A 72,089-nucleotide genomic window follows, 5' to 3' on the forward strand; every position below is an offset into this window, starting at 1 on the left:
TGGCCTCTGCCCTAAGCAGCTGAAATCCAAGCACAACCTGGGTGGAGGGGTCAGGGAGAGGAGAACTTTCATGAGATGGGGATTCACAAATAGACTGGACTAAGATATCACAATAGAAATGAGACTGTTTTAATATTTAAGCCGATTGAGAAGTAGCAAAATTGGACTGAACCATATTTAAGGGAGCCCATTTACCCAGAAGCAAGAGAAGGCTGGACTGGGCATGAATTTGCCAAGTATTTGAAAAATAGTAATTTGTGGTTTATATACCAAGCTGAGCATCTCTGAATCCTTCTAACAGTCTTACAAAATTGGTATTATTATCTTCATTTCCAGATGAAATTGAGAGTCATTTAAGTGACTTGATCGCCTAGCTAAAAGGTGGAAAATTATATCACAGTGTGACAGCCACACAGATTTCAGAAAGCCAGTAGGAGAACGGAGGGTGGGATTCCTCCTATCTTGGAGGGTAGTGGGTTTAAGGAAGGTCTCCCAAAGGGGTTAACAGCTGAATTGGGTTTTGAGTGACAAATAGGAATTTCCCACCAAGGGGGATGGTAAGGACCCCCAGAGAGAGTGAAGGGAACATGTAAAGGCACGAAAATGGCAAAAAGCTGTGTTCATAGAACAACATACACTTTATACAGCTGGAATTTTAATAACTTGCTGAATGCTCCTCTCGACAGGCAAGTTTAATTTTAGACTTTATGCAGCAACATATGGGAGTGCTATTTTCCCTGAGCCTAGCCCACCTTGAGTGTTCAGTTAAAAACAATTGCCAGCAAGGTGTATGAACATAATCCCTGAATTTTGGGAAGTCGATGCTGGTGGATCACTTGAGGCCAGGAGTTTGACACTAGTCTGGGCAACAAGATGAAATCCAGTCTACTAAAAATACAAAAATTAGCTGGGTGTGGTGGCAGCCACCTGTTGTCCCAGCTACCTGGGTGGCTGAAGCAGGAGATTGGCTTGAAACCGGGAGGCAGAGGTTACAGTGAGCCAAGATTGTGCCACTGCACTCCAGCGTGGGTCTCAACAAAAAACAAAACAAAAAAACCCTGCCAATTAAATTTCTGAAAAAGTGGAGTCTCAGCATTTGAATTGCATTCTTTGACGGCCAGTGAAGTTCAAAGTTTTATTATCTGCTGATTGGCTATTTTGTTTTCTTCTTTTGTCTATATATCCTTTGCCCATTTTCCATTGGGTTTTTTTTCTTCTTGATCTGAAAGAATAAATAGCAATTTTATTGGTAATTTTCTTAGTTCTTCATTTTTTTACTCAGTTTTCATTTGTGAGAATTCAACATATTCATCTAGTCAAAATGCCTTTTACTTTACTACTCTACTGTCAAGAGTTTTTAGGAAGATCTACACCTTTATTTTATTTTACCATTTAACAGTTTTTAAATTTTTTAAATTAAAATAGTTTTTATTTCAATAGTCTTTGTGGTATAAGTGGTTTTGGTTACACGAATGAATTGTATATTAGTGAAGTCTGAGATTTTAGTGCACCTGCCACCCAAGTAATGTACAGTGTACCTAAAATGTAGTTTCTAATCCCTAATCCTCTCCTGCCCCGACTTCTGAGTCGCCAATGTCCATTATACTTTTCCGTATGCCTTTGTACACTCATGGGTCTCTACCTTTGTGTGTGCAATAGTTTATCCATATTTTCTTCTAGTACTTTTACTATTTTATTTTTTATGACTACCTGATTTAGTATTTCTCAGTTTTGATAGGTTTGTAAATTGGAAGTTAAGCTTAGCAGAATGAGAGCCACGGTGTAGCCGTGTGTGTGTGTGTGTGTGTGTGTGTGTGTGTGTGTGTGTGTGTGTGTGTGTTTAGCCACATTCATGAGCTTGAGTGCAGGCAGTTATGAGATGTCTGAAATTTTTCTCTCCCCTTCCTCACTTACTACAAGTTCTCTCAACCCACTTCTGTGGGGCTATAGTTTTGTGAAATATTAAAGATGGCTGAAAATTCTTTGCCAATCTCTTATTGAAAGGTGAAGTCTGTTTCCCCTCCCCTTGATTCTGGACTTACTTTGATCATAGAACATAGTAGAAACAGTCTTCATGACTTCTGAGGCTAACTCATAAGAATCCCTGTAGCTTCTGCCTAGGGGTCATGGAATGGTCCCTCTTAGGACACTGCCTCTTAGAACTGAGATGCCACAAGAATCCCAGGCCACATGGAGAGCTCATGTGTAAGCAATCTGGTTAATAGTCCAAGCTGGGTTTCTAGCCAACAGCCAGCATCAAATTCCAGCCGTTGTCAGCCCTGTTGGATAATCCAATCTGATCAATTTTAGATGACTCTAACTACCCCAGCATACCACACCACACTGCATGGAGCAGAGGAACAATCTGCCATCCCACAGAATTGTGAGAGATAATAAATTGTCCTTTTAAAACCTTAACCATTTGCTGATTTGTTACACAGTGACCACTGCATTGAAGTTCGTCTACCAATGATCTTCTTGTCAAATCTAGAGGTCACTTTTTTCTTTAATTTGAGACGGAGTTTCACTCTTGTTGCCTAGACTGGAGTGCAATGGTGTGATCTCGGCTCACCACAGCTTCTACCTCCCAGGTTCAAGTGATTCTCCTGCCTCAGCCTCCCGAGTAGCTTGGATTACAGGCATCCACCACCACGCCTGGCTAATTTTTGTGTATTTAGTAGAGATGGGGTTTCTCCGTGTTGGTCAGGCTGGTCTCAAACTCCTAACCTCAGGTGATCAACCCACTTCGGCCTCCCAGAGTTCTGGGATTACAGGCATGAGCCACTGTGCCTGGCCTGCACTGTACTTTTATAAATGACCGGCAGAGCAGACTGGCCTTTAATTACACCTGCAGAAAGACTAAATCAGAGATTCTAAATTACATCACAGAGAACGAATTAAAGTAATACCTAGATCAAGCCTGACACTAGAGATTCTGATGTATCAGGCTGTAGAAAATTGGTATGTTGGCCCCTTTCTGGGTGTTTCTGGTGTTTAGCCATGGCTAAGTGCCACTGATTTAGATCTTCTTTTGCAGTAGATGTTTACAAGTTGGAAAATGAAGCCCACATATTAATTATGTACATTCCTGCTTAGATGGGAATGAAGCTTATGATTAAATAAATGCAACAGGATGATGAAATTAGGAAATTATGCCAGAAATTGGATGCTACTACTGTACTATTTCATTTTTGAGAACCTATTATATATCTTAGTCACGGGACTAGTACTTTGTGTATCTGATCATATTCATACTTATAAAAGCAGGTAGATATATTATCCCATTTGGACTATAGATAGTCATAGCCGGCCCTCTCTGCCGCCCTATTTCTACAACAATTCTCATATGACTAGGCCTCAAGATGAGAAGAGAATTGTAGAATAGGGCATCAGACAGGACTGTCTAGTTCCTTTCTCTTGTACACAGACAGACCCGTCATTTTCACATTGCATCTTAGATTTGAGATAAACTCATACATTCCTAGCAATAATCAATTAGAAAACAGCCTTTCTCATTTTTCAGATGGTCTGAATTTATATCAGTGTATGGTCTTAGAATTTCCAAGCCCTAGACCTTGTAGATTTCATCTCCTGTAAGGACTGAAATATTGCCCCTTTTCGAGTCTCAGTTTTGTTCCAGTTTACGTGAAAAATTCCAGATCTATCCTGCCAGGCTGGGCTTTTTGCTCCTTGTAGGGTACCTCCAAAGATGGGGATTTGTAGGCTCGTACTCCAAAGTCTTTGTCATGGCCTGTGAGGCCCCCTGCTCATCTCCCTACTCCTCCATTGTTTTCCCCTCTTTACTTCCCTCCTGGTCCCACATCCAGCCGCACTGACCTCTGCTGTTCCTGGAACATCTTAAGCTTCTTCCCCTGCAGAGCATTTGCGCTTCTTATTCCCTCTCCTTGGAATGCTCTTCCCCTGATCTTTTCATAGCTGCCTCCTTTCCTTCATCAGGTCACCTTAAAAATACCTTCCTTGACCACTGGATCCAATCCATGTCACTCCCCCAGAATCCTTTATCACATTATCTTAACTTTTCCTTCATGGATGTAGCATTATCTGAAATTATTTTGATTTTTTTCTCAATTGTTTGTTTTCATGAACAAGGACTTAAGCACTATGAAGGCTGGGAATTTTTCCTCTCTTGTGTGTTGTTAATATCCCTAGTGTCTGGAACAGTGAGGGGCTCAATAAGCATTTGCTGAATGAATGAATCGAACATAATTGTTTTAGGACTCCCCATCTCTCCAGGAACATAATCATGTCCTGTACCAAATATTAGACAGAATATCAAAATATAAAGCAAATCAAAGTGAGGTGTCTCAACTGAGGCAGCGTCAGGGTGTGCCATGTCTAGTGTGGGCAGTATCCCCTCCTGCTGCCCCTAGATGCCAGGAAAATACTCTGTGGCCACCCAGGGCTCCGTGAAACTCCACTTGAGAACCACTGCTCTAATTGCAAAGCTAGGAAGGCCAAGCCTCAGACAGGGGGTGGGGCATGCCCAGGTTAAGTGAATCTGGGGTGCAAAGAAGACTGGAGCCCTGTTTTTCTCATTTCTATATGTCAGGGATTTCTATAGAACTCTTCACTTCCTGACAGTGTTATCCACTTCATTTATTCCTCTACTCATAAAATAACTATTTATTGAATACATTGTCGGTATTAGGCTTCAGAAAGGGGTTCAACTATGTAAGCTTTAACCCAAAGGTTTGCCTTTAGGCAACAGCCCTTAATGTCTCAGAGTCTCTAGCCTTGACCTTCTAGTGTTTTTATCCAAACATATCAGAACAAAACTTGCAGAAAGTGCTTCTGCATCAGCAGCTCCCCACTTCTTGTTCACCTGTAACAGAACATGCACATTCCACAAATGTGCGGTGGGTTTCTGCTACACAACAAATGTGGAAACACGGAGAGGAAGCAAGCATAGCCCCTGCCTCAGGTAGCTCACAATCTAGTGGAAGAGGCCAGGGTACATGACAGTGGCAGAGTGGATAAGCAGGTGAGCTAAGGTCTGCCAGCAAGCAAAGATGGAGAGGCTAACCCAGCTGGCATGTCTGGTTAGAGAAGACTTCTTGGAAGAAGGGGCATTTCATCTGAGTCCTAAACAATGAACAGGAGTGAACCAGAGAAGGTTGAGGGAGGAGAGGGGACTGAAGGTGGAAAGGAGCTGTTCAGATTTTTGGAACATTTCAGGTAAAGGCATTGAGTTGTCTAAGAGTATTTGAGAGAGCTTCAAGTGGCTGAGAATGCCAGATGTTCTGGGAACCAAGTACAAAGGGCTCTGTGGGAAGAGAAGATCCTGGTTTTATTGTATCAGAATTGATATGGTTGAAGACCATGTATGTGTGTGTGTGCAGGGGGTAGATTGTGTGAACGTGTGTAGATGCATGGGGTTGAATATGTGTGCTTGCGTGTGTGTATGCCTGTGTGTACATAGAAGGTGAGTGTCTGTGAGCATGGGGATATGTGTGAATGTGTGTGTCTCTGTGTATGGAGGTAAATGTGAAATGTATGTGGGTGTGTGCATGAAGGGTGAACATGTGTGCCTATGTGTGCAGAGGGGTGAATGTGTGAATTTAGAGTGATTATGTGTGTGTACATAAGGTAAATGTACATATGTCTGTGTGTGCATAGGTGTTATATGTATATGTCTATGAGTGCATGGGAGGTGAATGTGCATATGTGTGGTGTGCAGTTGGAATGAGACAAGAGGAGGGCTGAAAGCCAGCACAATAAAACAATGAGGTCCCACTTTGTTCCAGGAGCCAGAGGGTTAATACTGATTTCACAAAACTAGCATCTTTGGCTAGGGAAGCACCTGGCAGCTTATCTCACTCTCTCTAGAATTCTTGTTTCGTCCTTGTAGTAAAATTTAAATTAACTTACTTTGATGGCCTTGAGTCCACTTGGCAGGCTACACAAGATAGAAATGTGCTCACATTAGCAGAAAAGAAAAAAAAAATACAGGCTCGCCCACAAAAGCTGACTCAAATCATTTGTGAGCTGATACCTCCTAAGAGAACTTCGACTTCTTATCCTGAATACACACAGGCACGAGTGCAGAAGGGTGTGAAAACATTAGTGTTCAGCCCACGGAAACAGAATTCTGGGATAAAGATAATAATAATAGATAACATTCATAGAGAGCTTAGAGTGAGCTAAGCTGTTTAGGTGTAGGGATTCACTTAATGCGCACAATAATTGAATGAGGAGGCATAATTATCTTCATTCTCATTTTACTAATGAAGAGGCTGAGGCTCTGAGAGGTTGCCCATGGTCCTGCAGCTGGTGGAACTTATGAGATCATCAGTTCCTTGCCCAGAGTTACTCAGTAGGTAAGGAGAGGCGTGAAGAGCAGAACCCCAGTAGTTTGACTCCGGTCCTCGACCTCCCAAGGTATATCCACTGTCGAACTTTCTCTAAGGTTTATAATCACTGTGGGGATCCATATGGAGAGAAACTCACTGCTTTTTTTAAATGGACTAGGGTTGAATAGTTTTCTTTAGAGAAAAATTCTCAAGGATCTGCATTTTTTCTGAGACTTTGGATGTGGAAAGTTCTGTAAAATCAAGTACTTAGAATGCTTTCTGTATTGGAGCTGGTAGATTCTGGCATTCCCAGGAAATCCAAGGTGCATGAGTTCCAGCTCCCACTTCAAGAGAAAGACCAGTTGGTCTTCACTGGTGACGTCATTCACCAACTCCGATTTTGGCTTGGTGCTCATTGTACCCGGGCCTTGTTGGGAGGCTGAGCTGTTGGATCCTAGTTATCAGAATGTAGCCATTCTTGAGTTTCTGGCCCATTCCATCTTCTGATTTATGGAACACTCACTATGTGCCACTGCTGAGCTAGACACAAAAAGAATATGACGTGTTCCCTGCCTTCATGGGACACACAGTATAGTGGGGGTGACAGATGCAGACACTAAAAATTTGAGTCCAGTATGGCTACATAAAATGATAGGGAGGTATTTGTACAAGCTCAGAGCAGGCCTCCAACCTGGTGGTGGCAGGGGAGGGGAAGGAGGATGTCAGGAAATGCTATAAATGACATCTCATCCAAGACCTGAATTAAGAGGAGTTGGCGAGGTGAAGACAGGTGTGTGTGTGTGTGTGTGTGTGTGTGTGTGTGTGTGTGTGTGTGTTTGAACATTAAAAACAGGGAGCAATGTGAAAAACCAGAGCTAAGTAACTCAAATGGACTGCAATATAGTTTACAAAGGGAAAGGGGTGGGAGGTGAGGTAGAGGTATACGTGAGCTGGATCCTGCGGTGCCATGCCTGAGAGGAGATGGAATTTATCTTAAGGGCAGTGGAGAGTGACACGGGAATATTTCTCTTTCAGACCAATCACTGACTGCCATGTGAGGGCTTCCTTGGAGAGGTCAGACTACAAGCTGGCAGTCTATCTAGGAAGCCATTGCAGTGGTAGAATCTCAACTAGTATGGAGGAAATGAGACTGCAGTGGAAATGGATGGAAAATGATAAGGAAGGGTTCCATCCATGTCCTGAAGAAATCTGCGGATTACAGTGTGAGCCTCTTGATGACAATGTCAAGGTTTTCTTCTTTTTAAAAATGGATATGCAATTTACATAAAGTAAAATGCACAAATTTTAAGTGTACAGTTTGATGAGTTTTGGTAAATACATGTATTGAGGCAACCCATATCACTATTGAGATATAGACTATTTTCTTCATTCTAGAAAGTTCCCTAATATGCCTTCCTTGCCAGTTCCTGTCTATCCTCTGCTCAGAGGGTAACACTGTTCTGACTTCTGTTATTCTGATTCTTATCACTGTAGATTAGTTTATTCTGCAACTTCGTTGGAATAATACATATGCATTCTTTTGTGTCTTGCTTTTTCCTTTAACAGGACATTTTTGAGATTCATGCATGTGGTTGCATGGTGAGTAGTAACCTACTGTATAAAATCCTGCAGTGTGTTTATCCATACTCTTGTTGATGGACATTTGGGTTAGTTACAGGTTTTGGCTATTATGAATAAATCTTCTCTAAATATCCCTTTTGGGGATATGTATTTTAATTTATCTTGAGTAGTATCTAGGAGTGAAATTGTTCGGTCATGGGTGGATATACAAGGGAACTGTACAAGAAGCCGCCATCAGTTCTCCCTGTGTGGCTGTATCATTTTACATTCCCTCCAGCAATGTGCAAAAGTTTCAAACGCTGTGTCTTGGACATTTGCTGTTGTCAGTGTTTTTAATATTAGCCATTCTAGTGGTGTGCTGTGGTTTCTCATTGCGGTTTTATTTGTGTTATCCTAATGACTAATGATCTTAAGCACTTTTAATGTGCCATTTATATACCATCCTTGGTGATGTGTTATGTTCATGTGTTTTTTTGACTCCTGTCTGTTTTTGCTTTGGATTGTATGACTTTTTTTTTTTTTTTGAGACTGAGTCTCACTCTGTTACCCAGGCTGGAGTACAGTGGTGTGATCTTGGCTCACTGCAACTCTGCCTCCAGGTTCAAGTGATTCTCATGCCTCAGCCTCCCGAGTAGCTGGGACTATAGGCGTGAGACACCACGCCTGGCTAATTCATATATTTTTAAATACAGAAGGGATTTCACCAGAGTTTGAGGCAAAGTTGGTCTTGAACTTCTGACCTCAGGTGATCCACCCATCTTGGCCTCCCAAAGTGTTGAGATTACAGGCATGAGGCACCATGTCCAGCCAAGGATTGTATGACTTTAAAAGATTGAGCTATAGACATTCTTTATGCATTCTGATGTCTAATTTATTATTTTTTCTTTTAGGGTTAGTGTTTCCTGTGTCCTATCTAAAGGATTTCTGTCTACCTCAAGGTTAAGAAGATAAACTCCTTTGCTTTTAGCTTTTGTTTTTAGGTCTGTAATCTATTTCAAATAATTTTTTGATTCATGCTGTGAGTTAATCTTTTTCAAATACGTATCTAGTTTTTTCTGCATGAATTACAGAAAAGATGTTCTCCTTTGAATTATTTGGCCCTTTATAAAAAATCAATAGAAGGTATAAATTTAGGAATATTCTTGGACTTTTTATTTTATTCCACTGAAATGTTTATCTATCTTTGTGTCAATACCAAACTGTCTTGATTACTATAGCTTTACCATAAGTCTTGAAGGCAGGCAGAGTAAATCTTCCAACTATATTTTTCTTTCACAAGATTGTGTTGGCTATTTTAAATCCTTTGTAATTCCTTATGCAGTTTAGAGCCAACCTATCAATTTCTGTTAAAAGAAAAGTCTACTGGGATTTTGATTTAGATGGTAATGAATTATTTATTAATCAATAATAGGGATAAATGATATCTTAGCAATATTCAGTTTAGCAATCTAAAAAGTGGTAAATGTCTGCACTTTTTCAGGTCTTCTCTAAGTTCTCCAAACATTGTTCAGTAATTATCAGTGTAGAGAAGGGGTGGGCAAAAAAGTGGTAAATGTCTGCACTTTTTCAGGTCTTCTCTAAGTTCTCCAAACATTGTTCAGTAATTATCAGTGTAGAGAAGGGGTGGGCAAGCAATTTTTTGGTAAAGGTCTAGATAGTAAGTATTTAAGCTTTGTGGCTAAGAGGCAAAACAAAAGATATTAATTAGACTCTCATATAACAAGACAGAAAACAAATTTTCACAATTTTATTTTGATGAAATAAAAATTATTGACTGCATTTTTTTTTTTGGTATCTTTCTGTTATGCCCTTTCATTCTCTTCGTTTTTTTACCAAGGCCTTTACCAATTTCTAAAATTAAGGTTTACTCTCATTCCAAAACATTTTATCCCTATGCTCTCAATCTAACTCTATTTTAACTATCACACAATTAGGGTTATTGAGTTAGATGAAAATTAAAATTCTTAACATTGCCAAAATAAAAAATTCATGTGTACTCAAAATTCACTGTAAGAGAAACTCTATTAAGGAGGAAAAACTGTAGCTATATTCTGGGTTTAAGGACATTTTTGTAATGGGTTTTAAGCTACAGTATTTTAAATATATTTCATAGCGTTAATATTTCTCAGGAATATAATTAACTTTTTTTGTAGAATGGTTTTATTTATATGCTTCAATTTTGACTTCAAATTTAAAGTCTTATATTTTTAAAAGACTCACTATAATTTAAAATTGTAAAGCAATTTAATGTAAACAGTTCAAGATGTATAGAATCTGAATTTCTCCCTTTCAGTAGGCTATTTCTCAATTAAGTATTCCTTCATTCAGCATATTTGCATTATGTGCCTACTATTAGGTTGGTGCAAAAGTAATTGCAGTTTTTGCCATTACTTAAAAAATGGCAAAACCATGATTACTTTTATAACAACCTGATATTTGCAAGGCACTGGGCTAGGTGCTGGGAGTCAGCCATGAGAAGGAAGATGTGGTTACTACCTTAAAAACACATTAAAACAGTGAAAAAATAATGCAAGGTGCTATGAAGGAAACAAAAGTGATGCAAAACTGTATGTAGAGTGATCTGGGAAAGTCACTCTAAGGAGGTCATCATGAATTGACTGACTTTGAATAACTATTGGTGAAAGCATGGATGAGGACAGTCTCAACAAACCATATTAGACAACAGCAGACTCATTTTAGATTGCTTATGGCAATATGGGATCTAGTTTCCTTTCATTTACTTTCATTCAGTTTTAGAAGAGTTTCTATATATTGCTGCTGAGCTGAAACTAATATGTATTGCTGCTGCTGAGCTGTGCTAACATTTAGTTCATTTGTCTCCTGAAAGAGCTGCTGCTGGAAATTGCACTCAAAAGGGCCTGGTGCAGTAGCTTCTGAAGAGTCCACTGGTACCTAAATACCAAGATGGTCAAACTGTAGGGAATCCAGAATATCTTGTTCCATGGCATCCAGATTCTGAATCTCAGGATCTGAAAAGTCTTCAACTAGTGGCTTAGCTGTATAGAGTTAGGAAGACACCCCAATCTATCTGGGGGATCATTCTGGAACCCAGATGCCCAACTACTTCAGTTGGAGAGACATGATGACTTCTAGGAGTACAGTGAAAATCTTCGTAATTAACATCATTCCACTTCTTTGGAAAGTGTTGAGTTTCCCCCTACCCCTTGGTAGGCTTGATCCTTGTTTTAAGGGCTTGTTGGGATGAGACTAATGTAGTAGTACAGCCTACTCCTAATCATGGCCTTTCTAGGGTCTCAATGAATGCCTGTGGTTACAGTGATCTGTTTCTACTCTGGCTTGTCATAATTCCGTCTTATCCTAATAGTGTGAGATCTCTGTCATCTCCATTTGGCTCTTGCACCCCTGCAGTTGTTTTCTGTGATACTTCTGCACTTTCCTAGTTAACACTCAACCAAAGGGACCGACATGAAGATTTCTGCAGCTTCTCTACACAGCATTCTTCTCTTCTGTATCCTCTGCCACAAATTCTAGGTATTGCAATAGCCCTAAAACCTGTTATATGTTTCCCTAGCCTTGTAAGATTGCTGCTATCTCTTTGAGCTCAGCTTTCCTGGGCCACTGGCAATTTTACAGGTAGAAAACTGAGGTACACATGGAGCACATGTCACATATTTTCCTTCTCTCAAAGACTGTAACCCTATATTATCTGTTGTCCAGTGTCAGTTTTATAGCTGTTAAAATAAGCAGACAAGTCCCGTAGCCATTGTTCTCTGTCTTGGCTAGAACTGGGAGTTCCAATGTCTTCTTCATCTTTGTTTTCTCAGAACTTAGAGTAGTTCCTAGAACTAGGTGCTTGGGTTAGTTGAATGAATGCAGAATAATTTTGTTATGTTGACCTGGATAAGGGTACACGGCAAAGCAAAATGGAGTAGACCCTGGGTTTCTGGTCTGTTAATGTGGGCTGTTCTATGTTGTATCACATAAAGCTTCATTTTCTTCTCTGTGGTTTTGAATTGGGGCTCACAGTTCACTCAACATATACGTTTGTGGATAAAAGGCTTACATTCCCCATGAATGACTCTTTTTCCCTCCTTTATAAAATTGACACCCACGCTTGTGATGAAACCACATTTAACCTTTCGGGATTCACTTTGGGGGACTGTAGGGGAAGCACATGAAAATGTCTGGAATTTTTCAGTACTATCTTAGGTTCCTTCTTCGTTTAACAAAGACACAGAGCACAGCTTAGATCACTTGTCTGATAAAATGTGGAGCTACTTTCCTGGTTTCTAGGATAATCCTATTGATTAGCCAGGTCCTCTTGGGGCAACTGCTTATTGGCCTACATTCTTTCAAGTTGATGCTGTAATATTAATTTCTATTTAAGTCACCTTCTTAAGTGGCTTAAGTATAAATTAAGTGGCTGCAAGGGGAAGTAGGGTTCAGCTTAAGTGACTGCAGGGGGAAGTGGGGTGCAGCCTAAGAGGCTGCAGAGGAAAGTGGGGTTAGAAGCTTGTGTCAAGGTTAGAAATGTGAACCATGGAAGGAAGGCTTTTGAAAGCTAAGTTCTATTGTGTAGGAGATGTGCAGCACTGGGTAGTTTTCTCAAGCTCTCTGAACCTCAGTTTCTTTATGTGTAGAATGGGAATAATAATACCCATCTTCTACATATAGTTGTATTAGTCTCTTCTCACAATGCTATAAGCAATTGAGACTGGGTAATTTATAAAGAACAGAGGTTTACTTGGCTCATGGTTCCACAAACTGTACAAGAAGCATGGCTGGGGAAGCCTCAGGAAACTTACAATCATGGTAGAAGGCAAAGGGGAGGCTGGCACATCTTCATGTGGTAGAGCAGGAGAAAGATTGAGAGTGAAGGGGGAGGTGCTGCACACTTTCAAACAACTCGGTCTTGTGACAACTCACTGTTATGAGAACAGTAAGAGAGAGAAATCCACTCCCATGATCCAATCATTTCCCACTAGGTTCCCCGCTCCCTGACATTAGGAATTGCAATTTGACATGAGATTTGGGTGGGGACACAGACCCAAACCATATTAATAGTTAAATGAGTTAACAAGGGTACAGCACCAGTGTTGTATTTGCCTTAAGGGAGGTTCTTAATAGTGGTGAATATTCCTTTCTTTTTTTCTCCTTCCCTTCTTTTTTCCTCTTCTTCCTCTCCCTTCCTCCCTCCCTCCCTTCCTTCCTCTTTCTTACTTTCTCGATTTCTTTCTCTCTCTTTCTTTCTTTTTCTCTCTCTCTTTCTGTCTTTATGCCTGCCTTCCTTCCGGAGATGACAGGGAAAAGAGGAACAGTATGTTTTATTATAGCAGTTAAGAGCATAGTTTTTGCAATCAGCCAGACCTTGATTTAAATCTTGGCTCCACAGCTCATTATCTTTGGGACTTTGGAAGAGTCACAGCATATCTTTAACCCTCAGTCTATTTAGCTGTAAAGTGGGGGTAATGATTTCTGATTCAGAAAATTATTGTGTGACTTGAATAAAAACTGAGTAAATGAGGAGTGTCCATCTAACCCTGTTCTATGGCAGATGCTCAGGGGTTCTCTCTCCCAGTTTAGCTGTGGGTTATTCCCAGGTGTCACCCTAGGATCAACTACTTGGTTGGTCTAGGTCCTGCCATTCTGAGTCCCTCTCCTTTTTTCTCACTAAGGAAAGTTGGTCTGAGGTGAAGTTGTGAGTGGAATCTGGATTTATATTTCTTCAAAACCATAAATAATGAAAATGCATTTTGCAGATTTGGGTTGGAACTTTCCCCTCCATATTCCCCAACCTGCTCCCACTTCCTATGTAAAGCATGTTTTTGCTCTGGGTGACATCCTTGGAAATAGGTAGGATTGAATAAAAGCTGGAAATTGGAAGAGAAATGCATATAGGGAGGGGATCCAGATATAAAATTATGTTGAATAGTTTGTTCCATAAACATTTATTAGCATTCATCTGATGCCAGTTACCAAGAATGAGTAAGACACAATCAAATGGGTGAAAGACAGATGATTAGACAACAAGCCCCAGACGAGAAATGGGGAGGGTACCTGTGAGAGCCCAGGCATGGGCATTCAGGGTCCGCTCTGCAGGTGAAGGGACAGCTGAGCAGAGTCTTGACAAGTGAGTTGCAGTTCACCACAGGGTAAGGGAGGGCAGACATTCTACCTAGAATGCTTTAATCAGGGGTGCTGGGGGCCAATGTGTACCAATTTGTAAGAAGGGAATATTGAATTACGATGAGTTTTGTGAGCTGGTCATTAAACACAGCCATAATAAAATTAAATTACATAAGCCTACATTTACATAAATTATATTACAGTCAAGGTAATGAATACTCCAAACTTATCACTTCTCAATTATCATCACATTATATGATTATCTATCCTCTTGAGGTCATAAATGTCTATTGTAGCCATATGGCTGAAATGCATCCCCTCGGAGCTCACTGGCAACACATTGGTTGCTTGTAATTGGTCTTGTTGGACATATTTACAACACAGATATCAACAAATGGTGCAAATCAGGGCTTTATTTTGGAGAGCTGGATGTTCAACGTTTATTAGTACATCACTGCCTCTATTCCATAAGCAGATGGGACAGGGGAAACCAAATGGAGTAGAGAGGTTGGTAGGGACTGGGTGAGGAAGGGCTTTGAATGCCAAATTCAGGAGCTTGGATTTCCCTCTAAAGGTGGTAGGAAGCTACCCTGGCCTTTTAAAGAAGGAGAGCTCTATGACCTGTTTTTGTAATAGAAAGACCACTCTAGTTGCTATACAGCAGATAGACAACAGTGGGCTTCACTCGGTGCAGGGAGACCAGTGAGGAGGCTATTGAGATAAAGGAGGAAAGAAGGGGTCTAATTTGAAACTCAGGAATTGGCTTTAGTGAGTGATTACATGGGAAGGATGGGGAGAGTGACCAACCTAAGATGACCCTGGGTTCTGTCTTGGGACTCTTGGTGGAAGATGGTGATGCCTCAGAGGTACAGGTGCCCATGGGCAGATGGACAGGGTGTGACAGTGTCCTGGAGAGAAGGGCAGGGCAGATCCCAAAGTATTCGGACCTCAGTTATCAATTCTTGCCTTCATCAAACCCATAAATGCAGGGATTTATTTTTGCTAGACTCGCAGAGTGGGGCCTCTCTGACCCTTTTGCTCAAGGACTGAACCCCTAAGGTGGCTTCATGGGACTAGAAGCATGGTACTGGATTTGGTCATGAATACTCTGTCTCTGTCTCTTTATTCCTGTGAATATGATGGCTTCCTTTCTGAGCCTTGATTTATCTTTCTGTAAAATGGGTATTCTCATCCAGATCATACTATTCTCCCCATGGAGCTCATGGAAGAGAGGACACATACTGGTAATTTTCCTTATCCTTATGATGTCAGATTATGCTTGTTAGTGTAAGGGCAAAAATCAGGAAAACTTCCTGGCACTCAGGAAAGCAAAGTCTAGTTGGGCATCATTCTTGAAAAACCACAGGGAGTGCCAAGGGCAACATTGGATCTTCCGGTAGTAGCTGCAGGAGACAAGTTTTCCACTTGAGAGCCTGGAGTGGAACTCTAGGGATTGGTGGGGTTGTCACCAGCCATGCCAGCAGATTCTGAGGCACAACTGTTTGCTTTGGCTCAGAAATAGATGGCAGGTGGCCAGTGCTCAGCCACCTTGTCCTTTGCCCCCGAAGGTCCTAGTAATTTAGCAATATTCACCGAATGAATCACAGTTGCTATCAGCCAGTAATTGTGCTGTGGATTCATGAGTCTAAATGTTAACTAAATCAAACACACTATGCAGAGTGGCCTTAGAGAGGCCTTCACAGAATCACTGACTTGGAAATTGGGTCCTATATATTTTTTTCTCTGTCTTTACAGCTTGTTTTTTTCCTTTAGGTCACTTATCACAATATGTTATTGCACAGTCTTTAATGTAAGCCTCCCATCCCCCTCCAACTTCAACCCAATAGCATGGAAGCTTTATGAGTTTAGTAGCTATGTTTATTTCATGCGTAGCCCCTGGCACAAATGGCACTCATTAAGTATCAGTTGGATGGATGAATAACTAAGTCTCTAGCCCTTCGTGTGTCATTCTATTATGATCTTATAATTTCTATAATTTGGTGTTGCTTCCTTAAATGTAGAAGAGAAGAAATATAGGCAGCAGAATTTTGGGGTAATTTTCTAACAGAACAACTGCTTTATATTGAGCACTGATGAGGTGCCAGGCACCTTTGTGGACTTCATCTCATTTTATCCTCACAAGGGCATAGTGAGGCATGTACTACTTTCTTTTTAAAAAAATTTTTCAGGTATTTTATATTTTTTGAAAAGGTTTCCTTCTGGTATTGACAGGTACTCATGAGCTTTTAGTTCACAGTATAGAAATGTTTTAAAATCTTTATTTGCAAAACACAATACACTGCATTGTCTAAAGCATTCTTAAACCTTGGCATGTATGAATAGCTTTATTCTGTTCTCATGCAAGGATGAATTGTGGTTTATATAATTAACATAACTAGAGTGTCAAACTTGATGAGTATAACTGTGTATTGAGGAAAAATCAACAACTAAAGGATCAAGTCCACTGACAGCTATTATGAGATATCAAAAATATTGAAATTGGATTGGCACTAGGGTTCTATCTTGACGTGGTCACTGGCCAGGTATGTGACTCATGACATGTACTACTTTCATTGCCATTTTGCAGATGAAGAAATTGAGTCTCAAGTAGATTAACTCAGCTCTCTGAAATCTCATAGCTAAAAGGTAGCAGAACTGAAAACGTAATGCACAGCTATCTAGCTTCAGAGCCCTGCTCTTTCTCTTATGTGCCAGTGCTTTGAAAACTGTGACTCTCAATTCTGGCTGCACATGGGAATTTCCTGAGAGTTTAAAGAAAATACATCATTGTTGGCCAGGCATGGTGGCTCATGCCTGTAATCCTGGCATTTTGGGAGGCCCAGGAGAGAGGATTGCTGAAGACCAGGAGTTCAAGCAGCATAGACAGCATAAGCCAGCATGAGCAACATAGAGAGACCTTGTCTTTACAAAGAATTAAAAAATTAATCCAGGCATGGTGGTGAACACTGGGTAGTCCCAGCTACTCAGGAGGCTGAGGTGGAGGGATTGCTTGAGCCTAGTAGTTGGAGGTTGCAGTGAACCATGATTGTACCACTGTACTCCAGCCTGGGCAACAGAGAGAGGAGTGAGGTCCTATCTTTTTTAAAAAAACTATTGTCTCTCTCCCATCATTAAGGATTGTGCTTTAATTTTCCTGGGGCATGACCTAGATAATGGGGCTTTTTATTCTGTCCTAATCCCTGTTCCCACCAATGTGAAGTCAGAATTGGGGACTATTGGGTTGAAAGGTAATGAGATAAACATGTAGCCCATCAGGTGTCTCTTCTCGGGAGCAGCCACAGCAGAGCTTACTGGGAAAGGCTTTGGTGATGGTGTTTCACGGTTCCCTGGGGTGGATTCACAGGCTGAAGAGGAGGGGCTCTGGGTAAGATGCCCCTTAAAAATTGAGACCTGACTTGCCTGGAAATGCTCAGCTGGTCACTATGTAGCTGGAATCCTAGAAATTTTGGGCTGAGAGTGATAGGTGACATTCCTTTCTGAGGCCCAAAGAAGTTAGATGACTTACTCAAGACCACACAGTGGTTAGGAGGCAGAGATGTGGGCAAACCCGAGAGGCAGAACAAGACAGTGGAAGAGAATTTCTTTTTTCTTTTCCTTTTTTTTTTGAGACAGAGTCTCACTGTGCTGCCCAAGCTGATGTGCAGTGGTGTGATCTTGGCTCACTACAACCTCTGCCACTGGATTCAAGTGATTCCCTTGCCTTAGCCTCCCGAGTAGCTGGGATTACAGGCACCACCACCACACCTGTCTAATGTTTGTATTTTTAGTAGAGATGGGGTTTTGCCATGTTGGCCAGGCAGGTCTTGAACTCCTGATCTCAAGTGATTTGCCTGTCTTGGCCTCCCAAAGTGCTGGAATTACAGGCATGCACCACCACTCCCTACCCTTGATTGAGGATTCAATGAGATGATGCAGGTGAGGTGTTCAGCACTGTAAATGCTCCCAACTGTTCACTGCTGTTATTCACTGTTGACAATGAATGCAGCGAGGTGGGCACTTTTATCCTGATTGAGTTGGAAACTTGGTTTAACTGAGTCATCTGGGGCAAGTGGACTTAATCTCTCAGACCTCATTTCCCTCACCTATAAAACAAGAGGATAATGCTAATATCATGTTGTGAAATAAGATGAGTTATGTGATGATTTGAGCTCAACGCCTGACATGACCTAAGAACACAGGAAATGCTAGCTGGTGTGAGGACAGGTATTAAGGTTCAAAATGAGCCTGTGAGGATGGCATCCTTGGCTACGCAGAATGGAGAGTGGGCCAGCAAGCTTCACTGAAGGTCAGAGAGGCCAGGTGGGCAGAAGGGGAATGGAGTGCTGTCAAAATGGGACTGCACCAGTGGACCTGGGAGTTCATAGCTCAGTTCCAGTTACCTTTCTATTTCCTGCACTGAAGAAGTAAAAAGTCCCCGTATATCAGCTGGAGAGCTTTGCAATCTAAGGTACCTGGGGAATTTTGCTTTCTCTTGGAGAAACCCTCTTGCCTTCTACCACATACCTGAAAAAAGGAAGCTTATTTGAAACTCAAACTCTGGAAGCACAGACTTATTAAGACCTGAAAATGGAAGGGAATTTAGCTCACTTCAACCATCTCTCTCCTGGATTCTCAGAGAAGGAAACTGAGACCTGTCGAAATGGTTGTTCAAGGCTTTAACATTTGCTAGTTTGGCAGACCGGGGCCTGAAGCCCAGGCCAGTGGACTTTGGATCCACTGCCACCTCTTCAATTCCATCTTGGGCATAATTATTTTGGCTTATGATGAAGATGATGATGATGCAGGTGTGTTGTGGAGGGGGAGTGGAAGGAATGTAAACAGGAATAGTGGTCAGAATATCTGACAAGTGTGATATGAGAATCCGTTAATCAGAATCCCATCTAAGAAATCGGAACAGATGCCACTCCTGTGCGTCCTGACTGAATGTTAGCTGGGCTCTGGTTGGACACTAGATATCCCCTGTGGACAGTTGGACAAACATCAGGAGAGACCGTTGGATAGTTTTGTCTTTTTGCTCCGAAGTTCTTAGGCATACAGAATCCATTTGAGAATTAGTTGAAAAAGTTGTCATTAGTGACCTAGATTAATGACTATCAAATTGTTCTTCTGGAGAACTGGCACTATGACTTTTGCAGATACCTGGTTTTTAATAAATTTAAGACAAATAATTCACTTCTCTCCCCAAGTATAAAAATATTTTGTTCTTATCACCCCCAGGAGTAGAGTGAGAACTGAATTTCAGAAGGCCATCAATACATACATTCTGGTTCCCCACTGGGAGGGAAATTTTGAGTCTAATGTTTTAGAGGAAAGCCTTACCCCCTCTCCCTTAATGTTTGATTCTACGTACAACTATCAGGTGGAAACAAATGAAATTTCTGGCATGTGACCCCTTTGACCCTCAGAATTGGCAATTTAATATGGTTCAATCTAATATTGACTGGGCACCAACAGGGACCTTAGCTACTGCACTGGAAAATATAAAGTGATGGATGTGTTGAACTCTTTTGATTCCTGTGGATTGCTGTTTTGATGAGAGGCAGATGGTGTAGTGTCGGAGACCGACCTGGATCGGAATTTGGGCTCCTCCATATACTGGCATGGGTCTCCCTGGCCTCTCTTTCTTTTTCAGAATTGTTCAGAGTGAGATTAAGCTACTTAACTACAAAGTCTTCTAATTCATAAAAGGAACCCTGTATATTCTCTTTCCCTTTCTTTCCCTCCTTCAGAATGACACCATCTGTGGTATTCCACAATCAGTTTGTTTTAAGGTTTATTATAACTGAGTTGTCATTTTGTAGCCAAGTACATGGAGAATTAGATACATTTTTAAAAATCCCAAGAGGTTACTCTAGACTTAATCTAGAAAGAAAAACAAAGGAACACATTAACAAAATAATTGACAATTAGTGTGAAAATCCTTCAGTCTTCAATGCCAGTTTATGAAGTTACATCTATTAAATATATTAACACATACAATATTTCATTTACAGAGATTAGAATTCATACACTAGTGCCCAAAGACATGGGATGCATACCAGTTAAATACATATCCAACAACATACAATATGCATTTTACCTTGGGGTTGATGTTTTAACATAAAACATAAAATAAATGAAAGCACATGGGGTTTATCACTAAAACCACATAAACACCTAAGCTTGTTCCATCTGTAAACCCCTGAAACAAATAAAAGGGGAACATTGCATGTTTTAATGACTTTAAGAATAAAATCATTTGATGAAGCTCAGCTACTTTATTTAGTACTTTATTTACTGTATATCTCCTTCCTACTGAATGTATACATTGTGAGAGTAGGGCTTGCCTGTCACATTCCCTCTCAGCTCTCCAGTATCCAGGAAAATGCTGCCATATGATAGATGCTCAAAAAAATATATGATTTATGAATGAAGTTGAAACACTGCTGGGCTTATTGTCAGAAGATGTAATTTCTACTCTCAGCACTCCAACTAGCTACTGTCTGGCACTGGCCACCATGTCATCCCTCTGAACCTGGGTTTCTTCATCCTTGAAATGATGTAACTTGGAATAAATTCTGCAGATACTGTCATCTCTAAAATTCCACAACGTGTCTCTATTGGCCAAGATCTTAGGGGTGTTTTGTGTTGGACACTCTCTGAACAAGTGGGAAACGACAGCTGATTCTAGGCTGGAAGCCAATGAACTCTTGAGAAGGTCTGCCAGTTTTGTAGTGATCAACTAGAACATGTGGAAGTCAATTAAAAATGACCACATAATCATAGATTTGAAAAAGACCCCAGAGCTCCCTTGGCTCAATCTCTCCCCCAACCTCTGTGAAGAAATAGTTTCTACAAAAACTGTTGTAACAAGCCCTTTGTTTGAGTATCTCCAGGGATGGAGAAATAACTTCCTAAAAAAATTCTATTTTTGGGTAGAAAGTTCCTTTGGGGCTCAAACCAGAGAGGGCAACCTTGTAACTGCAACTCTGTAGCCCTAGCTTTCTTCTCTGGGGAGATACAGAAGAAGTTTCCTTTCACTTCCATGTTGTCCTATAGGTATGTGAAAATACTTCTCCCTTCTTCTTTCAAATCATTAAAATGAACACTATTTGCCAAGAGTAGAGAGGTTAGAAGAGTCCGGGATTATGGTGCAGGAAGATAGCTTCCTAACTCTAGGTCTGCCTTTAACTCATCATGTGGCCCTGGGCAAGTAACGTCTCCCATGCAGGATGATACAGTATTTTTGTCTTAAAATGGGATGATGGAAGAGGTCGGGGCAAGTGTGTCTCAGAACTTGGGAAGTTGTAAATGTGGTTGTTAGAGGCTGGCAGGGCATGGATATGACAGCTCTGATCCACATCCTCTCATCACTGGTGCAAAAGGATTCAAGGCTTATTAGGTTAACCGTCTGCTAAATTCTCTGTAGGTCCAACTGCCAATGTAATGCAAAAATGTTAATATCTAGGATAATGATGTACACTTAAAAATTCTGTTATAGATATCAAGATACTACTGGACTCTGGGCCATAGGAAAACCAGAAATCTTGAGGCAAGAGACTTTTGCATGTGTTTTTAAGGTACAGAATATAAACAGCTCTGTCCTGCAGAATTAATCCTCAATGTCACAATCATGGAAACAGAATTGAATAAGGGCCTGGGAAAATATCTTGCAAGAGAATACTGGCAATGGCCATGCCTTGTACATGGTGAGTTAGTTAAACTTTTATAATCCAGGGGGATTATTGACTAGCACAGACGTGGAATTTCCTGAGGGGTGATGAGAACTGAATAGTTGTTCTGGTGTGCTCTGTTACTGATTCAACCTGACACATTTCAGGAAGTGAAAAGGTATACGTTTCCCTTTCCTTACTGTACCTTAGTAAAAAAAACAAATTACAAATTTTAGTAACATAAACAATTCTGTTTTGCCAAATAGATTGAAACCATGCTAGCATAAAAATGTTAGTGATTCTATGCATTTTGATCATGGTTTCTGCATTTGCTGAGGAACACAGATTTTCAAAGCATTCCTGGGTCATCCATAAAGTTCTAATATTTTTAAGGGTGTTGATGACCAAACTTGAGTCCAGCACATAATAACCTCTCTATCTATGTGGCTTAAATAATGGATTCTACCACAGAAAATGATAACTTTGTTTTTTACCCCGTTGATTTATGGGAAACTATTCTTGAGTAGCTATTTAAAAAAAAAAAACCAGTTAGAGTAAATATAAATCAGTTTGTTAGACATAAGCCTTCATCAAATGGCACCCATTTTCATAATGAGGTTCATGTGCCTAAAGTTAGCAAATTAATTAGCTAATACAACTGAAATAAATGAAAGGATTTGCAGATAGTGGAGGTGCTGGAAGTTAGAATGACTGCATCTGAGACTAAATAATTTATCTCTGTGTCTCCACTGCCAGTAGGTACTCAGTAAATATTTGTGGAATTGATTTGAATTCAGTCTTTTGAGAGATTTAACCAGGAAGGCATTTTCTCCTTCAATTTACTATTTTCTAAAGCATGCTTCTTTCTCCCTCCAAAACCCTAAATACATCCTGTTAGCCCCTTTTAGGGTAACATTACATGATCTTAAAAGCATTTTCCTACCTCACTTTTGAAAACAGTGCACTAATTTTTGCTATGGAGGTAATGCCTTGGGAACAGAAGTTCTGACATGAGCTCTATTAGGAACGTCTGACTGTGCCTTTCTGAATTGTAAAAGGTACACTGTACCATACAAAATTTAACAAAATCAGCAGTAAAAACTTAAGCTATGACACATTCTTTAAAAAACAAGCTTATGACAGGAACAAAGTAAATACGCAGCAGAGAATTTCCCAAAGCCTCAAAGGTCTTAGAATATTAGGAAATTCCTGTCTTGGGATAAACTTACAGATCCACTAGATCACCTATGGAACAGTGGGCAGGTTTGAGCAGGCCACACTTGTGTGCAAATCTCCTCCTGCATACCCAAGCTGCCTGGTACTCTCATGCACCATGAAGACTGGTCCAGAAAGAACATTTTATGTTCTTAATGGGCGTTAGTTCTGTTCACGGAGCTAGACTAGAATTATTGAGGAAACATTCTTGATCTACCAATAAATATTGTCCCTGGAATTTGTTGAGGGAATATTCTCTTATCAAGCAAGTTTTGAAGTTACTGAGCAATCTTTCTTTTCTGCTTTAAGTCAAGGGTAATTCCTACATCTGAGATGCCCTTTCCCTGAGGTCATCTGGGCCCTACCCACCTTCTTTCAGGCTTCACTTCCACTATGAAGACTCTGGTGAGCCAGGTGGAGGCAACCACACTCCTCTGTGTTTTCACTGAGTCTGCGCTGACTGTTTTGGTAATGTGAAGGTGAGAAAAAGGCCTGGTTTAAAAGTTAGCCTAGCAGAGGTTAGAAAATATATTTATAGCCTTAACCTCCAAACTGAGAAATCAGATATTAATTTTTATTTAGTTATAACTCAAAAAATTTTGATTGAGTACTCCTACTGTATTGGAAACTCTGCTCAGGGGCTTCCCAAGTGCCTCTCTGCCTCTATAGTCTACTGGAAACCAGAGTGAGAGTGATTTTGGTGCCAAATTTGCTCTCAGACTCATCCATGAGGTCTCCTAGGATAGGGAGCATTTATAATAGGGGCCAATGTCACTGGTCATATCATACCAAAATGCTCAGATGCCACAGAACACATGAAGTTAACATGTATCATTCCCATGAGCTCATTTGCTCCTGGGAAACAAATAGGCAGATTCCTGCTTTACAGACAGTCAAAAAAGGCTAAGAGAAAAGAGCTGTATCTCCTGCCCTTGACACATTAGCGTGAGAAAATCTTACAGACCAGAGGATATGCACCCACTGAAGCACAGAAAGGACCTCCTCGATGTCCAGCCTCTCCTTCAGGGAAGGTCTTGGCTAGGCCCATTAGCTAATCCCATATGTAAATCCCTTTGAATATTTTAAGGAAAAAATACCCACATAATACTCTGCATATAAAGTTGCAAATCAAACCTCAAAGATCTAGGTTAACTTCTCCAGATTTGGTGATTGATTTCTTTTTTTCCCCTCCCCCAGGGAATAAGTACACTGTCTTCCAACATCAAACAAGTTGGTTTTATAGTTGATCTAGTTAACTAGATATCTGTCTTCAGGTTTCTTGAGGGACCTAATCAGCTGGCTATCTTCCATAGTCGGGAGAGTGCCAGAAATCTGATGTAACAGGTTCAGATGATTTTTGTTTTTTAAAGACTTAGAGTTATTCTTTAGAGTATGCTGATGGATATTTGATCAGGAAGCATCTAGCGGTGTTCACATAAGTTTTCAGTGAAGTGTGTCTTGTTTTTCATAGTGTCTTCTGGGTTAAGGTAGCACCCAGAACGTAATAGGTGCTCAAGAAAACCCTGCTGAATACATGCAGCTGTTGTATTTTTGATACACATGTGAAACTCATGCTTGCTTATTTTGATCTCTGTGTATATAATCAAAGGAAAGGTGGCTTTTCTCATATACTGTAGATGACACGAAAACCAACTCCTTCCTTGAGAATGTTCATGAGACGTAGCAACTCTCTTTTCTTTTTTTTAGGCAAGGCATGAAAGTCTATGGAAAAACTGATGAAGGATTTTGCCTGTGAAGGTTTTATGCTGTTTTCTAGAGCTTTCCTTGAACTTGCTTCAAAGCTTCTGAATTAAAGAAAATTTGTGATAAATTTGAACAATAATTGGACCCCTTGTGACCATTGCATAGCAGGAAGGTGTTGAAATGTTTCTCTTTCAATCCTGACCTGAGTAGATCATCCATATATTTAGCGATTGGTGTCTTAATATTTAGGAACTCACCAGTCCTCCAGGCAACCATGATAATATATTTGCCGTCTTCAGTCTTTTTCCAATTAGTACTCTCATCAATAAGGCACATGAACTGTGAAATTTTGGGCCCTAAATTTCATAGCTAAACCATTGTCCCCGTGGAATGCCCCCCTACTCCTACCCTGAGAAAACCCCTGGTTATAATTAGATTTGAATGAAGAAAATTAGGAACTCAGTGGCAGAGGACTTTCACATAATGATATTTGCTTTCCTCCTATAGTAAGAAGGCTCCAAAGAAGGTTTTATCTTCTTTCGTGTAATCCACCAAAGAGATGTCACTGACATTTACCATTAGCTTGTCCCCTTCTTGCAAGGAGAACATGGCTCCGAGGTAGATGGGCTGGAACCAGTTGCTGCCTACTTCACACACAGATTTGGCCCCCATGAGGAGCTGGGTTGGCTCAGGGTAGGTGTCTGTCACCTTGGTGATGACTACAGTGATGGAGTCCGGCTTGTTCAGTTGGCCTGCTTGTCTGATTTCACTGCACTGAGAGGTCATCCCACGGAATGTGACCTGAGAATAAACGAAGTAGTCTCCCGACTCTGGGATCAGCAGGAATCTATTGGCGTAGCTCATTCGGTTCTTGGTGAAGGCGAGGCCTAGTTCGTGTTCCCAGTGCAGAGCTGGGAGCTGGTTTTTTAAGTGCTGTGTGGGAGTTTGTTTCACAACTGGAAAGACAAGAGAGAGGTTTAATTTGCTCGTTTGGAAACTGCGGACTTTACTGAAAAAGGGTCTCATATCATTGTCAAAGACTAAAGTGATCGAATATAACTAACAGCTAAAACTGCTTTAGGGAGGAACGAATGAAGAATATGTGAGTGGACATACACATTTGTTCAAAGAGAGTAGTGTTTTGGACTGGTGACCTGGGGCACATTACTTTGCCTTTCTGAGACTGAGTGGTCTGACCTGAAAAACTTTAATTTTACCTTAGACCTATGATCTTGGGAAACAGTGAAGGTTAAGAAATCTTTCTATTCTTCTGTTTAGAAAAATGGCTTGCTGCAAGAATTATTCTTTCCCAAAATGACTCAGATAAAACCCATGAATGCCTCTCGTTTATCTATGACAAGGCCAGGCACCAGACCCTTCAAATTCCCATTCTTTGCCCCATAAGTGATTGACTGAACTGTTTTATCTCTATTCATCTATTTCTATCACCACATGCCTATAAGACAGGAACAAAACACTTGTCTTATAGGCATGAGGTAAGTGATAGAAACTTGGCATCTCCCTGGTCCGAATCCTCACTCAGAGCTCACCATAAATAATTCCCTCTTAGTCAAATGATAATACCAATGTCTTGGGCCACATGGATATCCCCCTGCAGACTGCAAATTTTCTTATAGGTCAGAAGGGTATGCTTCCTTTTTAACATTCTAGGTTTTCAATGGGTTCTAAAACATCCTTTTGTACTGTCTTGTTCTTTCCTCTGGAGTCTCCGAGGTATAGAAACTCCAGGTGTGAGATGACTGGGATTTCTACACTAGACTTGTAAAGTTGACCAACTGGTGATAGCATGGGATTTCTCTTGATTTCCATATATCAATGAAAATTCTTTGGAAACACTTCCCTGAAGGTAAATGTTTAGTTACATCATCTTGAATATGGTGCAGATGAACTGCATAAGTTGGCAACTCTGGGGACTTTTTGTCTGTGACCAGATCCAGAATTACTTGCAGCTCCGAGTCAGATAGAAGCCATTTCTGAACGACTGGGTGTATGAATGAAAGAAAGAGACAGGAAAGACAGACTCTTTCTTCTGAGTCTCCCTGTCCTTGGTGGTGCTTGCAGATTCTATCTGAAAGAAAATGCCCAAGAGACATGGACTCTCCACAGGGAAAAAGACATTCCAAAAACCTTCCACTGAAATACCTGCATTCACATGCTTATTGCAACACTAGTCACAATAGCAAAAATATGGAATCAACCTAAGTGTGAATCAACAGATGAATGGATAAAGAAAACATTTTTGTGTGTGTGTATACACACACACACAAATGTATACAGACACACACACACACAAATGTTTTCTTTATCCATTCATCTGTTGATTGTGTGTGTTGTATACACACACACACAAATGTATACACACACACACACACACACACACACACACACACACACACACACACAGAGGAATATTGAGAGGAGGAGGAGGAGTCTGTTACCAAGGAATGTAGTTTCCAGTTTAAGCTACTAGAGTGAATTTTGGTAACATGCTGTAAGAGATCTTAGGATTCTGGCTCATGGTCTCCCGTAAAACACAGCAGGGATGCTTACCTGTCAGGTGTGCCCTCGGCTTATCTCCATCCGCTCTAAGAGGTGCATCTGTAACAAAAGGAGAAATGTGCTTTGTATGAGACAAAGGGTGACTGAAATGAAGATGGCCCTTTGTGAGTTGCATGGTGCCTATCATAGGAGAGAAACTGTGGTCTCTTCCAGCTTGGTCCAGTGCTACTCCTTGAAGGATTTTGAATTGGGATGTGACACCTGCAGCAAGCACCACCGAGGACAGGGAAACTCAGAAGAGTCTTGAACACAAATGAATCTTGGCCCCTTGACTTTGGGCAAGTTTATCTAGCCTGTCTGAGACTCTGTTTTCCCATCTAAGATGGGCACAGTATAGATGGAGGTGCTTAGCAGGAATTTGGCACATGGTCAATGCTCAGTAAAGCACAACTCACTGTTCCTTCTCACCAACTTCTTTCATGGGAGTGCATTGGCTTTTTAGCTTCTTCCATAATCCCTTTAACTATATTCACTGAATGGTTGGCCCAAAAGAAATGGGATGGGTAGTGGATGGGAACTATTCTTTAGCTATATGACCTTGGTGGATCCTTTTCCCTCTCTGGGCCTCTGTTTGCCTGTTGAGAAGACCTTAGAATTTCCCTTTAGTTCTCAGAAATTATTATGTTGGATTAGGCATGGTCTAAATTCAGTTATAAAGATGGTGTTGATAATGATAGAAAGCAAAAATCAATCACATACTTTTGATGTGCTAGACATTATTCTAACCCCTTCCTAGAAATTAACAGATTTAATTCACATTAACCATGTTAAGTAGAATCTAGTATAACCATTTTTATAGGTAAGTAAATGCAGGCAGAAATAGGTGAGATTATTTGCCCAAAAAAGTCACACTGCTAGTAGATTCCAGAGCTGGGGTTTGCGTTCAGGCCATCAATTCCACCATGCACTTGGCCACGGTGCCATTTTGCCTTCTTAGTTCCTGCAGAGGAGCCTCACTTCTCTTCTGTGTTTGCATCCCTCAGCTTAGCAACTTTGTACTTAAAGACTCATCTCTGAACTTCCTGTGTACAGAACTACTAGAAATGTTCTTGTTCCCTACAAGGAAAGGCATTGAAGATGAGCATACTTACAGACTTGCTGATGTGAAGGTGCAAACTCCTGTTCTTTAAGAGTCTGTTGGGAAAGAAAGTATAGTTTAAACCAAATATGATCCTTCTGATCCCACTACTCACACAGCTGCCGATAGCACAGGGATGGTTACAGTGCTTCTGCTGCCCAGCCTGGGTACTCTGTGACGAGGGAAATGAGAATGAAAACATTTTTGTGGATGGGAATCTTGCATCTCAGTTCTCTACTTTCCTCACCTGACACTTCCAATGACCTTCCCCTCTCCTAGGCTTGTCTCTGAAGCTTGACTTTAAGGTTCTTTTTTGAGAGCTTTTCCTGTTCTATTCTAGGGGAACTCAGCATCTTGTCTATGCTTTTGTTATTTGAACAAATAATGGCACTTGCTTTATTTTCTTTCTCTACCACAATTTAAAAATTGGGACTCTTCTTACAAAATGACACAGAAAAGGAAATAATGGCCATATTCTCCTTCTCATCAGCCTCAACAATTCTTCCTTGTTTCTGTGTAATACATAAAGACTTTAAAAATAATTGCAACCCTAGTTTATGAGCTATTTCAGATACCACATGATGGTGGAAGAGTAACTGCCTTGGAGGCAGATCTGAATTTAAATCGTGCTTCTACCATTTATTAACAATATGACCTTGAGCAAGACTTTTCCTCTCTGAGCTTTGCTGTCCTTCTTTCTCTTTTCTTTTTCTTTTTTTTTTTTTTTTAGACGGAGTTTCACTCTTGTTACCCAGGCTGGAGTGCAATGGCACGATCTCGGCTCACCGCAACCTCCGCCTCCTGGGTTCAGGCAATTCTCCAGCCTCAGCCTCCTCAGTAGCTGGGATTACAGGCACACACCACCATGCCCAGCTAACTTTTTGTATTTTTAGTCAAGATGGGGTTTCACCATGTTGACCAGGATGGTCTCGATCTCTTGACCTCGTGATCCACCCGCCTTGGCCTCCCAAAGTGCTGGGATTACAGGCATGAGCCACCGCGCCCGGCCTGCTGTCCTTATTTCTAAGGTGGGAATAATAACATACCTAGCCCTAAATTACTCATAGGATTGAGGTGAAGAACAAATCAGAAAATGTATGAGTCACTGAAAATGCATGAAAATGCATGGAAAATGAAGGAACTACCACTCACATACCTGAGCACAAAGCTTAGTAGCAAAAGTATGCTCTTAGCTTAGAAATAATGTCATGCATTAGACTATTATACATGGCTGGTGGAAATATAAATTAGTACAGCCACTATAGAAAATAGTATGAATATTTCTCAAACAAAAACAAAAACAAAAACAAAAAAAACTAAAAACAGAACTGCCATACAATCTAGCAATCTCACTACTGGGTACGTATTCAAAAGAAAAGAAATGAGTATATATATATCAAAGCGATAGTCATGCTCACATGCTTATTGCAGGACTATTCACAATAGTAGAGACATGGGATCAACCTGATCCACATCTTTGTCAAGATGTGGATGGAAGGATAAAGAAAATGTGGGGTGTGTGTGTGTGTGTGTGTGTGTGTGTGTGTATAAATATATAAACATCATTGTTTGCACACACACAGAGACACACACACACAGACACACACACACAATGTATAAACATTTTTTGGCCATAAAAAATGAAATCACATTATTTGCAGCAACATGGATGAACTGGAGGTCATTATGTTAAGTGAAATAAACCAGACACAGAAAGACACACTTTGCATGTTCTCATTGGTACGTGGGAACTAAAACAGTTGATTTCATGGGGGTAGACAGTAGAATGACAGACACTAGGGGCTGGGAAGGGTATGTGAAAGGGAGGAGGGGGGATGAAGTGAGGTTAGGCAATAGGTACAAATGTACAGTTAGATAGAAAGCTTAAGTTCTAATGTTTGATAGCAGAGTATGATGACTATAGTTAGTAACTGTATATTGTGTTGTACATTTCAAAGTAGCTAGAAGAGAAAACTTGAAGTGTTGCCAACACATAGAAATGATAGATACTCAAAGTGATGGATACCCCAAATATCCTAACTTGGCCATTACACATTTTATATATGTAACAAAATATAACATGTTCCCCACACATATGTAAAATATTATGTATCAATAAAAAATAAAGATAAAACAAAATTTATGATATATTTTTTCAAAAAGCCTTTTCTAATATGATTTTGACTCAACCCAATCTTCTGATTTGGTTCTTGTTGCCACACAGTCTTCACTAATAGAGCGGGTCTCTTATTATATGAATACTTGATCTATTTTACATCTCAAAATGTGTGTGTTGTGAGTGTATAGTCAGGTTCTATGATTTCCACATCTGCAAATTCAACCAACTGTGAATGCAAAATATTTTAAAAATTACAATACAACAATAAAAAATGTAAATAAAAAACAGTACAGCATAGCAACCATTTACATAGCATTTACACTGTATTAGGTATCATAAGTAATCTAGAGATGATTTAAAGTATATAGGAAGATGTGACTAGGTTGTGTGCAAATACTATGCCATTTTATATCAGAGACTTGAGCATCTGCAGATTTTGGTATCCATAAGGTTCTTGAAATCAATCCTGCGACTATCAAGGGAGGACTGTCTTATGAATGAGGAATTGTATGTCTGTGTGAGTGTGCGAGAATACAGCTCCATCAGTGGGGGAGAATAAATTGACATGTTATAGCATCTGTGCATGTGTCTGTGATATGGTGCCATATATATGTATGTCTTGCCATCTATCTGCGTAGTCATGTAGATGTAATCATGTCATTGCTGAGTCTAGGTCTGTGAGCAGGTCCGTGATATCAGTGATCTTGTTAGAGCCTGGACCTCCAGCCTTTATCCACTCCCAGGCCATGCTACCTAAACCTCTACTAGAAGCCCCTTGAGGGCAGAAATCATGTCTTTGAATGACCAACTGTCTTTATAGTCTCTCCATCCCCTTTCCCTCCGCTTCTCAATTCTGCTAAAGACACCATTACTGCTTTCTCTTGACTACCAGAACTGAAATTTTCTTTTTTCTTCTTCCACAAAACCAAGGGATGACCTTTCTATTTTTCAAATTTTCCCATGGTGTTTCCATTACAGGCCTTGGCATGCTGCTCTCCTGGATTCTTCCATCAGCCCCTGGGAGGGTCTTTGTACTTCTGTTTTCTCCCTTTCCTTGATCTATTTCCTGGCCTGCCTTCAGAGGGCTTTTCCTGAAGCATCACTTTATCTTGATACTACTCTGCTCATAAACCTTCAATGGCCCCCCATGGCCCTTAAGACCCAGTCCAACCTCATTTTGTCTTGGCATTCAAAGTCCTTCCTATCCTTTATTTACTTCTCTCTATCCATCCCGATCTTGCTATCCTTTATCTACTTCTCTCTAAGCTGCCTGTGTTCCCAGCCAGGAGAGGCAACCACTATGAATTGATTCAAGGTATCCAAAGAAACATAGTAAGTGTAGTTACTTTATTGAATGTGTAGGGACACAGAAGCCTGGCCCAGAAGTGGGAGATTCAGAAGAAATTGCCTCAGAACAGAGTCTTACAGGTCCTGCAGGTGTTATCCAGGTGATAAAAGAGGTAATGACCATTCCACCAAGGCCAACAGCTTGCACAACAGCAAGGAGGCCCAACGGGACATGGGGGTAGTTGGAAAACATCAAGGCTTTCTACTGGGAAATGAATGCATTATGTGCATTTAGCACAGGGCCATGAGTACAGCAGTCTTTGAAAACCTAAACCCAATTGCCGTGATCACTTAACCAGAATCGATAACTTGGATGGTCTTGAGGAAGTAGAGAAGCAGCCCAGAAATGAATTTATTCTGTAGCCTGTTGCCTTCCTTGCTATTCACAAAGCAAGGCAGAAAACTGAAGGTGGACTTCTCAAAGAGAATCAGAGAGATCTTCATTGCATCCTCTGGTATAGGAAAGGTACCTGCCCTGGTTGGCCTTCTATTGCTTTATTTAATTCTCCACTGAGAAATGTTGAACATCCTGCTGGTCTTTGGCTAAGCTGACACTCAGCTAAGAGTTTAGAGCATTCCTTTTTGACTTAGAATCCCATTGTCATTAACATGTATCTGAGATGTGGAGATATTTCCCTGTTTGCTTTGCTGGGCTTTTATAACTTGGGGACATACTTTATTTTCATATATGGATGGAAAAGTATGGCTTTTAGTGGTCCAGAATGCCACTAAACATCTGGAGGTGGTGACAGAGCCTGTTGGCAGATGTTGAAGGCTAAAACATTCCAAGGGTCCACAAGAAGGACATCAGTTGAGACTCTTTCTCCTTGAACAACATCTAAACCCTCCATTGCTGCTTCTCTTAATAACGACTCTGTCACAGGAGGAAAATTATTGTGATAGGAAGCAGTAATGAATGAGGGAAAAATTTGAGAGGATGGAATAATAGCTTATTTGGGAAAAGGTTTATGCACTACAGCTGTCCCAATGCCTGCTATCAGGATGGTTCCCGAAGACACCGGGCCAATGCAATGTCTTCTGTGTACCAGCCCTCACTCATCTCCATCACTTCTCGTTATTCTGGTGGCACCAAGGAGATGTTGGTTCCTAAGAGGTGGTCATGGTGTCAATATTAGCCTCCAATTGAATAGACATGGTATCCGATAATGAGATTATTCCCCTTTACATATCTTCTCAAACCACTGGCTGAGATCCAGGATCCAATTTTATTATTTATTTGTGTGCCTATGACTTTTCTCGCTCTGGTAGAATTCAACCTGGCCACAGGTGGGGATCTATATTCCTAGTGCCTCAGACAGTGCCTGGCAGTTTTGCTGGATTATCCAACTGGCAAAACACACAGATTCTCAGGCATCAGGAAGGCAGAGCCAGAAAAAGAGTCAGAGAGGGGGTAAGGATGCAGTGATCTCAGCCAGAATTTTGTAATCCAAAAATCTAGGAAAGACATGTTTTTGTTCTCATTAAAAATTTTTTGTCATTTGGTGCTAGGGCTTCTAAAGGTCTTCATCAGGCTCCATGTGGAGCATAGCTGTGGCTCTAGAAATATTTGTTTGAAGTGGCAAGGCATAGCCAGGAGCCAGAGTCAGAAAAAGCAAGTGTGTATGCCCATGGGCATGCATCTTAGAGGGAGATGGGGTGTTGGCTCCAACCAGGAAATGTTAGCCCTAGCAAAAAAGAGCCAATGCCTTCCTTCCCCTACTTTCCTTAGTCCTTGCAGGTCAGGGAATTTTTGCTTTCATTTTATTTTTTATTTTTATTTTTATTTTTTTGGATGTTGACTGGTAATCTCTGACTCAACTGACCATAGTGTGTTTTTGGAATTACTTTAATTATTCAAATTGGGCAGAAGAACATATAAAGGGAAAGAGGAGATTGAAGTTTAGTTGAGTGCTCCCCAGGTGCCAGATCCTGTATTGGGCTTTTACGTGTTTTTCTCATCTAATACTTCAGCTACTTTTAAAGGAAGGGTCAGCATCACCTTTTCATGGCTTAGAATGGCATGAAAAGTGGTCAAGCAACTGTCCAAGGTTAAAGAGTGCATGGAGGGCTTGGAATCTGAATCTTTAGACCAAGTACAGACCCTGGCACATATTAGGAGATTTCTAAATATTAGGAGATTTCTAAATATTAGGAGTGTACAATAGATGAACAAGCCTGAAGCAAGATAGTCTTTGAGATTTCCTGGCATTTCCCCAGAAAAATCCCCTAAGTGTATTTTAACTAATGATCCACTTAGCCTTTCTTCCCATGTACTATAGTCACTGTCTATCTGTATTCATAAACAGGGAGAGATTTTCATCTCTTGCCATCATAAATGCTGCAATTGCAAAGGCATGAATGTTTTATGATCCAAAACATCCTCCTACCACTTCCAGGAGAAATATGCAGATGTTTGCTTCTTTGTCTCTTCCTTTTGCTTCTCCCTGTTTACACTTGCACAAAGATAACTCTAATCTGGAAATGTTTTATTCTGTGGCCATTTCATTTCATTATCCTTTAAAGCACCCTGGATAGGGCTTTACGTGCAACATTCAGCACAGTACAAAGCAAAGATGCTGGTGTTTGCAGCTTAGCAAATTTGGAAAACCCGACCCCATTGTTTCCTGGTGCTCTGATTCTGGCATGTCACTTGACCTCATTGGAACTGTTTCCTCATAAATAAAAGCAGACTATGTGTATATATTTGAATTGATAGATTCAGAAAGCATACAATAATTCTTTCCTTCCAGGTCTACTGTGATGGCTCAGAAAGGCCACCCACATAAAGTTCACTTTCCTTCTTTCTTTGGATTCACTAAATGCTTGTGGGGCTGTATTATTGGTTCCGCACATCCTCCTTTTGGTCTTAGGACTTCAGTTGTACACAGAAGTCACCCTTGTATGTCTTTATCACGAGGAATAGATTTGGATGCTATAGGAACCCTGGGTGGCAACTGCTTTTCCCCAAGGACGGATATTCAATAGGCTTCCTCAGGCTTTTGAACTTTGCTCTTTCAGAACACAAATGGGTTGAGGGAATGGAACTTATGCCCCACCCATTCACATCCCCAGCTTGTTGCTACTGCCAGCTGCAGGGCCTCCTTAAGAAGGTCAGGCTGGGAGATGACCCCTTATAGCCTGTGTGTTGCTGCGGTCTGCAGGGTGTGCTTCATCAGGTGGGAATGCAGGAGCTCTCCAAGCCGGCCTGGCACTCGACAATATGTTCACTTTACCTGGCGACTGAGTGGATCTTGCAGTTACCAGCTGCGCGCTGCCTGCAGGTCTGGGATTCACAACCAGGCTTGCTCACCCTTCCTGCCTCTGCACTTCCTCAGTGCACCTTTACTGCCTCTGGTTTCCCTTCCCTTTGGCCACAACCTGATCTTTGGATTGAATATCTTCCAGGTATGCTGGCGCTTCCTGAGGTTACAGAAGGGGCGTCTTCACTGAGGGCTAAGTGGTCTGCAATTCACAAAGTACTTTAATCTCAACTATCTGTTTGTTTTCTCTAGACAACACTGAAAGGGATTATCGTGATCGATAATCCTTCCGAAAGAGGAAACAACTTGAGTGAGGTAAGAGGGCACATCCCAGGTGAAGTGGGTGGGAGGAATCCCGTCTGTTAAGCATCTACTCTATGGCAGCAGCTTTCTGGACGTTTTGCAGAATTCTCACCATAGTGCTTTATAGAAAGTGTATTAACCTCCTCATTTTGTAGACAGTGAGTCTATGGCCCAGGGAGGTCTAGTACCTTGCCCGCCCCTCCATCCCTCCCTTTATCCAGAAAACATTTAGTGAGTGCCTTCTGTGTGCCAGGTAACCCTCAGGGGAGGAAGAGGACTGACATTTATTGAGAACTTAATATAGGGTAGATGCTTTTTCATAGTTAAATCTTCCTGCCCATCCTAGGAGGCAAATACTTTGTAGGACTTATGCCCAGAGGCAGACAACATAGTGATTAGGAGAAATATATATAGTGGATTTAAATCCCAATGTCACATGCTTTAACTGTGTGACTGGGCACATTATTTAGCTTTTCTAAACCTCAGTTTCACCATCTCTAAAATGTGAATAATAACAGCAGTTTCCTCATTGTGTGATTTCCATTGTTAAGATGATGCATATAGTAATGATAGAAAACATTTATTGTACATGTTTACCTACCAGATACCATGCTAGATGCTTTGTGGGCATGATATCATTCACTTGTCTCAAAATCTTTAATATGAAAAAAATTAGCATGGTTTCACTATATAGTAAGTTATTAAAAGGTCACAGCTGTGATGTGGTGGAGCCATGGCTTTCTCTCAAGTCTGTGTGACTCAGAAGCCCAAGTCATTACTACAGGATCCTATTGGTCTGATTGGAGACCAAGAGGCCTCAGGAGGGAAGAATGGTACAGGGAACAAAAGCCAGGAGCATTGTAGAGATTTTCGGGAAGGCGTGGAAGTGAGATTGGAGGGAACCAAGGAGAATGTGGGGAAAGCGTGCAGATGATTCTAGAAGGACTGAAAAGGGAAGGACAGGTTGGGCGGTGGTTAAACCCTAGGGAGGGATGCCTCCTATGGCATCCCTGAGGATTCACTGTGTGGTACGGAGTGCCACTGCTGGGCTTGGGCTGAGCCCCCTTGGTGCATTCTGCTTTGCTGAAGCACAGACTCTGAGTGCCAGAGCTGTGCCCAGGGAGGATGGAGGCATGGTCTCAGGGCACCTGGGCCAGAGTGAGCCCAATCTGAGGGCAGTGGAAGCCACTGCAGGGCCCTAAGAATGCCCAGCCTACAGGGCTGTCAAGTGCAGCCAGGTAAAGAATGGATTGAGGAATATAGTGGGGGTTGGGAGGCAAGAGTTGGGTGGGGAAGGAGACCCAGAGACAGCTCATAAACATCAACCAAGAAGGCCTCCAGCATCAACACCTGCATTCTGGCCAGGCAATGGCAAATTCCAGGGCAGGTGAAGAAGTTGTCCTCTATGATGTAATTTCCCTGAGCAGGGAAATTCCCTGGTCATAATAATAATGCTTGTTAACATTTGCTAATCCCTACTCCCTGACAGACACTTCACATACTTTATTTCTAATTATCTCCATTTTATACATAAAAAGGCTGAGACCCCAAAGGGTCAGGTAACATGGTTAAGAAGTGTCTAGGCCAGAATACAAACTGGGTTTTACCTTTTGACCCACAACTCTTTCAAGATACATCTGTCTAATATTCTGCAGAAATCTAAAGGTCCTAACAGGTTTTATTATTTCTATACTTTTTTTGTGTAGGTAGTGTACACATTTTGTATGAAGGAGGCTAGGTTTGGCCGGACACTGTGGCTCACGCCTATGATCCCAGCACTTTGGGAGGCTGAGGCGGGTGGATCACGAGGTCAAGAGATCAAGACCATCCTGGTCAACATGGTGAAACCCCTTCTCTACTAAAAATACAAAAATTAGCTGGGCATGGTGGCGTGCGCCTGTAGTCCTAGCTATTTGGGAGGCTGAGGTAGGAGAATCGCTTGAACTCAGGAGGCGGAGGTTGCGGTGAGCTGAAATCGTGCCATTGCACTCCAGCCTGAGTAACAAGAGTGAAACTCTATCTCAAAAAAAAAAAAAAAAAAAAAGAGGCTAGGTTTGTAGATGACTCCCTCCTTCCTTTTTTTAGACAAGCCACCCAGTTTTCTACCTGGATGCTAGCAGAATTACCAATGTCTTTTGTGCTCTTCCTGAAATATGCTATGCATTTACAAACATGTTCATAGAAGTAAATATTTTCATAAAATGAATGTACCGTATTATATATGCTGTTATGCACTTTGCTTTTTTTTTTTTTTTCTTCAGTTAACTTTTGTGCAGTGGGTTATATTTGCTTGGCTGCATAAGGGGGTGAGATTTCTATCTTTACCATCTCTTGGTAGATTACCTGTGATGTGCATCATATGGTTTAATGCTTGTTCAACAATAAAACTGTTTTATTTCCCTACTACCTTTGTGGAGAGGATTTCTAGGTTGGGAGAAGATTTTGTTTTTAATTATGTTTCTGTAACATGAGCATGATATACTAGCTCTCTGATTCTTTCTTTTCTCTTTGGAAAAACACAAGTATCCTTCCTCTGCTGGGCCAGGAGTCCTGGATGGGTGACTCTATGGGTAACATAGATTTGCCATATGAAGCTCCTCCCTGGGAGCTTGGCAGAGGGGTGAAACTCAGTAACTGGTATAGTTGCAATAGTTTCCTCCATGGCATTATCAATCTCCTTCTTCCTTTGATCCATGGTGTGGCCACCTGGCGCCTGGCACAGCACAAACATGGCTGCCTGAATGCACAGGGAAGGAGATCAGAGGATCCAGTTTTGATTGTGGCTCTGTCACTGACTAGAGGTATGGGCTCGAGCCAATCTGTTCAGCCTCCTGAGCCCCATCTGTCCCTAGCTGTAAAACTTCAGCCTCATCTGTCCTTCAGACCCCCATCCCTATCTGCAAAACTAGGCACTTTAGGCCAGCTAATCTTCAAAGACCTTGTTATTACCAGTGACCTGTGATCATCTGACTGGTTTTCATTTATTTTATTTTTGACATGGAGTTTTGCTCTTGTTGCCCAGGCTGGAGTACAATGGGTGGGATCTCAGCTCACTGCAACCTCCACCTCTTGGGTTCAAGCGATTGTCTTTCCTCAGCCTCCCGTGTAGCTGGAATTATAGGCATGCGCCACCACACCTGGCTAATTTCACACTTTTTGTAGAGACGGGCTTCTCCATGTTGGTCAGGCTGTTCTCAAACTCCTGACCTCAGGTGATCCACCTGCCTCAGCCTCCCAAAGTGCTGGGATTACAGGCCAGAGCCACCGCACCTGGCCCATCTGACTGGTTTTTATCTATAATGAGGTCCTCAGCCATAGCATCTAGCCCAAGTACCTTCCTTCCCTCCTCCAGAAAGCTTTTCCTGAACCACCCCTATCCCTATGGCTGGACCAGAACATTGGAGAACATCTGGAATTCCGTAGCGCCTCTATGTTTAAATAGCATATTTCCTGAGGCCAACATCAGATTTTCTCAGTAGTTGCCTGGTGCCTGGGGTAGAGTGATGATTACATCACAGCCACCATGTGCATGTGGCTCTCCCCACATTTCCAGCATACGCAGTGCTCCTGCATATGCCTTATTGGTGCTGTCAGAATATTGATATTAATACCCCCTTTGGAGAAAGGGAAAAAGGCTCAAAGAAATGAAGCCACATGCCTATTTTCATAGCCGGAAGTAAGCCATATTTCACTGTATGTCTACCCAAGCTCTCCTGGCTGCTTTGGTTGTCCCTCCCTGATTCCTGTCTTTTCCTGTCTCCTCTGAGCCAGTTCTTCTCCGTCAGTCCCTCTGGATGCCCTCTCAACCCTTCCTGGCCCTGCTCTGTGTCCTGTGAGGCTGACTCCAGGCTCAGCTGCCCCTGGCCCTTTGAGCCCTGGCTTCCTGCTGAGCCTGGCCAATGGGATTGGATTGGAGGCAGGGTGGGGGATGGGGGAGCAGTCAGCATTCCCTCCTTCCTTCTGCACTCTCCCTGATGTTTTGGCAGTGACTGCCTTTCTCCCCAGAGCCCTTACGTCTTCCAGGCACGCCCTCTCCTAGGCTTTAGTTATCTCTGGGTTTCTCTAACACTTCCCCTCCATGTGCCCTTCACGCCAAGGCATGATCACTGGTTTCCCATTGTTGCTGGTCCTGGACGCTCCAGCCCTTTCAGTTCCCTCCAATCTGTCTGCATCTCAGCAAACAGGCCCTTTTTTAAACCGTTTCAAAATCTTCTTTAAATGTTCTTTGATAAATGCACTTCCTTGAGTAAGCCAGCTGTTTCTTTTCAGGACCCTGATTGCTACATGAGCCCAGCTTTACTCCCATTCCCTTTTTTTAAAAATTCTGGCATACTAGTAAGTTACAGAGCCTGGGCAAACCACAACTGCAATCATCCTCACACGTCTGCTCTCCAGGAAGATGGGTTTAATAACAGAATGGATGGTGTCAGCCTTACTCATTTCTTGAGCATCTGCAATTGGACAGGCACAATGACAGATTTGGGGGCATAGAAGCGAGTAAAAAAGACTCCATGCCTTCCTTCAGTGAGCTTCCTGTCTAGTGACAGCTCAGGTCTCCATCTCCATCTCCCCTCCTGGCTGGGGAAGTCATGAATCCTCCCTGGACTGTGAAGTTCCACTGGATGGTCTTCTAGGCAAAGGCATCCCCTGGCTTCTGCTGACCAAGGGCTCTCAGACATCGTCTTGGTGCTGGGAACCTGTCATGCCTCTGGGCTACCTTTAGACCCCAGTGCTGGTTTCTGGTGGCCATTCAGTGTCTCATTCAAAGACAACTGTCTCCTTCTGGCTAAAGAGAGACGGAGTCCCAGAGCCCCAACTGGGAGCTGCTATTTGACTTCTAGCAGGAACCAGCCCTTTGGTGGTCAAGGGTCAAAGCCTGACTTCCCATGGCGTGTGGTTCTCATTGAACATAAACAGCATTTCAGGGTTGTCTGCATATTTCTACATTTTATGAGCAATGGCATCTGGCCATGAATGCTGCTGCCTGAATCACAGTCTGTTTGTTGACCCTGATGGGGCAGTGAGAATTACAGATTTGCCCTGCCTTACTCATGGTGTCTATGCTTTGAAGCTGGCCGGGATGGCCTAGAGACCAGGTTTCCAGTTAAATCAATTGAAAACCCAATTTTTTCCCTTTGTAATTTAATACTTTGAACTGAAATTAAGTCAGCCATCACAGATTATGAAGGGGCATTTCTAAAAAGGATATTACTTGAAGGACACATTCTTTAGGTTTTGAGGTATGTCTTAGATATTCCTGGCCAAGAATTATGTTTTCTCCTTGACACCTACACTTTGCCCCTATCATTGTTCTCCCTAGACCTTATACTCTTTTTCTGACTAGGCTTCTCCCAGGCCACCCCAAGACCTTAGTGATAGAGTATCAGGCAGGAGGTTCTTTCTTAGGCTCTAAAAAGATTAAAAAGTTCTAAACCTGGCCAGGCGCGGTGGCTCACGCCTATAATCCCAGTACTTTGGGAGGCCAAGGTGGGCGGATCACGAGGTCAAGAGATCGAGACCATCCTGGCCAACATGGTAAAAACCCATTTCTACTAAAAATACAAAAAATAGCCAGGCATGGTGGCACCTGCCGGTGGTCCCAGCTACTCGGGAGGCTGAGGCGGAAGAATCGCTTGAACCCAGGAGGCGGAGGTTGCAGTGAGCCGAGATTGCAACACTGCACTCCAGCTTGGTGATAGAACAAGACTCCATCTCAAAAAAAAAAAAAAAAAAAAAAAAAAAAAAAAAGAAAGAAAAAAAAAGAAACTTCTAAACCCAAGAAAAAGAGTGAGTAAAGAAATTGCAGCATCCACAGATAGGAATGTGTACCTATAGCATCATGCTGTTGTGATTTCATTAGCGTAAAAATAAAATCATAAATATTAGGAGACTCAGAATAATCTCATGTCATAAAAATCCATTTTACATCTTTCATATAATTCTGTACAGAATTATATATCCCAAACTGTTAACAGTGGTCAGCTATAATAGTTTGGGTAACGATGACTTTCTTCCTCTTCTTCTCTGTATTTTCTAACTTTTTTTTTAAATGACCATGTCCTAGTTAAGTAGTTTTAAAAGTTATTTCTTTTAAATAAAATAAAAAATAAATAAAAAAGAATATTCCCAAATTACCAGTACACTGTGATTACAATTATCTAAAAAATATGAGGCTTAAGGATATCCCTATCTTAAAAGAAGGGACAATTCACTCCCTAGAAATATTGAGAATAAAAACCAAATCGAACCTCTCCACCCCTCCCATTCTACATTTCCTCTGCATGTAGAAACAAGGAATGTGATACATCAAGAAACTCTGTCCTCTGTCCAGAGCTGAAATAGTTGCCGCTCCCTGCAGAGAGTCCACCGATCCCCCCCAGGTCAGAGTGGCGTGTGGCTTACCTGAAACTGGACACAGGTCTCTCCTTGGGTCCAGAGCTGGCTGACAAGCAGGTAGGTGGTGAGTCCTGCGAGGAAGGGGAGCAACAGGAAGCAGCAGGTGAGAGCCCAGCATGCGCCCTTGCTCCTGGCCTTGGGCCTGCAGCTGTCCTGCTCTGGCAGCATTTCCACGCTGGCTGTTTCCCCACAGCTCAGCCCCAGATTCTCAGCCATGCTCCTGCTTCTCCTGGAGGCACCTCTGACTCCTGGGCAGAGAGACCCCCCCATTAAATAGAGGGCCAGCTCTCACAGTGGGTGACTTAATCACTCAGTCTCCTCCTTCCCTTTTCCTCTCCCCTCCCCTCTTCAAGAGCACACTGTGGCCCTACCCTGCTAGAGAAGGCACCGCCTACAACAGAAACCAAGTTTGGTTTAAGGAAAAAAAAAAAAAAAAAAAAAAAAAAAAAAAAAGAAGAAGGAGAAGAAGAAAGCTTTCCCAAGCATAGTTATATACAGTATGCTCATGTGCTCGTTCCTTCGTTTACAGAAGGAAGTTAGGAAAGTCCCTGAAGGAGGAGGGAAATAATTCATTAAGTCAGTGGGTGGGGACAAATTAAAATATACCTGTTCCCTGCACTGGAGGCTTAACAGCTGTGCCAGTCTGAGGAGTGTGCTTCTGGAAGTGAAAGTGAGGGATGGGAGGTGTGTGGTTTGCAGGCTGGGAAATGGAAATCACATTTGCAGGAGCCCTTTGCAAAGTACTGCCTAGCCCTCTGTCTTTTTGAACCTCATAGAAACTCATTCTCGTTGTACAGATGGGAATAGCAAAGTTCTAAAAGGTGAAGGCAGTTGTCCTGGGTCATCCAAGGATAAAGACAGAGGAGCTAGGAAGATGACCTAGTTCTTCTAAATCATGGCTTGGGGTTGTAACCTCTAGCACATGACTGCCTGTGAAAGGAAAGTATATTTCCAGCTGGCATTGACCATTGTTTATTCAGAGTACGAGATCACTGATCAAGGTGACTGTCTGTGAGGTTAGAACATTAACTGCTACTTCCTGATTAGTGTCAGGTTAATGGATCATGTGATGTGCTTTGCCTGCAGTGGGGTGTGGGGGCTACAACATGTAATAAAAGATTATATTTATTAAGTGCTTACTTTGTGCCAATCACTGCTGTAAGTTAAATATATCAATAAAATTATTCCATCCTGAGATAACTTTTGTGACAGTAAAGCCATCATTCTCCTTTTACACACAAGGAAATGAAGCACACTGGGTAAATGGTCATCACATACCTCACTCCATTGCAGGCGCTGCTGGATCATGCATGTTCGTAGATACCTGCACTCTATTTACCCAGAGGGGGTAGTGTCCTGCAGTGAGGGGGTTGAGGGTGCTTCCTGGAGAAAGAGGTGGTGTTGGAGCAAGGCCTTAGAGTTCAGGGAGCGTTGATCTCAGAGAAGAGTAAAGGATGCTGGGAAAAGATAGGTTCTAGAAATAGGAGTTGAAGGAATGGCCTGTGATCTATGGTTGAAACCAGTCTGACTAGAGCCTCCATCTAATTGCTACTTCTGGTTATCTCACAGCCCGATCTCTTCAGACTACTTGGAAAGGCCTTTCATGGCTTGGTCCCTGTCCCTGCTCACTGTTGCCCTGTTGCCTCTCCCCAGTGTTCAGCCTCAGCTTTTCCAAGCTGCAGTTCCCTGGATACACTATAGACTAGCTGTACTATTGCAAAATGAAAGTGTCCAGTCCTCTTCCTTCATATCACTATGCTCTTACACTCATTCTAGCAAAGGATGATTTTCATGTCCCATGGCTACTGGTTCTTGGTTTAACAAATCTATAAAGAAATGTCTTTGAGACTCATCTAAATCTCTGCTATTGTAACTTAACCTTTCTTTTCTTTGCTCCTGTTCCTCAATTGTGTGTAGAAACCATTCTTGCATCCTCCTGCTTCCAAGATTGGGTAAGATGCTCATATTCTATGTTCCTGTAGCTTTCCATTCTTCTGTATCATTGAATACTTCCTACTAGACCGTGTTTGACCATTTTTTCTGTCTCCCTCATTAGACCATCAGGTCTGAGAGAGCAGGTACTAAGTCATATCCCTTCTCTATGACTATTGCTCCTGTTATAGATTCATTACCAACAACTAAAATAAGCATCTAATATATTTTCAAAGAATTCTAGCAAAGGATGATTTTCATGTCCCATGGTTACTCATTCTTGATTTAAGAAATCTACTAAAACATCTTTGAGACTAACCTAATCTTTGCTATTGTAACTTAATTTTTCTTTTGATGACTGAGTAGTGTTCTATGGTATGGATATACAATAGTTTGTTTAACCATTCACCCACCGAAGAACATTTGGGTTATTTCTAGTTTTGAGTTACTATAAATAAAGCTGTTGTGACTATTTGTGTCCAGATTATTTTGTGTGAACAAGTTTTCATTTTTTTTTCTGGTATAAATGCTCAAAGTGAAATTGTTGGCCGTATGGTAAACACGTGTTTAATTTGCCACGCTAAAATTAACTGCCATGGCAAACACACACCATGACAGTTACCTATAAAATTTAAGCAGTTGCTTAAATGTGGCAGTTACCTACAATTAATTGTTGATGGAACTGTATGGCAGCTACCTACAATCAGAGTGGTTGTATTATTTTGTTTCCCACAAGTAATGTGTGAAAGACCCAGCATCCTCTCTGTACCCTCTCTCCAGCATTTGGTGCTTTTACTATATTTTGCTTTAGCCACTCTGATAAGTGTGTGGTCATACCTCACTGCGGTTTTAATTTGCATTCCCCTAGTGGCTAATGATGTTGAACATCTTTTCACATACTTATTTGCCATCTGCATATCCTCTTTGATAATAGAGAGATCAATTTTGGCCACCACGAGGTACTTCTTGCTTCCTGCTTGAATCTCAGCAGATTCAAAGGCAAAAGATAAATCACTTACAGATAAATGATGAGTTACGGCACTTGACTATGTGCAAGGTAGCGTTCCAGGTACTGGGGATAAAGTGATGAAGAGAACAGAAAAACCTCCTACTTTCATGATGCTTATATTCTAGTTGGGAGAGATGGCCAGTAATTAAAACAAATAAGTTATCATATATTAGATGGCCTCAAGTCGTTTAGAAAAAAAAGGAAAAAGAGATAGAAAATGATCTTAATTGCAATTTAAAATAGGGTCATCGGAATAGATCTCACTGACAAGAGACATTTGAGTGAAGACCTGAAGAGGGTTGGGGAGGCCGTGGGGGTGTCTGGAAAAAGAGAGTCTGGTGTTGAAGCCAGTGTACATGGTGTATTCACAGAGCATCAGGGTGGCCAGGTCAGCTGGGGCAGTGGGTGAGGGGGAGTGTGGGAGCCACAAGATCAGAGTGATGAAGAAGGCTGACCGTGTAAGGCGTCTTGGGTCCAGATAGGACTTGACTTCTTCTTCACTGAGTTTGACAGGAAGTGGGTGGTAACAGGGTAGGATAGGGGTGGGGGTAGTAGCTGTTCTTTGGAAAGTGAAGGGCGGAGAGGTGGCTCCGATTTTACTTTGAAAAGATCGTCCTGTCTACTGTCTGAAGCGGGAAGTGTGGAGTCTGGGAGATCCATCTGGACAGCACTGTGATCATCCAGGAAAGGAAGGATGGTGGCTTGGCTGAGGCCGGTGACGCTGAGGGGTCACAGGAAATAGTGGGTCCTGGATATGTTACTATTTTAGAGTGGACATCATTTCTTATTATGCTAGATGTAGAGTGAGAGAGGAAGAGAAGAGAAAAGCCTGAGACGAGGGTTTTTGGTTTGAGCATGGGGTACATAAAGATGTCTTTCACGGAGACGGGGAAGGCTGTGGCTAGATGCTTGAGAGCACAGATTGAGATAAATGCTGTCTAAGGGGACTTTTAGATGACCAAGTTGAGCCCATCAAGAGGTAGATGGATGGTTAGTTGGGGCTTCCAGGCAGAGGTTTGTGTGAAGATACTAATTTGAGAGTCATGCTTGACACAGCATCTGCTACACAGTTAGTGCTCAAAGTGGAGGTTTTCCATATGGTTACAGGCCCTCAACTCCTGTATCTCAAGTCCTTGGGGCCAGGTTTCAAAAAGCATTAAGTTGAACCATCTGAAATTGCATATATCTGGTCATTTTTGACCTGCAATAATAATAGTTACGCATGGTTCTCCTGAACAATCTACTACATGTGCCTTATATTTCATAACACTTTAGGTGGGGTCTGAAATAACACCTAATAATCAAATACAGAAATGATTCTGCAGCCCAACATGCTCATACTGAATGTGATAGGTAATGATTCCCAGCAACACATGCCTTTTCAGGTCACCTTTTGCTGCCAAATGAGTAATAAAAGCTTCCAGTTTTTAGAGATTTTTGGATTATGTTTACGGTCTGGTATTATTATCATTGTGGCTGTTATTATTGTTACCATTCCGTATAGCATTCAGGGGGTTGAACTAGGCAATAAGTAAAAGTTACTAAAAGGCAAATCTCAGTTCAACTTAAAGACTTTGTCAATACCCCACGTCGTCAATACTGTCCAAAGATAAATCATACTGCTTCCAGAGGTGGGAGTTCCCTGTTTCAAGGGGAAGGACAGGGCCTGAACAGCCACTTACTGAGAATATTTTAGAGGGAATTTGATTATTGGAGAAGTGATTGGAGTCAATGTCTGTTACAGCTTTTGCTCTGACTGAGACAAGATGACTCTCAATTATTTGTACATTTTCAGGCCTTTTTTTTCTCCATGTGTTAAATGGCGGCAGGGAGTTGAACTCTGTGATTGCTAAGGATGCTTCTATCATTAACATTTTCAGGATCTCATGCTTCCCTGTGTCTTCTCTTTGCTCCCTGGTTGTTCCTCCCACCCATCTCTGCACAGCTTTGCTTACATCCTTGTTTGATAAGCAATACATTTTTTAGAACGTCCCATGGCGATTTCCCCATGATGGGCAAATGAGGGATTAGCAAGGGCAGCTGGGTTGGGTCAGCAGATGTTTACTCTTTCGCTTTTTGAGTTGGTAAAAGAGCTCATTTTTCAGCAACTATTTCTAGATATTTTTTGGGCTTGTGCAATATCCACAGCTTTTCTGCAAGGGGGCTTACTTGGGCATAACCCTACTTTCCTGGACTGGCCCTGGTGGTTGGCAAGAACTTCCCTCTCTGGTTCTCTTGGGAAAAGAGCTGTTTGATGAAACAGAATTTTTCAGTGGCTAACTTCCTCTTTTCTAAGTGGCAACAGAAAAAAGTACAACCATTTTGAATGGAAACCTTTCTAAAATATAGTTTAAACTTTTAAAACAGGCTACTTTTTATGATTGTAAAAGTAACATTTTTAACTTTAGAAAACTAGAAAAAGGAGGACAGTGGAGTCTTCTGCACTTATTGAATCACAAAGAGCAATAATATTCCTATGCAGAAGATGCCCTCGAAGTCAGGCTTTTGGAAATCTTTCTTCTTAATCATTTTCTTTCTTCCTGCTTTGCTTAAATCTAGCTTCTTTGGATTAACAAAAATTCTCAAGGGGGTTAGAGCCAACTATTTCATTTATAGGTATAGAGTCAAAAGAAACCCTCGCACATGTTCAACAGGAGATACATATGAGGAAGAAGGAGCTTAACTCTAGCATCATCATCAGAGTGGCACAAACCTGGTTGCACACCAGATGCCTGTCACCAGGGAGACAGCGAATGTGGTGAGCCACACGATAGGGCATTGTTCAGCCATCCAGATGAAGGATCAACAGTGACATGCCTCAACACGGATGAATCTTAGCACAATAATATGAAGTGAAGATGCAGATTTCCAAAGATTATATACAGCAAAGCTTACACAAAGTTAAAAACAACATGTGTGCATTTGTGGTACATACACACATATTGGTATGTATATACATACCACTCATTGAAATGGAGAGCAAAGCAATGATGAATACAGGACCCTGGGTGATGGAAACCCTGAGCAGGGAGATCAGAGGGCAGATTGGCAAGGGGTTTCATGCGTTGTCATTTGATGCCCTTCCAGGCCCTAGCTTTCATTTTATGTCATGGGTTACTAGGTACTTACAACATGGCAACTAATTAACAAACTGACTTAATAAAAAGCAGTCCAGGCATGAACCTTGATGACAATGTGACATGATCTGGGGTGATGATGATTCCAATTCTGTGTATCTAATATCCAAAAATAGAAAAGAAGTAGGAATCATTAGGCACTGCATGTGGTCCTAAAAAACTCCACGAATCATGGGATGTACACGAGTGCACAGATTTGACAGTGTCTGTTTTGGCTTCACAGAGAAGCATTTAAAATTCTTTTTTCTTAGTTCTTGGTGCTGGTCCAGGCCCATGATTTTGCCAGACACATGAGATCTTGTGGAACGTGGCCCCATTGTTAAAGCTATAAGCAGTTCCTTGAAATAGCCTGGAGTTAGGACTTTGCATTTGATGGCAATTTGGTTCCAGTTAGAATATAGGAGTAGACCTGTCTCTGGGTAGATGACAAGCTCTGGTTGAAAGAGTAGTGCCCATGTGGAGAGAGGGTTGGCAGAGATTCAGCAATGGAGAGTACCCAGCACAGAGGTAGAGAGGCAGACACCTGGTAGTGACAGAGTGTCTGCAATTCTGAGCAAGCCAGGTGGAGTCCGTATTGGCCAACCAGACTATTTCGTTGGGGCCCTTCTCCCTTCTCTGGCCTTGAGATTATTACTCAGTTTTAACAAAGAATACAGTTAAACTGTGAGGCCTGGCTGAGGGTGTAGGCAGTCTCTCATTCCTTGGATACCGACTCTGTGGTCCAGACTCTATTAGAACTTGGAGATACAGAGGCAACTCAGATCTGAAGTTGGCGACTGTTATCATTTTTCCATGGTCGTAGCTGTACTTCTCAGGAGGACAGTACTAACTTTTAGTGCTGAGCTGAGTTGGGTGGTTCTTCCTATGGAGGAGCAAAGGGCTTAGTTATAAACTGCATTCACAGTGGCAGCCCCAGGCAAAGTTAGAGTTCCCTCTTTTGAGTTGTGTCCAGCCCACATCTTCATTACTGCATTCTTATCACATTGCATTGCCATGATTTATTTACCTGGAGCTGCCACCCACTAGGCTGTGACAACCTCAAGGGTAGAGACTATGTCTTTTTCATTGCCAAGTTTCCCACGTCCAGGGTGCAGTGTAAGTGCTAAGTAAGTGTTTGAGGAGACACCGTGCGTTATACTTTGTGGCTGGTGCCTGGTGAGTAAAACTTCAAGGTGTGGACAGGTGATCACTGACTGGGAGGGATCCAAGGGGAGTTTAGAGAGGAGGAGGGGGTGGTTTGGCTTGGGTTTTGAGTGGATTTTATGGATGGAGATGGTAGGGAGAGTGAAGGTGGAGATGAGGGAGTTTTGATATTGGTGGTGGTGATACGGGGCTATTCAGAGTAAATAACTGGAACTGCATGCTTGCTGACCCAACAGAGTGGATTCTGGCTGTAAATAGTCAGCATTGCCACTCCTGTGCCTCCTAGCTATAGGTCATTCCCAAAGATGAGGAGGGTCATGGGGCCATGATGATGCCATGCTAGAATGGGAATAAATGTTTCAGCATCACCAGCTTTATTCCAGCTGTGTATCAGGACCTTTTTGTATATGACCTTTGCTGATTCTCATACAACCTTGACAGGTGGGCACTGTTACTTAAATTTTGAAACAGACCCAGAAGGGTGACATGAGTGACAGGGCTAGAGCTGAAGTTGAGCCCAGGTTCTCAAGTTCCTGGGCCTGTGCCCTGTTCTCTCTGGAAGGTGTGGCCAGTAGGGGTCAGAGCCAAGACCCCTACTGTGTCGTGAGCAGGAGCCGTGAGTTATGTCCAGGGGTGAGTGTTGGGGAAGAGCAGGAGACATGGCTTTAGAAGAGGGCTGGCAGGCTCCTTGGGGCTGGAGTGGATAAAGCACCCTATTCAGGCATCTGTGTCCAAGAACATTCTATTCCTTCGTGTCCAAGGAAATGCACGGTGGCCACACCCTTGGCATGGCCTTTCTGGGGAATGTTTCTGGAACTGGACACAGAGCTCAGGGTCAAAGGAAGGAAAAGTGCTGCCCTGGAATCAGGGCCAGAGATAATAATTTTGGAATTTAGAGGGGAGAGGTTGAACATAAGTTTTCAGCCATTGGGGCTGGAGATGAGCAATGCCTGCCTGGTTAGGGGAGAAACTTCATTAGAAGGATGAAAAGAAAGTGATTTAAAAAATAAAAATACAAAGAAGTCAGAAACTGAAGATGCAGTTGAACAAGTATATGGTTTTAGTACCAGCTATGGTGAGAGCGAAATGTTCAAGGACCAGTTTCCTAGGGGTGCATTTTTCATAAAAAAGTGTCTGCCTGATTTATTGATGGAGGCAATATGTATAAGGGAGAGATGGAAAGGGTGTTGGGAAAGAGGTGAAAATATGCACAGAAACAGAGACAGACTGAGATGGAGTCAGGAACATACAATGGCAAAAGAAATACAAATGCAGAAACCCAGACACACAGAGGAAGATAACAAGCCAGAGGTCCAGGGACAAAAGGAAACGGACAGAGAGAATCAGAGACAGAGAGGAAAGGACAGAGACAGGAGAAAGCAGAGTCAAACTTCTTGAGAAGGACTGCCTCCTGGGCCTTTGGGCATCCTCCCTTATGGGTTCTTTGGCTTAGCTGAGTTACTCATGATCCTAAGTCTCTGTGCCTTTCTCACTGTCTTAGTCTATTATGGCTGCTAGAGCAAAATATCTTATACTGGATAATTTATAAATGATAGAAATTTATTGGTCTTAGTTCTGGGGGCTGGGAAGTCCAAGATCAAGGCACCAGCAGATTCAGTGTCTGGTGAAGGCTTGCTCTCTGTTTCAAAGATGGTGCCTTCTTGCTGCGTCCTTACATGGTAGAAGGGACAAACCAGCCCCCTCTGGCTTTTTTTATAAAAACGCTCATCCCAAAAGTTCTGCCCTCATGACATAATCACCTCTAGAAGGCCCCACTTTTTAACACTATTGCCTTTGGGATTACACCTCAAGATATCAATTTTTTTTTTTTTTGGTGGGAGGCAGGCATTCAGACCACATCACTCACTGACATGTGGAGACTCCTGGGCCAAAGGCTACCTTTAATACAAATTTTCCATGTAAGGACAGCATGCTAGCACTGGAAAAGAGAGTTCTTAGAGCCATCTCCCATTCTCTTATCTCAGACTCTGCTTGCACCTCTGCAGTTAACTCCAATCACTAGTTGCTCATTACTCTTCTGGAACATAATTCCTTAAACTAAGCTACTTCCCTGTGATTTCCACAGTTTGGGAGCAACACTTGAGCAAATCTGCTGTTAGTTTTTCTCTTGGTTCTTCAGGTTGTTGATAGCAACAACCTTGTTCCCAACTATATTCTTTCTTCTTTGGGTCAATCAACTGCAGTTCCTTCACTGGTGTTATTAGTCAGGGCAAGCTAGGTTATGCTGTAGTGATAACTCCAAGATCTCAGGAGCTCTCAGGAGCATAGGTTAATTTCCTGCTCACACTATGTATAAATCACAGGCTAAAACAACTCTACCCTACTCCAACCCATATTCACTCCAGGGATCAGGTTGATAAAGTAGACTGTGTCTAAAACATTGGTGATCATGGTGATTGAAGAAAAAGAGAACATGAGTCATCATACCCAGTTTCTGAAAGTTTCTATCAGAAGTGACACATATCACCTTCACTCATGTGGCATTGGCCATAGCCTATGCCAATGAGGTGGGGAAGAGAAATTTTCTCTCAGGAAAGGACAGTGAGTATTTTTCAACCATAATAGTCTACTACAATTGGCTTCCCCCATCCCACAGTTTCCAGCTCTCTATAGAAGCTACTCCCCTGTTCATAGAGGCTCCCAAGCTTATTGATGTTTCTTTTGATATTTGGAAGCCAGTACAGAACAAGCCACTTGGAGGGAGGTGATGCTCACGGGGTACCAGGTGACCATACCCATGAATGATCTTCCTCTGTCTTAGAGCTACACCATATGCGATACATGCCCACTGAATTTGCCAAGGTCATGAAGAGAGAGGAAGCACACCTTTAATCTGATCTCTCTACCCAGGTTTACTGGGTCTTTATCCCTCAAATAAAGACCCAGTAACAATCTCATCCTTTATTGCTTAAGGTCTAGAAGCAATTTTCTTTTCTGTAGCTCCAAGATAAAAAAAAAAAGGTCTTCCCTACCTTCATTGGATTTTGAATGAGTGAGTAATGAACTTTTATTGTATTAATCCACTGAAATTTTCAGGACTTGTATGTTTTAGCAGCTAGTGCCAATTAGTTGAATGTAGAAATTGATACTGGTAGTGAGAGTGCTTCATAAAAAAAAGGATGATACAAAGGATTTTAGCTTAGTGATCAAGAGACAGGTGATTGGAAACTGAACTGTAGACTGGACGGATGGAGCTCAGATTATGCAGGGGCAAGGTTTTGGGAAGTTGTCACCTGTGCTGACTGGAAGGGCAAACTGTGCTCACTGAACTCATTTCAGGGCAAGAAGTAGGAAAATAGGGTGATGGTAACACAGCTGTATTTGACAAGGTATTGGGAGAATTATACGAGCTCAAGAAATTGTTAGATAAGTTGCAAGCAGAAATTAAGAAGAATGGAATCCAGAAATATGGGGCCTTGGAGTTGAAACAGCAATTTCTGGGTCCCACACAACAAGAGATGGAATTTAAAAGAGATTTACGTGGCAAAGGCCCAGTAAAATCTCCTGTTTGGGAAATGACTCAGGTCAAAGATCAAATTAGAAGTGTGATCTTCTTATGAATTTTCCCATGTAGCCTCAAGGTAGCTGCTATGAGGTGAAGAAAGAGAGAGAAACAAGGTGATGAAAAAGCAAAAGAAAAGGCAGATTTAGGAGGTGTATCTTTAAAAGAACTTTACTCTGTTCACTGGCAAATACATCAGAAGCCTATTAAGTTGTTGAGTGAAATGCAACACCAAAGAAGCCTTGAGTCTGGGCTGGATAATATTCGAGAGTTAAAGCAATCCAGATTGCTTTAATTTTTTTTATTTGGATGCCAGCCTCCAAATAACAGAAAGTGGATTAAGGAAACGATGTAAACTCAGAGGAGTGTTCAAAGAAGATTGTGGGAAGGAGAACCTCCCCAACCCCCGACCAAAGGGTGGAGCCAGGGCTCATGAGAACCCTGGACAAGGCTGACCTTCCCTGACAGGAGATTCACAGCCCCTCACCCAGAGCTGAGGCCTTCAGAACATCTGCCCAGCAGGATTTCAGAGCAGCTCTGGATCTGTGACTCCTTTGTGTGTCCCATTCTTTCCAGCAGGTGCGTTTATTGTGGCTGTCCTGTCCCTGTTCCATCTTTGTATCTTGGATTTGTAGTGTGTGTGGTGGGGCAAAGGGGTTGTTGGCAGAGAAAGATACAGAAAATGTCCTTTCAGATCATAGGCCTAGGGCAGTGAATCTCAACTGAGGATCCTTTTGGCCACAGGAACTTTTGTTAATAGTGGAGGGCATTTTTGGTTGTCACAAATGAAGGTGGTGGTGCTATCAACAATTAGTGGACTGAGGCCAGGATTGCTGAGAAACATTCTACAGTGCAGGGGACAGTCCCCCTATGACAATGAATTATCCAGTCTAAAATATCAACATGGCCAAGCCATTTATTCCCTTGTCTAGGAAATAAAAGGCCCAACATCCCAACCTAATAGCAAGATTATAGGATGTCACCTGGAAATCAGAGAGCCTGGTCTGGAGTTGGTGCTCACTCCATTCAACAGATGCTGAAAATCTGTGGTAGGCTGGGGAAGGTGATGCAGTGGGAGTAGGGTAATTAATGCTAATTGCTGCAATAGACAAACCCCTGAATCTCACGCGTGTCTTTTTTTTTTTTTTTTTTTTGAGATGGAGTCTCACACTGTCACCTGGGCTGGAGTGCAATGGTGCAATCTTGGCTCACTGCAACCTCCACCTCCTGGGTTCAGGTGATTCTTCTGCCTTAGCCTCCCAAGTAGGTGGGATTACAGGTGCCCGCTACCACATCTGGCAACTTTTTGTATTTTTTTAAGTAGAGATCGGATTTCGCAATGTCGGTCAGGCTGGCCTCAAACTCCTGACCTCATGATAAGCCCATCTTGGCCTCCCAAAGTGCTGGGATTACAGGCGTGAGCCACCACACCCAGCCTCATAGTGTCTTAAACAATAAAAGTTTATTTTTCACATCATGTCAAGGAAAATCTGTTTTTCTTCTGATCATCAGATATATTTTTTTCTCTTACAGGCAATGTAAGCCTGGTAATGGATGATTTTCCTCATTGATTTGGCTATTAGGCAGCTCATTTATAACAACAGTTCCTCGCTGTTTACTGATGTTTCCTGGCTTTTCGTATTGACATTCATTTACCCTTTACTCTGATTTCTTCTCCTGCCTGCTCCCCACTACTGTCCAGATTCCTCTGGGATGAGACAAGCTATAAACTAATGAATGAAGCAAAAGCATTCTTGCTGGCATATGACTGCTGTGAAATAGAAATCAGGGAACCATTGTGCCTCTTTCCTTTTTTAAAAAGGAAAGTGGAGCTTTGAGTCCTGGCTTAAGATTTACAGAATTGAAACATTTTGGGCTGGGGATCTTCAAATAGCTTTTCTTTTTGCATTCTGTAGTTTTACTTACCCCTTTAAGTTGCTATTTTAACAATCCAGAGTCTCATTTGCTTTAGCTCAGGGAGGGAGGAGACAAGACACCAAGGTCTTTTCTCGAAGATCTTTTGGGGGAATTACTTCATGCAAATGTCTTTGTATCAGAAGGAAACTGTCAGAAGGTCAGTCTTCTCTCCACTCCTGAAAAGGCATAATTCAGAGTTGGTGTCTTTAGTTTTGCTTTTCTGTTTCCAAATATGAAACAGACGATGAGTCGGGTGACCCATCACGAACTTGCTGTGTGACTTCAGGCTGTTTACACCCCAGTCTCTGGTCTCCAGAAAAACAAGAGGGCTGAGAATCCACCTGGATCCATGGTTTTTGTTTGTGTATCTGGGGAGTGAGCTATGCTAGGGAAATGTGTTTTCTCATGATCATCACTAAGTGAGATTTTAGCAACTCAAATCCTATGTTCAGAAGAAGCCTGCTCAGCTCCTATAAGTATAGAGGAAATGAGGGTTTTGGAGGCCCAGACTGGGGTCTCACTGAACAGTCTTGAGAGGTAGGTTGGAGTGTGAACCTTGGAGCACATTGGTTTCCACATATCCCTCTGTTGTGTAACTCCAGGCAAATCATGGAGCCTCCTTAGGCCTCAGAGTCCTCATGGACCACAACAGGATGACAGAACTACTTGTTGTGAAGAATAAGTGACATAATGTTCATAAAGGGCTGGGTACATTCTGCAATTTTGCAATTCACATTCCTGATTACTGCCCTTCATTGGGTCAGTCGTGGCTGGGTTGGGATATGACCACCAGGAGGACTAGGCCAGGATGCCGTCACCCAGGGCACCACTGACTGTCCGCTTTCCCCTTGAAAGAGGTCGGAAAATAATTGCCCAGCACTTCTCCCTGAACAAACAGCAAGAAGGATACAGAAACATCCTCACTGCTAAGGTTCTAGACATCTACCTTGGAATTTGCAGGGTCTTCTTCCTCTCCGTCCAAACCTTCCTTGAGACACAAGGCCCCTTTCCTTTCTGGGTTTCCATTTTCTCCTCTGTAAAATGAATGAATTATATTAGATCATCTCTAATCTGTCTCTGGATGCAGTGGCATGTGCCTGTGATCCCAGCTACTTGAGAGGCTAAGACAGGAGGATTTTTTGAGCCCAGGAATTTGAGACCATGCCAGGCAATATATGAGGCCCTGTGTCAATAAAGGGGAAACAAATGGGTGCCTCTAATCTAATCTTGGCATTACTGGCATTTTAGACCAAGTAGTTCTTTGTTGATCTGTGTACTGTAGGAGGTTTGGCAGCATCTCTGCCTCTATCTACTAGATGCCAGTAGCAACCTGGGTTGTGACAACCACAAATTTGGCAAGAGATTGCCAAATATCCACTGGGGGCAAAATGGCCCTGGTTGAGAACCATGATTTAAGAGTACTTAAGGCCGGGCGCGGTGGCTCAAGCCTGTAATCCCAGCACTTTGGGAGGCCGAGGCGGGTGGATCACGAGGTCGAGAGATCGAGACCATCCTGGTCGACATGGTGAAACCCCGTCTCTACTAAAAATACAAAAAATTAGCTGGGCATGGTGGCGCGTGCCTGTAATCCCAGCTACTCAGGAGGCTGAGGCAGGAGAATTGCCTGAACCCAGGAGGCGGAGGTTGCGGTGAGCCGAGATCGCACCATTGCACTCCAGCCTGGGTAACAAGAGCGAAACTCCGTCTCAAAAAAAAAAAAAAAAAAAAGTACTTAAACATAGCAATGCTAAACACCTTTACTGAGTAATTCTTTATTCCAGCTACTGTGCTAAGAGATTTCCATGTCCTAATCTTAATCAATCCTCATGACACACTTGTGAAGCCAGTAATTATCTTTTGCTTTGCAAACGAGAATGACAAACTGCTGATAAATCATGAAACTAGGATTTATACCTGTGCTTTCCTGACTTCAGAGCCTGTGAGCTTCATTATTCTGAAAATTTTGAAATACAGGGGTGGTCTTTGAAGATCAAGGCAAAATGGTTGAGGTAGTAAAAGTATAGGATTTAGGACCGGGTCGACCTGACTTGGAATCTCAACTCCATGCTGATGAGCTTATCACTGTCTCCATGCTGAACCCCATTTCTGCCATTGTCAATTTGGGGGTAACACCAGCTATGCAGACTATTGGAGGACAGAATAAGGCTGCAGGACCCTGGACGTATCAGGTCCTTCTCCAGCTAAATTACATGCTTGAGGACAATGGAGAGCTCTTGGAATGTTGCTTTTGTTCCATCCCCACCACCCTGCATTTGGTGTCAGCTCTTCTGGGGTAGAGGAAGACCTCATGACACAATGTATCACCCCTGTCTTGGTCCCACTGTCCCTTGGGTGTTGAGGCCTTTCCTTCGAGCCCCGTACCAGCATAGACAGTGGGCTGCTGGAAAATTCATACTCAATGTAACCAGAACTGAAATGGGCATGTTGCCCCTAATCTGCAACTCCTCTGTGTCTCCTTTCTCAGTGATCACCAGAATGGTCCCAAGACAGGTCTCTGGGAGTCCTACTTGACTTGTCTTGACTTCTCCCAGTACCTCACTTCCATAGCCAAGCAGTATCCAGGCACCGTCTGCCGTAGTTACTCAGCCCACTGGCATTTGTCTGCGTGTCTCATCCCTGCTGTCTTTTCCCTGGGCTAGGCTGCCATACCCCTCACCTGGGCTGCTGAAAGTGCCTTCTAACTAGTCTCCCTGCCTCCCCTCTTGCCCTCACCATCTATCTTGATTGTGTCACCAGAACAATCCTTCTTTTCTGGAAATCTGACCAGGTCTCTGCCTCCTTGTCCTCGGATAAAGCCTAGCCTCTTAACTGGTACGTAAAAACCCTTCTCATTCTGGCTTTGTCTTCTCCTCACCCTCCTCTTCGGCCTCTCTCCCCTTAATTTTCCCAGTTTCAGTCCTAGGGGACCATTCACAGTTTCCCGAAGGCACCATGCTCTCTCTTCTCTTTAGCTATTGGAATATGCTTTGGTCCAGCCTAAAACTCTTCTCTAGCACTTTTGCTTTGGCCTGCATGACTCTTTTAAGCTTCAGCTTAGAGTTCATTTCCCCTTGGGAGCCTTCTCTGATTCTTAAACATGGGTCAAGTACAGTCATGCATCCTTTAATGATGGAAATACATTCTGAGAAGTGTGTGTTGTTAGGCAATTTTGTTGTGTGAACATCACAGAGTGTACTTAACACAAACCTCGATGGTACAGCTACAGCACACCCAGGCTATACTGTGGAGCCTGTTGCTTCTAGGCTACCTGCTTGTACAGCATGCGACTGTACTCTTTACTGACTATTTAGGCAATTGTACCACAGTGGTAAGTATTTGTCTATCTAAACATAGAAAATGCCCAGTAAAAATATGGTATAAAAGATTTCAGACATGGAAAAACTGTATAGGGTACTTACTACGAATGGAGCTTGCAGAAATGGAAGTTGCTCTGAGTGAGTCAGTGTGTGAGTGGTGAGTGAATGTGAAGGCTGAGGACATTACTGTACATGACTGTACTTTATAAACACTGCATAAATACGGCATTTTATAAACACTGTACATTGAGGCTACACTAAATTGACATAAACATTTTCTTTCTTCGTAATAACCTTAGCTAATAGTAACTTTATAACTTTTTCAACTTCAACTTTTTAACTCAGTTAAAAAGGTTAACTTATTAACTTTATTTAAAAAAATTTTTGACTCTTTTGTAACACCTAGCTGAAAACACAAACACACTGTACAGCTGTACAAAAATATTTTATTTCTTTGCATCTTTATTCTATAAACTTTTTTCTCTTTTAAAATATTTTTAAAATTTCTTATGTTTTAAACATTTTTGTTAAAAATAAAGACACAAATACACACGTTACCCTAAGCCTACACAGGGTCAGAATCATTAATATCACTGTTTTTTACTTCCTCATTCTGTCCCACTGGAAGCTCTATGGGAGACAGTATTATCCATGGAGCTGTCATCTCCTCTGATACTAATGCTTTCTTCTAGAAAACCTCCTAAGGCTGTTTTGCAGTTAACTTAAATTAAGTAGAGGGAGTACACATGAAAATAATGACAAAAAGTATAGTATAGTAAATACATAATCTAATAACACCGTCATTTGTTATCATCAAGTATTATGTACTGCACATAATGGCATCTGCCATATGACTGGTGTTACAGTATGTGAGTAATGCATTGAGCTACAATGTTACAATGGCTATGATGTCACTGGGTGATAGAACTTTTCAGCTCCATTATAATCTTATGGAAACACCATCATACACATGGTCCATCATTGACCAAAATGTCCTTGTGTGGCATGTGATTGTATCTACTTAGGGCTTCCCCATGAAGGCAGTTACTCTTGTGTGCCATAACACAACCATTGACATGTCAGTCTCCCCCACCAGACTGAGATTTTTTTTTTTTTTTTTTTGAGAGAAGCAAGTATGTCTTTTTCTAGAATCCCCAACCCCCAGCACAGGCATTGCTATGATAATTGCTGGTAGCACAAATGAATGATAGGTGGTGTTGCATGATTTAAAGAGTAGCAGCCAGGTATGGTGGCTCACGCCTGTAATCCCAGCACTTTGGGAGCCCAAGGTTGGTGTATCACAAGGTCAGGAGTTCGAGACCAGCCTGACCCATCTCTCTACTAAAAATACAAAACTTAGTTGGGCGTGGTGGGTGGCACCTGTAATCCCAGCTACTTAGGAGGCTGAGGCAGGAGAATCACTTGAACCCAAGAGGCAGAGGTTGCAGTGAGCCGAGATCATGCCACTGCACTCCAGCCTGGGGGACAGAGTGAGATTCCAAGACTCCGTCTTAAAAAAAAAAAAAAAAAAAAAGAAAATAGCATGAGGAGGCAGGAAGAGAACAAGGCAGGGAGCTATGGACTCTAAACAAGCAGTCAGGACCAGTGTTGAAACTGGCTTAGCATCCCCTCATCTCATTTTGAAATCTCTGGGAATTCAACAGGTAAATTATCCTATTGGTAGAAATGTGACTCAAGGCAACTTTATATTTGACATTAAGAGAAATTTAAAAAAACACTAATGCATAAACAGAAAATCAGACATCACATGTTCCCACTTGTAAGTGGGAGCTAAACATTGGGTACACATGGATGTAAAGATGAGAACAATAGACACTGGGGACTACTAAAGGGGAGAGAGAAGAGAAGCAAGAGCTGGAAAACCACCTACTGGGTACTATGCTCACTTCCTGGGGGATGGGTTTAGTCATACGTCATACCTTAGCATCATGCAATATGCCTTTGTAACAACCTCCACATGTACCCTCTAATTCTAAAATAAAAGTTGCAGGAGAAAATAGAAAACAAACACAAACCAGAACATCTTTGTACCTGATAAGAAAGCTGTGTTCCTTTTGTGTGGTCTAAATGTCAGATAAGGAGGTTCAAGAGCCAGGAGCTATTGGACTTATGATTCATTCTGAGCTGGCATGTTAAAGAATTTATTAACAAGGCTCTCTGTTGCGGTAACTTGAAAACCCAGATGAGCTTTTGGTATGCTATAGAGCAGGATTTTCCACCTCTGACACCACTGACATTTTGGACCAGATAATTCTTTGTTATGGGGACTAGTTCTATGCACTGTAGGATGCATAGCATCCTCCCTGGCTTCTACCGATTAAATGTCAGTAGAACTCCCTTCACTCCAATTGTGACAACTGAAAACACCTTCAGACATTGCCCTGTGAGGGCAGAGTCAGCCTTGGTTAAGAATTACTGTCCTAGAGGAATTGGAGCCCATCTATGGAACCAAAGAAGTACTAGATGAGAGTTGAGTCTGAAGTCTATTGCCAACTCTGCCATTTAGTGAAGATGTTTTCTTTAAGTTCTATCTGAATTCAAGGTCAGGCTGTTTGACTCTGGAAAAACAGCTTGACCTGCTGGATAGCAGCCTTCTCATCTCAGGTAATAGAATAATGCAAGTTGAGAATGTGGTTGATACTTCTGAGTTCAGCTTTGGTCTTAGGAGTGATCTGGGGGATGGGCGAGCTCAGACCTCAGGATGGGAATCAGTGGCCTGGCAACCACAGTCAGATGATAGGATTCAGGCATCTGCTGGCTCCGGGTGGCTTGTCTCCACAGGCTAGCTCTGTTCTCTCTCTTGGGCTTTTCCAGATGTGCCAGGGAGGACTGTGTCTCACCCAGTCATTTCTGGGTTTCCCTTTTATTCCCAACAGCTTAGGCTGTCAGGGCTGAAATGTGCTTAGAAACATTTGATATCTAGCCTTTGCTACAGAAGGGTAAACTGAGGCTCAGAGGAGGGAAGAGATTTGGCTGAGGTCATGTAGTGAACTAGAGTAAGACCTCTTATTTACCCAAGTCTTAAAATTCATAGTGTGGTATTCTTTCTCTTACTCTGTGCTACCTAAATGTAGGAGCCCACTCCCATGTCTTGGTGGAACTCTTAATTGTAGACTTTTCATTTCATTGAAACTTAACATGTCTTTAGTTTTATACTATCTGCATCTTGCTTTCTGCTTGGTGATAGCAATCTTGTGTGAAAGTATGACTTTAACACTTTAGTAAGAAATAACAGGCTTACTTTACATCCCTAGTGCAATATTTGGTTTTCAGTTGAGCTTTAATCCAATGAAATGAAACTAATGGTAAGAATTTGAGGCACTTAACTAGGTTTAGAAAGACTTTTGGAGCTGCTAGACCCTTTTGGGAAACTCCTCCACTCTTGGAAGCCATCTAGTCTACCATTGTGTAGGATTGCACACTGGGGTTATTTCCCATCATGTGATTTAAAGGGAAGAGCCTGGGCTTTGGACATGGGTTCAAATTCCAGCTCAATCATCTCACAGCTGTGTGAATTTGTGAAAATGGTATCACATTTTTGAATGGTGATACCTGTGGGCAGTGATAAACCATGAAGAGATTGTAGGCAGAGGAGGGACTTGATCACATGTGCATGTCAGAACAATCATTCTGGCAGCTGTGTGAAGGATGAGTTGGTCTTAAGAGAGGCTGGAGGCAAGGCCCTGCATAGAAGGCAGTTGCCTTTGTCCAGGTGAGAAATGCTTAAGGCAGGGGCCAGATAGATGGGTTGGAGGGATAGATGAAAATTACATTAAGAGATATGATCCATCATGGCCTCAGATTCCCCATCTGTAGTTGAGTATTTCAGAACCCAAGTTCCTATGATGGCTTCACAGACTAGAATACACTGTAACTACAGCTAGGATTTGGGATGCCCTGGGGAATGAGTGGCATCCTGGAATAAGACAGAAGACTGTAGACTTCCTATTATTTTATTGGCTAGATATATTTCATCGGGGGGGTGGGGGTACGGTGAGTGTTCAATATTTATAACAATCCCGCTAAATGGTAAAGAAAGTGCTATGGACCTTGAATAATGGGTTCTAAGTCTAGGTACATTTGAATGGTGGCAAGAGTTGGAAGAGCTTTAGAAGTCAACTTGTTGGGTACTCTCAACACCTCTACAACCTGCTCACCAAGAGACTGTCTAGTCTCTGTTTAGATCTCTTCTGTAATGAGAAGACTTTTGTCTCTGGATAACGTGTTCCACTGCTGAGAAGTTTCAAATTGCATATCAACACATTTGTCTCATTTATACTTCACCTTGGCCAGAGGAAAGAGTGTCTTTGAGAGAGATTGTGTTAAGAATCCTTGCCCAAAAGTACCCAATAAATGAAGGCATGAAAAAGGCAAGCCATCACCTTGATTGAAATTGATTTTCAATTTTTCTCATTTGAGGCCCAGTGGTGTTTCAAGCTGCATGTCAAACAGAGACAGAAACATGGTAGAACTCAAGGATTTTTGTCAAAATGGAACTCTGGTAGCCAGATAATTCCAATGCCAACAGTACAGTTGAGATAGCTCCATCCATCAAGGAGGCCATAGTGGAGAGGAGGGGCACAAGATGGAGTGTGAGAAAACTGAAATCCATTCTAGGCGGTGGGGATGATATGAAAGCATGAACACAAGCATAAACTCATGATCATTAGAATGTATGATCACAATCACTAGGATGTACATGGGAGCTGTTAAGAAATAAGGAAGAAATTGCTGCAGTGAGTGTGATCAGAGGGTTGGAAAAACATTGAGGCAATCACTTTAAATGCAATGGGCTGTGTACTACCCTCTCTTATCTCCACTTCCCTTATCCTCCTCCTACTCCAAACCTCTTCTTCCTGGTTTCTTCCATTGTCCTTTATCTAAATTGACTACCTTCTGCCTCCTTCCTTCCCCACCTAGATCTTTCTCACTCCAGGTTTCTGTCTTATTCCCCACATAGAAGTCATACCTTACATTTTTATGATGGTTGGCAGTTCACAATGACAGTTGGAATACATTATCTCATCAACTCCCAAACCACGCTTGCAGGTAGGTGCTGTCCCCATTCTGCAGATGATGAAAACGAGCCTAAGGGAGATGAAGTCACTGATCTAAAGTCACATAGCCATGCAGAGGCAGAGGCACAGGGATGGCCCATGGTGTTTTCTCTTAAACTGATTTTACAGATTAAGTCCCTGGCATTCCAGTGTGCTGACTTGCACTGGATTTGCCCTGAGTGTAGAAAACCAAGCGATCCCCTCATTTAAGGATCCCCAAGGTGGCTACTTTCTCTAGGAGGGATTTTTAGAGTCAGAAGAGGATTTGGCTCCTTGAAAGTTGTCTTGAATTATGGGGAAGTCCCATCCTAAGTCACTGGAATCTTTTAATGCCCAAACCCACTTCCTATGTTCAAACTCCATTCTGATGATACTGATACTGTGAGTACAAACCAGCAGGCTAGAATCAGCAGCAAGCTGGAGCCCAGATAGATGGGGTGGAGGGATAGTTGAAAATGACATTAAGAGATATGATCCGTATGGCTTGTTGGTTAAATTTTCAGGAATTTTTTTGAGCTGGCTGTTAAATACAACCATTATTGAAAATTGTTTAAGCTTATAATCAAGTGGATTATATTGAAAACAAAGGTAAGGAATATTCAGAACTCATCACTGCTTATTTTGCTAGACTTTATTATTACTATAATTACTGTATTCTTGAAGTTATTTCCATGTATGGTATCTGAATGAGGAAAATGCTGTATAATGCTCTGCTGTTGCTCATCTCTTTCCCACTCTGTGTTCAATGACCTCACACTGGCAGCTTGAAATTTGCCATGGGGAGAGTACTTACACCATGGAAAAAGTTACAAATCAAGGTCGTCTTTCCCCCTCATTAAACATTACCAGCCCACCATGGGCTAAGATAGCTCCATCCATCAAGGAGTCCATACCATCAAGGTTTATGGTAATTGGGCCTCTAGACTCCTAAATGCCAAGCCTGGTTCTCCTTCTTGCAGCATGAACTTGGGCAGAAGGCAGAAGGGTATCTAGAGAAGAAAGGGGATAATAGGCACCAGGAGGTACTTCCCATGACTTCACTGCTTTTCTTCTCCTCCTCCACCTTGGTGGGGATGACAAAACCAGCAATGATACTGAGGAAGGAGACCCAAGCATCCAAGACCACCTCCCCCTTGACTTCCACACTGCATTTCAATAGAAGAAAAGGCTGGCCAACTGGTCCCTCCTAAATCACCTTCCTAATAGATAGCAGGTGTGGTATGGGGGAATCTCTCTGGAAGATGTTGTTATTACTTAAACAAGATCAAACCCCTACCCCACTCCTCCTCCATGGACCAAGACACTTTCATATGTAATTTCTAAAACTGTAAACCCAAGACCCTTTCACCTGTAATTTCTAAGGCTATAAACCTAAGATCCTTTCACGTGTAATATCTAGAGTGTAAACCTATATAAAGGCAGAGCTTCTCTTTGTTAGGCGAGCTTGGCAGTTAGACAAAACATGTCACCTCACTCCCGGGCCAGGCCGTAATAAAACACCTTTTTCTTCCTATTTTGGTGTCTGAGAGGTCTGTTTCTTGCGGCTGATCCTGCTTCCATACAGGACACTTAAGACCATTATGGTTCAGGTGATACATTAGGCATTTTACCTACTCTGTCTAAGTCTCACACAAACCATATAAGACATTATTGTCCCTATTTCACAGGTGAAAATCTGAAACTGAGAGAGGTGGAATGACTTGCCTGAATTTACCAGTATGTGGAATTTACCAGAATGTTTACCACAACTAATTTACCAGTCAGGCTTTGAGGCCAGATCTGTCTGATACAAAATCAGTGCTCTTTCTGAAATCCTGGTGGAAAAGGAAGTCATCAAAACTCTGTAGACCACCCTGCACATCTGTTACCTTCTCCAGAAGTGCTTTCATTGCTGATATGCCAGATATCTTTTGTTAAAATTAATCTACTACCATCACTATATGGGAAATAACTCTGGCTGGCCTAAGGAAAGCAACCTTACATAGATAAAAATAAATATACCCCTTCCATCTGCCAAAAGAGTTCTATCGTCTGTTTCCCAGGCAAAATATAGGCTTTGGGAAATATTGCCATTAGACAATTTGAGTGTGGCTGCAGTAAAGCATTCTAGAATGGCTGGAATACCCAGCAAACTGGGTAAGAATCATGTGTGCTGCTGTCACCAGCTCTTGCCTGGGCCTGGCAAACTCTGCCTCTGGGGTTAGCAAAACTCCCTTTCTCTTCCTTCTTTCAAACAAGGTTGATCATCAGTTGTCAAAGTTGCTACTTCTGCAGAGAAGGAAAAGTGGCCCTGGATGCTGTCCACAGATTGTTTTCTTTTCTGTGGCAAGAGGATTGGGAGGAGGGTGTGCACAATGGTTTTCTCAAGTTGTGGTTTTCTGTTTGGATTTGTGGTTTAAATCCCTGTTTTTGGCAGTCACCTCTGTCACACACCAGCCAATCCATGCAGGTGGGTTCATTCTATACTCTGTGAAATATATTTTGATGTTAGAAGGGCGAGGATGTCTGGTTTATTATTTCGTTCCTGTCTCCGGGGAGGGGAAGCAAAGCTAGTAGTATTTTTTTTTTTTTTTCCCCCAAGGGCAATCTCAGGCCATTGTAGAATGCTTTACTGCAGCCACACTCAGATTGCCTAATGGTGATATGTCCTGAAGCCTATGTTTTGCCTGGGAAACAGACAATAGAACTCTTTTAGCATATGGAAGGGGTACAGTTATTTTGATCTGTGTAAGGTTGATTTCCTGGGGTTAGCTGGACTTATTCCCCATGTCATGATGGTAGTAGAAACCTCTTAAAAAGGCTGGAAGCCTACAGAAGAAAGTCCCTTGGGAAACCTGATTGTTGATTGTGTCTGACCATAAGCTTATTCAAATATGATTGCTTTTCAGTTATCTGAAAATTTGGGCTTTCCACGTCCTCCTTCTTTCTTTCTCTTGATGTTTGTAAGGGAGGTATTGACTGTACTTGAAAAATATGCCAGAAGATGGCGTTCATTCCAGTAGGATGGCGAGAGACATGTTGGCACTAGAAAATGCCAGGCTGGGAATTTAGAAGTGAAACAAAGGAAAGCACCCTGCAGAGCCGGTGAGGTGTGAGCATGGAGAGTCCCCACCTGGCAGGGAAGGGAGACAGAAGCAGATGTGGTCTGAGCCAACCTGGCTTTCCTCCTCCGTTTGCCTTCTCCCTTCCATTAGAGACACTGTTAGATCCTCCTTGATAACAGCCCCTAAAAGAGATTTTAGTAATCTAGGACAATTGAGCTGTTTCCTCAAGCTAGAAGTACATGCAGAGAATTGCTGTGCTTCTGGTCTGTAGACTTAGCCTTTTTATTGCTCTTGACTGCATCCACAACTTTGGAAATTCCTCTTCCCTTGGCTCCCACAAGCAGATTCCAACTCATCTCCATCAGAGAGAGTTTTCCTGTTAATATTACACAATTCTGCTGCCCAACAAAACTCAGTGTATTTATTTAATTGGCACCCTGTAATTGAACACATTTACGGAGAAGCAATTTGATGCTTTGCCACATATTTATGTTGTATAATGATCCAGTCAGAGTAGTTAGTGTATCCATCTCCTCGTGCATTTATCATTTGTGGTGAGGACATTCAAAATCTTTTCTTCTAGCTATTTTGTATTAAACAATATTTTACTGTTAACCATAGTCTCCCATAGCTGTGCAATAGAACAGCAGAATTTATTCCTCCTACAAATTGTAACTTTGTACCCACTGACGATCTTCTCCCCATTCTCTTGTCCTCCTTCCCATCCCCATTCTCTGGTAACCACTGTTCTAATCTTTGGTTCTATGACATATATATATATATATATATATATATATATATATATATTCCACATATCGATGCAAACACATGATATTTATCTTTCTGTGTCTGGCTTATTTCACTTAACATGATGTTTTTAAGGTTCATCCATGTTGTTGCAAATGATAGCATTTCATTCTATTTTTATGGCTGAAGAGTATTTCATTGTGTTTATTTACTACATGTTCTTTATCCATTCATCCATTTCTGGACACTTAGGTTGATTTCATATCTTAGGTTATTGTAAATAGTGCTGCAATAAACATAGGAGTGCAGGTATCTCTTTGACATAATGATTTTATTTTATTTTTTGATATATGCTCACTAGTGGGATTGCTGGATTGTATGGTAGTTCTATTTTTGTTTTCCATAATGGCTGTACTTTAATTATAGTTTATAAGCCTACTAATAGTGTGTAACTGTTCCCTTTTCTCCACAAACTTCCTTGCCAACATTTGTTTTCCCTTTTTGATAATAGTCATTGTAACTGGAGTGAAGTTGTATCTCATTGTGATTTTGATTTGCATTTCCCTGATGATTAATGATATTGAGCATTTTTCAAAGACTTTTTGTATGCATTCGTTTGAGAAATGTCTGTTTGGGCCTTTTGCCTGTTTTTTAATTGGGTTATTTTATTTTATATTATTTATATATTGCTTTTGAGCTATTTAAGTTCCTTATATATTCTGGGTACTGACCATTTGCTAGATGTGTATTTTGCAAATATTTTCTCCTGTTCTGTAGGTTGTCTCTTCACTCTGCTAACAGTTTCCTTTGCTGCAAAGAGACCTTTTAGTTTAATGTAATTCCATTCATCTATTTTGTTGTTGTTGTTACCGGTGCTTTTGAGGTCTTACGTAAAAAAATCCTTGCCCATATGAACAGGAGGCCAACAAACATATGAAAAAATGCTCATCATCACTGGTCATTAGAGAAATACAAATCAAAACTACATTGAGATACCATCTCACACCAGTTAGAATGGCGATCATTAAAAAATCTGGAGACAACAGATGCTGGAGAGGATGTGGAGAAATAGGAACACTTTGACACTGTTGGTGGGAGTGTAAATTAGTTCAACCATTGTAGAAGACAGTGTGGCAATTCCTCAATGACCTAAATATAGAAATCCCATTTGACCCAGCAATCCCATAGCTGGGTATATATCCAAAGGATTATAAATCATTCTACTATAAGGACACATGCACACGAATGTTCATTGCAGCACTGTTTACCATAGCAAAGATCTGGAACCAAGCCAAATGCCCATCGATGATAAACTGGACAGGGAATATGTGGCACATATACACCATGGAATATTATGCAGCCATCAAAAACGATGAGTTCATGTCCTTTGTAGGGACATGGATGAACCTGGAAACCATCATTCTCAGCAAACTGACACAAGAGCAGAAAATCAAACACCGCATCTTCTCACTCATAGGCAGGTGTTGAACAATGAGAACACATGGACACGGGGAGGGGAGCACTACACACTGGGGTCTGTTGGAGGGAAATGGGGGAGGGATGGGGGTGGGGAGGTGGGGAGAGAGAGCATGGGGAGAAATGACAGATATAGGTGAGGGGAAGGAAGGCAGCAAATCACACTGCCATGTGTGTACCTATGCAACAATCTTGCATGTTCTTCACATGTACCCCAAAACCTAAAATGCAATAATAAAAAAAAAAGATTAAAAAAAAATCCTTACTCAACCGAATGTCATGAAGCATTTTCCTTATGGTTTCCTTTAGTAGTTTGGTTTTAGTTTCACATGTAAGTTTTAAATTCATTTTGAGTTGATTTCTGTTTATGGTGAGAGGTAAGAGTCTAGTCTCATTCTTCTGCATGTGGATACCCAATTTTTCCATCATAATTTACTTTTTATTTATTTATTTTTACTTTCAACTTCTATTTTAGATTCAGGGTGTTCATGTGCAGGTTTGTTATAAGCACTTATTGCATGATGCTGAAGTTTGGAGTACAATGAAACCCATCACCCAAGTAGTGAGCATAGTACCCAATAGGTAGTTTTTCAGTTCTTGCTCCCCCATCTTCTTGCCCAACTTGCAGTCCCCAGTGTCTATTGTTCCCTTTCTTATGTTCATACTCAGCACCATTTATTGAAGAGATTATTTTTATCCCAATGTGTGTTCTTGGTGTCTTTGTGAAATCAGTGGGTTATGAGTGTGTGAATTTATTTCTGGGCTTTTTATTCCGTTTCACTGTTCTATGTGTCTGTTTTTATGCTAGTATCATGCTGTTTTGGTTACCATAGTTTTGTAGTATATTTTGAAATCAGGTTATATGATGCCTCCAGCTTTGTTTTTTATGTTGTTGTTTGGGATTGCTTTAGCTATTTGGAGTCTTTTGTGGTTCCTTATAAATGTTACATTTGTTTTTTTCTGTTTCTGTGAAGAATGCCATTGGTATTTTGATAGGGATAGCATTAATTCTGTAGATCACTTTGGGTAATATGTCCATTTAACAACATTAATTCTTCCAATTCATAAACACAGGATATATTTCTATTTATTTGTGTCCTCTTTAATTTTTTTCAGTTTTATAGTTGTCAGCATAGAGATATTTGATCTCCTTGGTTTAGTTTATTCCTAGATATTTTGTTTTTATTTATTTATTTTGGATTAAGCAGTGTTTATTTTTTTATTATACTTTAAGTTCTGGGATACATGTGCAGAATGTACAGGTTTGTTACATAGGTGTAACATGTGCCATGGTGGTTTGCTGCACCCATCAACCCGTCATCTACATTAGGTATTTCTCCTAATGCTATCCCTCCCTTAGCTCCCCACCCGCCAACAGGCCCTAGTGTGTGATATTCCCCTCCCTGTGTCCATATGTTCTCATTGTTCAACTCCCACTTATGAGTGAGAACATGCAGTGTTTGGTTTTCTGTTCTTGTGTCAGTTTGCCAAGAATGATGGGTTTCTAGCTTCATCTATGTCCCTCACAGCACGGTCCCTCATGGCTTCTCTTGGCTAGGGGAGTGAGTTCCCTGATGCCTTGTACTTCCTGGGTGAGGTGACACCCCATCCTGCTTTGGCTTGCCTTCCATGGGCTGCAACCACTGTCTAACCAGTCCCAATGAGATGAGCTGTGTATCTCAGTTGGAAATGCCGAAATCACCTGCCTTCTTGCATTGATTTTGCTGGGAGCTGCAGACCAGAGCTGTTCCTATTCTGCCATCTTGCCCAGAAATGAAAATTCCTTTTTAAAATAATGTTGAATTTTGGCGCCCAAACTTTTCTGGATTATAGGATTTCTTCTGAGAGGACTGCTGTTAATCTGATGGGCTTTTCTTTTTAGGTGACCTGGTCTTTCTCTCTGGCTACCCTTAACAATTTTTCTGTCATTTCAACCTTGGAGAACCTAATGATTATGTGTCTTGAGGTTGAGCTTCTTGTGTAGTATCTTACTGGGGTTCTCTGCATTTCCTGAATTTGAATGTTGGACTGTCTTGCTACGTTAGGGGTGATATTCAGGATGATATTCTGAGATATGTTTTCCAATTTAATTCCATTCTCCCCATCTCTTTCAGGTATGCCAATTGGTTGTAGGTTCAGTCTCTTTACATAATCCCATATTTCTCAGAGGGTTTGCTCATTCCTTTTCATTCTTTTTTCTCTATTGTCTGCCTGTCTTATTTCAGAAAGATAGTCTCAAGCTCTGAGATTCTTTCCTCCGCTTGGTCTATTTTCCTATCGATACTGGTGATTACACTGTGAAATTATCTTGTGTTTTTCAGCTCCATCAAATCAGTTATGTTCCTCTCTAAACTGGCTATTCTGGCTATCAGCTCCTGTATTGTTTGATCATGATTCTTAACTTCTTTGCACAGAGTTACAACATGCTTCTTTAGCTCAGTGAAGTTCACTATTACCCACCTTTTGAAGTTACTTCTGTCCATTCAGCCATCTTAGCCTCAGCTCAGTTCTGTGCTCTTGCTGGAGAGGTGTTGTGGTCATGTGGCAGAGAAGAGGTACTCTGGGTTTTTGAGTTTTCAGCATTTTTGTGGGCTTATCCAACTTAGATTTTTGAGGTTGCTGACCTTTGAATGGGTTTTTTTGTGGAGTCATTTTTGTGAATGTTATTGTTTTCTGTTTGTTTTTTCTTTTCACAATCAGACCACTCTTCTGTAGGGTGGCTATGGTTTGTTGGGGATCTGCTACAGACTCTAGTTGCCTCAGTGTTTTTCGTACTTGGAGGTGTCATCAGTGAAGGCTGTGAAATAGCAATGATGGCAGCCTGCTTTTTTCTCTGGAAGCCCTAGGGTGGTACTGACCTGTTACCAGCCTGAATGTGCCTGTAGGAGGTGGCTGGAGAACCCTGTTGGGAGGTCTCATCTAGTTAGGAGAAACAGGATCAGGGATTCACTTAAAGAAGCAGTCTGGCTGCTTTTTGGTAGAGCAGGTGTGCTGCAATGTGGGGGCCCTTTCTCATCTGGACCATTTGAACTCTCCAAAGCTGGCAGGCTGGAATGGCTGAGTTGACTGAACCACAGAGATGGTGGCTGCCCCTCCCATGGGAACTCATCCCAGGAAGAGATCAGAGCTGGGTCTGTATAACCCTGGCTGGAGTGGCTGAAGCCCTCATAGGGAGGTTCCACCCAGTGAGGCTAAATGGATTGGGATTTGTTTAGAGAAGTAGTAGATTTGTTTAAAGAAGTAGTCTAGCCATGATCTGGCAAAACAAGTGTGCTGTGTCATGGGAGGGATCCTTCCTAGTCCAGACTGTTTGGATTCTCCAAAGCCAGGAAGCTGGAATGGCTGAGTTGATTGAACCCCAGAGATGGACTGCCCCCCCCCCCCCCAGGAACTTGGTGCTGTCTCAGATAGATTCCAGCCTACTACTGTTGGCTGACTATAATTCCAAGCCAGTATGAGGTGCTGTGGAAGGGGGGCCTGTAGAATAATGCTGCTTGGCCTCCTGGATTCAGCTCCCTTCCTAGGGGTAAGAATAGATATCCTGCTTTGCTGGGGATCCCATTAAAACTCCTAGGTCTCTGTGTGTACCAGAGCAGCTGCTTTGCCGAGATTCCACACAACTCTGTGTATCAGACCTAAGGCTCTGGTGGAATGGGCTCATGAGGGGATCTTCTGATTCGTGGGTTGCAATGTGCCATGTGAGAATCGTGGCTTCCCAGGCATGGTCACACAATTGCTCACTGCTTTTTTTGGTTGGAGGTCAGGGTTCCTTTGGCTCAATGCAGCTCTTGGGTGGGCCATTGCCACAGCCTGGTTTTCTTCATTCTCTGTGGGTTGAGTTGTTTGTTTAGTCAGTCCCAATACAAGAACCTGGATATCTCAGTGGGTGCTGAATTCACTTGCTGCTTTTATTTCTCTCCATTAGTGCCATGTACTGCAGCTGCTTCTAATTGCCATCTTGGCCCCTTGATCACATTTTCTTCAGCTGTTCATTTTTTAAAAATCTCATCTAGATCTTAAGGGGCATATGCTCAGCATGAGGTTCATATTTGGGTTGCAAAGAGAACAAGGTATAGAATGTATCCCCAAGA

General features: G+C 41.9%; 1 protein-coding gene across 1 annotated transcript; it reads right to left on the reverse strand.

Moving 5' to 3' along the window:
* Positions 1–19,214: 19,214 nt before the first annotated feature.
* TNFSF15 (TNF superfamily member 15) lies at positions 19,215–42,100 on the reverse strand. The gene is made up of 4 exons (XM_003925195.4): positions 41,682–42,100; positions 28,264–28,306; positions 27,164–27,211; positions 19,215–25,548 (listed from the first exon to the last, which is right to left on the reverse strand). Exons 1-4 carry the CDS (start codon positions 41,943–41,945, stop codon positions 25,094–25,096), a joined length of 810 nt encoding a protein of 269 aa, XP_003925244.1. The 5' UTR covers positions 41,946–42,100; the 3' UTR covers positions 19,215–25,093.
* Positions 42,101–72,089: the final 29,989 nt, after the last annotated feature.

The sequence above is a fragment of the Saimiri boliviensis genome, chromosome 2 (genome assembly GCF_048565385.1).
Source record: "Saimiri boliviensis isolate mSaiBol1 chromosome 2, mSaiBol1.pri, whole genome shotgun sequence".
Taxonomy (NCBI): Eukaryota; Metazoa; Chordata; class Mammalia; order Primates; family Cebidae; genus Saimiri; species Saimiri boliviensis.

Bases quoted from the DNA above. Each gene is read 5' to 3' on its own strand.
- TNFSF15 (XM_003925195.4), bottom strand. From the start codon at position 41,945: ATGGGGGGGTCTCTCTGCCCAGGAGTCAGAGGTGCCTCCAGGAGAAGC. The intron at 28,307-41,681 runs GTAAGCCACACG...CTTTCCCAACAG, and splicing joins AGACCTGTGTCCAGTTTCAG to ACTCTTAAAGAACAGGAGTT. The intron at 25,549-27,163 runs GTAAGCATCCCT...TTGTCTTTCCAG, and splicing joins GCCGAGGGCACACCTGACAG to TTGTGAAACAAACTCCCACA.